At 45.0% G+C, this 72089-nt stretch overlaps 1 protein-coding gene across 2 annotated transcripts; it reads left to right on the top strand.

Annotated features, from left to right (window-relative positions):
* The first annotated feature begins 29575 nt into the window (after nt 1–29575).
* Nucleotides 29576–67337, top strand: LOC120989605 (mpv17-like protein 2). 2 transcript variants are annotated; one of them, XM_040417817.1, is made up of 6 exons: nt 29576–29672; nt 41364–41620; nt 44171–44332; nt 59571–59647; nt 59731–59859; nt 67061–67337. In XM_040417817.1, exons 2-6 carry the CDS (start codon nt 41434–41436, stop codon nt 67169–67171), a joined length of 666 nt encoding a protein of 221 aa, XP_040273751.1. In that variant the 5' UTR covers nt 29576–29672; nt 41364–41433; the 3' UTR covers nt 67172–67337. The 2 variants fall into 2 exon arrangements, with proteins under 2 accessions (XP_040273751.1, XP_040273752.1); XM_040417818.1 differs by lacking the exon at nt 29576–29672 and adding an exon at nt 29707–29951.
* Nucleotides 67338–72089: the final 4752 nt, after the last annotated feature.

The following is a 72089-nucleotide window of genomic DNA, read 5'->3' as shown; positions in this document are numbered from 1 at the left end:
ACAGTGGTGGCAAGACTCGTCAGGAGACGCTGTGCTGCGAGACGTCAGTAGAGCTGAGCTGCGGGACGTCACTAGAGGGCAGGACTGCTAGGGGCTCATGAGGGGAGGCTCCAAAATAAATTCTCCATCATCATATTCACTCCTGCTTTCTGGTAAGTGACTGCATAACTACCAACCAGCACAGGGCAGCGATCACTTACCGTCGCCCTACTGCTGCACTTGTATATCAGCATCTGCGACTCATCTACCCCACACAACAGTAAACGTCGCACATGACAATTACTAGACCGCCTGTAGCCATGACAGGAGCCTCTCTGCCGGACATCATCCTGCCCCTTCCACAAAGTTTTCTAGACAAGAGGACGCATTGTGTCTCCATGGCAACACACAGCGGCTCTGCCCGCTCCCGTATACAAACACAGGCAGGTGCGGCTACTGCAAACCTCCTCCCCTTCCTCCCAGCCGGTGCCGCAGCACAGGATCAGGGGGATCACCCAGGCCTCATCACCTGACACGTGACTCCCGGCCGCCCACCGCTCTCACGTCCAGCCTGTCACTTCACCAGACTGCAAGAAGCCCGCACACCTCACCAGAAGGAACCCGAGGAGGCGCGATAGGTCTACTGCTAGAATCAGATGATAGCAAAGTGGGAGTGACAGGGATCCGCACACCTACCGCACTCAGGGTGGAGCCGCCGTTCACATGTCAGTTCCGGCCAGCAACATGAATGCGCACGCACGCAGGAGGATGGCCTCCTTGTGCGTCCTTCGTCTTCCATCTGAGCGCAATTGGAAGACGGATGAGTCATAGCAACCTGATTTTAATCTTAGGTAGGAATAGCATATACTGGGGACATAAATGTGGTTTTTAGGAGTTATTTACTAAAGAGCCAAAAGTTAAAACATGGCAAACAAGGTGATATTAATGTGACAGTTATCCTTTATATACAGTACAAATACAGCCGGCGGCGGAAACACATTGCCGGCCCCCTGACCTTTGACACCTCAGGGGTTAATTGCCGCGGATAGCAGCTCCCTGTCAAAGGCAAGGTGACGGCAATGTGTTTCTTCCGCTTGTATTTGTAATGTATTAAACGTTAGTGATCATTGGTGGCGCAGTGGCCACAGCCCCTCCCCTCCTCCGCCCCTCTGCGCACTCATTGGTGGCAGCGGCAGCAGCAGCAAAGGGGGAGGAAGAGACTGCTTCCTTCTCCCCGTGCTGCTGAGGGAACATGGCCGCACTGAGAGCAGCGCGCTCATGTTCTCTGATACTAGTCTGTGCAGTAGCACAGCCTAGTATCGATAAAAGGTAAATCTCGGTATCGTATCGATACCCGAATGTCACGGAAGGTGTACAGCAAACTAGAAGACACAAAAGGAAGATCCGGCTGACTGGATCCAAAACTAAGGAAACAAAGGGATAGCCCTGCAACAGACCTGGCTCTCTCCCTAAACTGCTCAGCCTATGCAAAATTCTCAATGGTAGAAGATCGCATATCCTCGTACCTCGACTGAATAACCCCTGAACACCCTATAATAGTGAGGGGACACGACCACCGGCTCCCTACACTTGATACGGAGGGAGTCAGGGTCTCCTGGGATCCAGCAAACAGGAAAATACAAATGAATAAACAAAACTTATCAGTAGTAGCATCCAGCATGCATATACTCCAGGAAGTTGTATAAACCGCAAAGTGATGCAGTATGGGAAGGGATTTAAAGGGATGCAATCAGTGCAACTACATGACAGCTGAGAGAGGCTAACGAGATGAGAAAATGAAAGCAAAACAAAAGGAACCTCAAGGAGGAGGTTCTGAAGGACGTCTGTCAGAGCTTCTCAGATGTCTGGTGGTGACAGTACCCCTCCTTCTAGGAGTGGACTCCGGACACTCAGAGCCCACCTTCTCAGGATGGGACCTATGGAAAGCCCTGATGAGACGAGTGGCCTTAATGTCCGTCACTGGGACCCACATCCTCTCCTCAGGACCATAACCCTCCCAATGAACGAGGTACTGGAGAGAACCGCTGACAACACGAGAATCCACAATCCTAGAGACCTGAAATTCAAGATTACCATCAACCACAATCGGAGGAGGAGGCAAAGACGAGGGTACAATGGGTTGGACATAAGGTTTTAATAAGGACTTATGAAAAACATTATGGATCTTCCAAGTCTGAGGAAGATCAAGACGGTAGGCAACAGGATTGATGACGGACAAGATTTTGTAAGGCCCAATAAACTTAGGACCCAACTTCCAGGAGGGAACCTTCAATTTGATATTCTTAGTAGACAACCACACCAGATCACCAACATTCAGGTCCGGACCAGGCACACGTCTCTTATCCGCCACACGCTTATATCTCTCACTCATGCTCTTTAGATTATCCTGAATCTTTTGCTAAATCGATGACAAAGACGAGGAGAATCTGTCCTCATCAGGTAAACCAGAAGACCCCTCTCCAGAGAATGTCCCAAACTGCGGATGAAACCCATATGCACCAAAAAATGGTGACTTATCAGAGGACTCCTGACGACGGTTATTTAAAGCAAACTCAGCAAGGGACAAAAAAGAACACCAATCCTCCTGATTCTCCGCCACAAAACAGCGCAGATATGTCTCCAGATTCTGATTGACGCACTCTGTCTCACCATTCGACTGCAGGTGGAAAGCAGAAGAGAATGACAACCGAACCCCCAAGCAAGAACAGAAAGCCTTCCAGAATCTGGAAACAAACTGTGTGCCCCTATCAGAGACAATGTCTGAAGGAATACCATGCAATTTGACAATGTGATCAATAAATGCCTGCGCCAGCGTCTTAGCATTGGGCAAGCCAGGAAAAGGAATGAAATGCACCATTTTGCTAAAACGGTCCACCACCACCAGAATCACACAGTCTTCCCCGAGGAACGAGGCAGGTCCGTAATGAAGTCCATGGACAGATGTGTCCAATGACGGGAAGGAATGGGTAACGGAAGGAGAGGACCTGATGGCCGTGAATGAGGGACTTTGGCACGAGCGCAGGTCTCGCAGGCTGCCACAAAACCCTCAACCGACTTACGAAGCGCCGGCCACCAGAATCTCCGAGCGATGAGATCCACTGTGGCTCTAGCCCCCGGGTGCCCAGCAAGGACAGTATCGTGGTGCTCCTTAAAAATCTTGTGTCTTAAAGCGAGAGGCACAAACAACCTCCCAGGAGGACAAAGATCAGGAGCCTCTGACTGGTCTACCTGAACCTCTGCCTCCAATTCAGGATAAAGAGCAGAGACCACCACACCTTCAGCCAAAATGGGACCCGGGTCTTCAAAATTCCCACCTCCCGGAAAACAACGTGACAGGGCATCCGCCTTCACATTCTTAACCCCAGGGCGGAAGGTGACAACAAAATTAAACCTTGAAAAGAACAAAGACCATCTGGCCTGTCTCGGGTTCAGACGCATGGCTGACTCCAAGTAGGCCAGATTTTTATGGTCAGTAAACACGGTAATAGGGTGTCTGGCTCCCTCTAGCCAATGGCGCCATTCCTCAAAAGCTAACTTGATGGCCAACAACTCCCTATCTCCCACATCGTAATTTCTCTCTGCGGAGGAGAGTTTCTTCTAGAAAAAGGCACACGGTCGCCATTTGGCAGGAGAGGGACCCTGAGACACGACCGCACCCACACCCACCTCAGAAGCATCAACCTCAACTATGAAGGGCAGAGAGACATCAGGTTGTACCAAGATGGGAGCGGAAGCAAAACTCTCCTTGATATTAGAAAAGGCCTTACGCGCCTCTACCGACCAGGAGGAAAAAATCTACCCCCTTTCTAGTCATATCAGTGAGTGGTTTAACAACAGAGGAATAATTCAAAATAAACTTCCTGTAATAATTGGCAAAACCCAGAAAACGCATCAGCGCCTTCTGATTCTCAGGAAGCTCCCACTCAAGCACAGCGCGGACCTTCTCGGGGTCCATGCGAAAACCAGAAGCGGAGAGAAGAAACCCCAGAAATTGAATTTCTGGAACCGCAAACACACATTTTTCCAGTTTAGCGTGCAATTTATTCTCCCGCAGGATGAGCAAGACCTGACGTAAATGTTCCTTATGAGTTTTGAAATCAGGAGAAAAAAATCAAAATGTCATCCAGATACACTAATACAAATTTCCCCATTAAATGATAAAAAATGCTGTTCACAAAATGCTGAAAGACGGCTGGAGCATTCATCAAACCAAAAGGCATAACCAAATTCTCAAAATGGCCCTCAGGGGTATTGAAGGCCGTCTTCCATTCGTCTCCTTCTCTGACCCTGACCAGATTGTATGCCCCTCTTAGATCCAATTTGGAAAAAACTTTAGCCCCCACAATCTGGTTAAACAGGTCCGGGATCAGAGGAAGCGGATAAGGGTCACGAATTGTGATACTGTTCAGCTCCCTGAAATCCAGACATGGTCTTAAAGAACCATCTTTTTTCTTAACAAAGAAAAAACCAGCGGCAACAGGTGACTTCGAGGGTCGTATGTGTCCCTTTCTCAGACTCTCAGAGATATAAGCACGCATAGCGACCCTTTCAGGTTGGGAGAGATTGTATAAACGAGATTTAGGCAGCTTGGCGCCTGGGGTGAGATTAATAGGGCAATCGTACTCCCTGTGAGGGGGCAATTCCTGAACACCACTCTCAGAAAACACATCCGAAAATTCAGAGAGGAAATATGGTACAGTCTTAGTAGAAACCTCTGAAACAGATGTCGTGAGGCAATTCTCTCTGCAAAAGTCACTCCAACCATTTATTTGCCTCGCTTGCCAATCAATGGTGGGGTTATGTTTAGTGAGCCAGGGTAGCCCCAACACTAGAGGAGTAGGCAACCCGTTTAGGACGAAACATGACACATCCTCAACATGAGTATCACTCACAATCAAACGGATATTGTGAACTATGCCCTTTAACGATTTCTGAGAAAGTGGAACGGAATCAATAGCAAAAACAGGTATATCCTTTCCCAAAGTGCATACCTGGAAACCATGAGTTATAGCAAATTGATTATCAATAAGATTGACAGCTGCTCCACTATCTACAAAAATCTCACAAAAAATATTATTGCTCTCTAGCGCCACCCTGGTAGGTAGGACAAAACGGGAACTACAAGCAAACGGAAAACCTTCAATTTCCGCATCAACCTTGCCAATAGTAACAGATGGAACGTCTTTAGAGGATTTTTTTTCTTTTTGTTTCTTTATTACTCTCAAAAAACTGCCTGAATCTCCTAGAGGGACAAACATTTGCCAAATGATTTATACCTCCACAACAGAAACAAACCTTTCCATGAGAGCTGAATCCTCTATTGTCAGAGGCAAGCAAACCCAGCTGCATGGGCTCCTGCTCAGAGGGGATTGAGAGCGACTGAGACCCCTGTGCACTGAATGAGACCGCCGCACTGTCCTTGGACTGAGTATGACAGGAAGGAGTGATCTCTCCTCTCTCTCTAAGACGCCTGTCAATACGAACGGCCCGAGACATGGCAGAGTCCAAGGAGGTAGGTCTCTCATGAAAGGCAAATGCATCTTTCAATCCCTCTGAAAGACCATGGCAAAATTGACTTCGGAGTGCAGCATCATTCCAACCAGTATCAGCTGCCCATCTCCGAAATTCTGAACAATATATCTCTGCGGACTGTTTACCCTGGCATAAAAGACGTAATCTAGACTCAGCCAGAGCAATACGATCCGGATCATCATATATCTGACCAGGGCTAAAAAAAATTAATCCACTGAACAGAGGGGCCGTCCCCCCACCGGCAGCGAAAAAGCCCAGGACTGAGCGTTATCCCTGAGCAGCGAGATGATGATCCCCACCCTCCGCTCCTAATCACCAGAGGAATGGGGAAGTAGGCGAAAATGGAGTTTGCAAGCCTCTCTAAAACGAACAAAATTCTCACTACCCCCGGAGAACGTATCCGGGAGTGAGATCTTAGGCTCAGAACAAACTCCATGAATGCAAGCTGAATCGGTCACCTGAAACTGCGAAACAGTTTTACGGAGATCTGCTACCTCCAATGAAAGACCCTGCATGTGTTCAGTCAAAAGTGAAATCGGATCCATGCTTGAGACGGTTTTGGCGGTTTATAATGTCACGGAAGGTGTACAGCAAACTAGAAGACACAAAAGGAAGATCCGGCTGACTGGATCCAAAACTAAGACCTGGCTCTCTCCCTAAACTGCTCAGCCTATGCAAAATTCTCAATGGTAGAAGATCGCATATCCTCGTACCTCGACTGAATAACCCCTGAACACCCTATAATAGTGAGGGGACACGACCACCGGCTCCCTACACTTGATACGGAGGGAGTCAGGGTCTCCTGGGATCCAGCAAACAGGAAAATACAAATGAATAAACAAAACTTATCTGTAGAAGACTCAGTAGTAGCATCCAGCATGCATATACTCCAGGAAGTTGTATAAACCGCAAAGTGATGCAGTATGGGAAGGGATTTAAAGGGATGCAATCAGTGCAACTACATGACAGCTGAGAGAGGCTGAGATGAGAAAATGAAAGCAAAACAAAAGGAACCTCAAGGAGGAGGTTCTGAAGGACGTCTGTCAGAGCTTCTCAGATGTCTGGTGGTGACACCGAAACAACCCTATTCTGGATGTCGCTAGGAGGTTCTAAATTGTCATGTTGGAAAACAAATAATATCATCCCAAAAGCTGTAGAAGTAAAACATACACCACATTCCAAATTATTATGCAAACTATATTTTTCTCAGATTTTCCTAAATGATAAATAATGATCATATACAGGGAGTGCAGAATTATTAGGCAAGTTGTATTTTTGAGGATTAATTTTATTATTGAACAACAACCATGTTCTCAATGAACCCAAAAAAACTCATTAATATCAAAGCTGAATATTTTTGGAAGTAGTTTTTAGTTTGTTTTTAGTTTTAGCTATTTTAGGGGGATATCTGTGTGTGCAGGTGACTATTACTGTGCATAATTATTATGCAACTTAACAAAAAACAAATATATACCCATTTCAATTATTTATTTTTACCAGTGAAACCAATATAACATCTCAACATTCACAAATATACATTTCTGACATTCAAAAACAAAACAAAAAAAAAATCAGTGACCAATATAGCCACCTTTCTTTGCAAGGACACTCAAAAGCCTGCCATCCATGGATTCTGTCAGTGTTTTGATCTGTTCACCATCAACATTGCGTGCAGCAGCAACCACAGCCTCCCAGACACTGTTCAGAGAGGTGTACTGTTTTCCCTCCTTGTAAATCTCACATTTGATGATGGACCACAGGTTCTCAATGGGGTTCAGATCAGGTGAACAAGGAGGCCATGTCATTAGATTTTCTTCTTTTATACCCTTTCTTGCCAGCCACGCTGTGGAGTACTTGGACGCGTGTGATGGAGCATTGTCCTGCATGAAAATCATGCTTTTCTTGAAGGATGCAGATCTCTTCCTGTACCACTGCTTGAAGAAGGTGTCTTCTAGAAACTGGCAGTAGGACTGGGAGTTGAGCTTGACTCCATCCTCAACCCGAAAAGGCCCCACAAGCTCATCTTTAATGATACCAGCCCAAACCAGTACTCCACCTCCACCTTGCTGGCGTCTGAGTCGGACTGGAGCTCTCTGCCCTTTACCAATCCAGCCACGGGCCCATCCATCTGGCCCATCAAGACTCACTCTCATTTCATCAGTCCATAAAACCTTAGAAAAATCAGTCTTGAGATATTTCTTGGCCCAGTCTTGACGTTTCAGCTTGTGTGTCTTGTTCAGTGGTGGTCGTCTTTCAACCTTTCTTACCTTGGCCATGTCTCTGAGTATTGCACACCTTGTGCTTTTGGGCACTCCAGTGATGAAATATGGCCAAACTGGTGGCAAGTGGCATCTTGGCAGCTGCACGCTTGACTTTTCCCAGTTCATGGGCAGTTATTTTGCGCCTTGGTTTTTCCACACGCTTCTTGCGACCCTGTTGACTATTTTGAATGAAACGCTTGATTGTTCGATGATCACGCTTCAGAAGCTTTGCAATTTTAAGAGTGCTGCATCCCTCTGCAAGATATCTCACTATTTTTGACTTTTCTGAGCCTGTCAAGTCCTTCTTTTGACCCATTTTGCCAAAGGAAAGGAAGTTGCCTAATAATTATGCACACCTAATATAGGGTGTTGATGTCATTAGACCACACCCCTTCTCATTACAGAGATGCACATCACCTAATATGCTTAATTGGTAGTAGGCTTTCGAGCCTATACAGCTTGGAGTAAGACAACATGCATAAAGAGGATGATGTGGGCAAAATACTCATTTGCCTAATAATTCTGCACGCAGTGTAATTTGATATATCATTTTCAAGTCATCAAAATAAATCAAATTTTATTGAACAAACCTCCCAATTTTAACAGGTTTTTTTCACACGTGCCTTCAGCATGGTGTGAATGATGTGCTGGGAGAGATTGTGAAATCCTAAAACCACAGCTTCAACAGCCACGCCGTAGTAGAGGTAAACTGGGGTGGAATAGCAGACCTCTGGAAAGGAGGTCAGTGTGCAAAGTTAGAACACACTGACCATTGGTGAGCAGAAAAACCAGATCCACTAACCATGCCCTGCAGGTCCAGTCTGGCGTCACAAAGATGGCCAAACCCCTTCCAGCTTGAGGATGCAAGGCAGAACTTGAGGATCTAGGAATCTGGCAATGTAAGCAGGAAGCGGTGGTGCAGACAGGAGGTGAAGAAGTCCACGTCTGGGATACCCAAATGATGGTACATTTTGGGAAAAACTTCCGGAGAGGTACCACTTGCCCAGATAGAGATTCTGACGGCTGAGAAAGTTGGCCGCCCAATTATTGACTCAGGGAATGTGAAGCTGCACTTCTAATGCTCCCTTGTGGTTTAAGTAAGCCACCGCTTAGGAGTTATCTGTCTGAATCCTAACTTGCCAACCCTGGTGGAGGACTGCCCAATGAAAGAGAGACAAAAATATTGCTCTCAGCTCCAGAATGTTGATATGTAGGGAGTAATCCTCCATCCACCACAGACCCTGTGCTGAAGACCACCCCACAACTGGAGAGACTTGCATCGGTAGAGATCACCTGCCAGAGAAGGGAAAGGAAAAAGTTGCTGAGGGAGCCTGTCCAGGGGGCCAGCCACCAAAGAAGATCTGGTGGACTCGAGGGGGGAGGAGAATTGGATGATCCAGAGGAGAAAGGGGCCTGTTCCATCGGCCAAGAAATCAGCTGAAAGGGGAGAGTGTGGAATTGCACATAAGAGATGGCTTTGAAGAAGGAAGCCATCCTACACAGGACCCTCATGCACACATGGATGGGCATGGGAGACAGCGTGCAGAGGCAAGACACCCCTGACTGGAGTGTGGCAATCTTGTCCTGAAGAAGGAGAACCTTTCCGAGGTGGGTGTCAAAGATCATGGCCAGGAATATAATTTGCTGGCTGGGGGCAAGAGAGGTCTTGTTTTTTCCAGGGTGATGTGAATTCTGGCAAGATTGTCCTCCCTGGATGGGGCCTTCACCTTGAGATCGGCTAGGTATAGGATCAGGACCACTCCCCTTGTGCAGAGGAGAGGTATGAGAGGAGCCATGACCTTGGTAAAGACCCTCGGGGAGGTGGCTAAACTGAGACACAAACTGAAAATGATGAGAACCGACCGAGAAGTAAAGGAACCGCTGATGAGACCAGGGCTGTGGAGTCGGAGGCAATTTTGGGTACCTGGAGTCGGAAAAAAATGAACCGACTCCGACTCCTACTAGATTTAAATTGGATTAAAAAAAAGCAAGTTTAAATGTCCCAATTCACAAAAAGTTATAATTGATTACCGTATTTTTCGCCCTATAAGACGCACCTGCCCGTAAGACGAACGTAGGTTTTTGAGGAGGAAAATAAAAAATAAAAAAAAATTTGAACCAAAAGGTGTGCTTTTGGTGGGTTTTGAACTAATGGTCTATGGATGACACTATTATGGGGGCATCTGTGGATGGCACCGTTATGGGGGCATCTGTGGATGGCACAGTTATGGGGGCATACAGTTGCAAGAAAAAGTATGTGAACCCTTTGGAATGATATGGATTTCTGCACAAATTGGTCATAAAATGTGATCTGATCTTCATCTAATTCACAACAATAGACAATCAGTCTGCTTAAGCTAATAACACACAAAGAATTAAATGTTACCATGTTTTTATTGAACACACCATGTAAACATTAACAGCGCAGGTGGAAAAAGTATGTAAACCCCTAGACTAATGACATCTCCAAGAGCTAATTGGAGTGAGGTGTCAGCCAACTGGAGTCCAATCAATGAGATGAGATTGGAGGTGTTGGTTACAGCTGCCCTGCCCTATAAAAAACACCCACCAGTTCTGGGTTTGCTTTTTACAAGAAGCATTGCCTGATGTGAATGATGTCTCGCACAAAAGAGCTCTCAGAAGACCTACGATTAAGAATTGTTGACTTGCATAAAGCTGAAAAGGGTTACGAAAGTATCTCCAAAAGCCTTGCTGTTCATCAGTCCACGGTAAGACACATTGGGCCAGATTTATCATTACTCTGACAGCTCACTCTACTTTCACATATGGCTAAAGTCAGTTTTAGCCAAGTCAGATTTATGATCGTCCCTTTAAGACTGTAATAAATGTGGTTTGACGGTAGCAGTTTATCCGTCAGTAAGCAGCTTTACAAAAGTCGCACATCTTTACGAAAAAGTTGCACGTGTTTACCAAAAAGTCGCATGTTCTATTAAAAAGTCTCAAAAGATAAGCATGGTCCTCACTGGAGTGAAATTGCGCATTTTTTTGCGTCATTTTTAATAGTTGCAATAGTAAATCTGTCTAGAGATTCATTTACATAAGAAAGCACGCCCACTTTCAGAAAACTGGCGAGCATAGTGCAGAGCAGAAAAAAGTCGCAATTTTTTTTGCAGTTTTAGTGATTGCGCAAAAATTTGCGACTTTTTCACTCCATTATTCTGACTTGAGCTAATGATAAATCTGGCCCATTGTCTATAAATGGAGAAAGTTCAGCACTAGCTTAAACCCCCTTAATGACCAGACCACTTTTTACAATTCTGCACTACACTACTTTCACGGTTTATTGCTCGGTCATACAACTTACCACCCAAATGAATTTTACCTCCTTTTCTTCTCACTAATAGAGCTTTCATTTGGTGGTATTTCATTGCTGCTGACATTTTTTTGTTATTAATCAAAGTTTTTGCAAACAAATGACATTTTTCACTTTCAGTTGTAAAATGTTAAAAAAAAAACTAAATTTCTATATACATTTTTCTCTAAATTTATTGTTCTACATGTCTTTGATAAAAAAAAATGCAATAAGTGTATATTTATTGGTTTGGGTAAAAGTTATAGCGTTTACAAACTATGGTAAAAAAATGTGAATTTCCGCATTTTGAAGCAGCTCTGACTTTCTGAGCACCTGTCATGTTTCCTGAGGTTCTACAATGCCCAGACAGTAGAAAAACCCCACAAATGACCCCATTTCGGAAAGTAGATACCCTAAGGTATTCGCTGATGGGCATAGTGAGTTCATAGAACTTTTTATTTTTTGTCACAAGTTAGTGAAAAATGATGATTGATTTTTTATTTTTCTTACAAAGTCTCATATTCCACTAACTTGTGACAAAAAATAAAAACTTCCATGAACTCACTATGCCCATCACGAAATACCTTGGGGTGTCTTCTTTCGAAAATGGGGTCACTTGCGGGGTAGTTATACTGCCCTGGCATTTTAGGGGCCCTAATGCGTCAGAAGTAGTTTGAAATTCAAATGTTTAAAAAATGTCCTGTGAAATCCTAAAGGTGCTCTTTAGAATTTGGGCCCCTTTGCCCACCTAGGCTGCAAAAAAGTGTCACACATGTGGTATTGCCGTACACAGGAGAAGTTGGGCAATGTCTTTTACATATACCCATGCTGGGTGAGAGAAATCTCTCTAAAAGACAACTTTTCCCATTTTTTTATACAAAGTTGTCATTTGACAGAGATATTTATCTCACCCAGCATGGGTAAAATGTAAAAAGACACGGCAAAACACATAGCCCTACTTCTCCTGAGTACGGCGATACCACATGTGTGCCACTTTTTTGCAGCCTAGGTTGGCAAAGGGGCCCAAATTCTAAAGAGCACCTTTAGGATTTCACAGGGCATTTTTAACACATTTGGATTTCAAACTACTTCTCACGCTCTAGGGCCCCTAAAATGCCAGGGCAGTATAAATACCCCACATGTGACCCCATTCTGGAAAGAAGACACCCCAAGGTATTCCGTGAGGGGCATGGCGAGTTCATAGAAGTTTTTTTTTTTGGCACAAGTTAGCGGAAGTTGTTTTTTTTTTTTTTTCTCACAAAGTCTCCCTTTCCGCTAACTTGTGACAAAAAGTTCAATCTTTCATGGACTCAATATGCCCCTCAGCGAATACCTTGGGGTGTCTACTTTCCGAAATGGGGTCACTTGTGGGGTATTTATACTGCCCTGGCATTTTAGGGGCCCTAAAGCGTGAGAAGAAGTCTGGAAAATAAATGTCTAAAAAATTTTACGCATTTGCATTCCGTGAGGGGTATGGTGAGTTCATGTGAGATTTTATTTTTTGGCACAAGTTAGTGGAATATGAGACTTTGTAAGAAAAAAAAAATAATAATAATTCCGCTAACTTGTGACAAAAAAAATAAAAAATCTTCTATGAACTCGCCATGCCCCTCAAAAGTGATCTTTTTATAGCGCCGCAGCGATTTTACGGTGTTTTTGCAGTGATCAGAAAAAAAAAAATTCTGTCACTGCGGTGGGGCGGACTGAACGCAAGTGTGCGCACAAGATCAGGCCTGATCGGGCGAACACTGCGTTTTTTGTAGAGCCTATAGAACATGTCCTATTCTTGTCCGCAATTGCGGACAAGAAAAGGCCTTTTCTATATAGTTCTGGCAGTGTGCGGATCCGCAAAATGCGGAAAGCACATTGCCGGTGTCCGTGTTTTGCGGATCCGCAGTGTCCGTGTTTTGCGGAAAACACATACGGACGTCTGAATGGAGCCTTACAGGGGGGTGATCAATGACAGGGGGGTGATCAGGGAGTCTATATGGGGTGATCACCCCCCTGTAAGGCTCCATTCATACATCCGTGTTTTGCGGATCCATGGATCCGCAAAACACATACGGACGTCTGAATGGAGCCTTACAGGGGGGTGATCACCCCATATAGACTCCCTGATTACCCCCCTGTCATTGATCACCCCCAGGTAAGGCTCCATCCTGTACGTGAGTCATGTGAGTTCTATTCAATTTTAAGGATAAAATAATAAATGTTAATTTTTAATAATGGTAAATTAGCAACACGTGTCAATCCAGAGACAACCAATGGTCCTAGTGACCAACTGTAAAAAAATTTAGATTTACCTCTCAACACGTGTTAGCGGGTCTAATGCAAACAAAGCACCCCCCTGTAAGGCTCCATTCAGACGTCCGTATGTGTTTTGCGGATCCGTGGGTCCGCGGATCTGCAAAACACATACTGACGTCTGAATGGAGCCTTACAGGGGGGTGATCAATGACAGGGGGGTGATCAGGGAGTCTATATGGGGTGATCACCCCCCTGTAAGGCTCCATTCAGACATCTGTATGTGTTTTGTGGATCCATGGATCCGCAAAACACATACGGACGTCTGAATGGAGCCTTACAGGGGGGTGATCAATGACAGGGGGGTGATCAGTGACAGGGGGGTGATCAGGGAGTCTACATGGGGTGATCAGGGGTTAATAAGTGACAAGGGGGGGGGTGTAGTGTAGTGGTGTTTGGTGCTACTTTACAGAGCTGCCTGTGTCCTCTGGTGGTCGATCCAAGCAAAAGGGACCACCAGAGGACCAGGTAGCAGGTATATTAGACGCTGTTATCAAAACAGCGTCTAATATACCTTTAAGGGGTTAAAAAAATCGGATCTACAGCCTGCCAGCAAATGATCGCCGCTGGCAGGCTGCAGATCCACTCGATTACCTGCAGTTCCTGTGAAATAGACAAATAGAGATGACGCGCCGGCGCGTGAGTGTGCCTGAGTAGACCGCCTCCAGACCGCAATCCTGCGTTAGGCGGTCCGGAGGCGGTTAAGCAGACTGTGATTGTCTATTGTGACATAGATGAAGATCAGATCACATTTTACGACCAATTTGTGCAGAAATCCATATCATTCCAAAGAGTTCACATATTTTTTCTTGCAACTGTATGTGGATGGCACTGTTATGGGGGCATATGTGGATGGCACTGTTATGGGGGCATCTGTGGATTGCACTGTTATGGGGGCATCTGCGGATGACACATATACAGCATCTTATCTTATGTGTCATCCACAGATCCCCCCATAACAGCGTCCCTGTGTAGTGAATGGGGGCCGGCATCTGTTTCTGTAATGGCAGCGGGGCCTGGTGCCTGCTTCATTCATAAAGTGGGCGGAGCAGGCGCATGACGTAGTGAGCTACGCTACGAGCTCCCGCCCGGCTTCCTGACTGCCAAGAAGTTAGTAGTAAGTAGTACAGCGCTAGATTTAAGATGATTGGAATACTTTACCAATACCCACAAGTTAGATATGATTACCGTATACTACAGTGAGCGGGACCCGTTGTAGTAGAATACAGTGACTGCACCGGGCCCCGCTGCCATTACAGAAACCGGCCCCCAGCCCCTCCTCCCTCTCAGCCTATTCACCGGATGGTCGCAGCATTCGCCCCATAAGACGCACTGCTATTTTTTCCCCACTTTTGCCAAAAATACAGTACTTCTCTACTGTAAGAATAAAGGCCAATGCATGCAGTGCGTAACGCTACCGCAAAACGAACACGTTAAGTGACCATGAAGAAGCATGCTTTTCATATGCTTCACTATATCGCACGCAACGCACAGTTAAGGAGCAGCAATACTTATATTTTCCATTGTGTTGTGTTCCGCTGTTACAGGGAACGCAACGCCCATGGTTAACCTAGCCTCTCACTGATAACTGATTAAGTAAATATGTTTTTTGCAGGACTAGAGACACTTGTATAAGTGATGGGAATGGATAATCAATAGTTCAAGACTGAAGCTGTAAACCATTTGAAAAACTGTTGTCATTCAGCTAAGGCTATAAAAACTTGTAAACTCAGATTGTTAGCTTAAACTTTAAACATGACTATGGGATTCTACTAGGGAAATCATGTTTTAAAATAAATGCCCCTTCCCCTGCCCCTTCCTGGATCCTCCCACTGCCCTATCTTCAGCAGAAGATCAGCACACAAAGAAGAAGGCAGCAGCTTCCTAGCCAGTAGTTCTGTGGTAATGACATGTACTGTATGTTGCCTTTCTTTCCATCAAGGAATGTATAAAATACATTCGCATATTAAATACAGAGGAGTCGGGGAGTCAGAAGTACCAAAAACTGAGGAGTCGGAGCATTTATCTACCGACTCCACAGCCCTGGATGAGACTCAGCTATGGGAACCAGGAGATAGACGTCACAAATGTCAATGGATGACAGAAACTCACTCATTTCCGGGGATGCCACCACCAATCTGAGGGATTCCATACGAAAGTGGAAGACCCGGACAATCCAACTGAGAGTCTTCAGGTCTACAATAGGGAAGACAGAGCCATCCCTCTTGAGAATCACAAAGATGTTGGAATAGAACCCTTGAAAACATTCTGAACCAGGCACGCGTATATATTGCGTGCAAAGAAAATTAATGGCCTGTAAAAAGGCATCCGCTCAAGTCAGGGACTGAGGTAGCAATGACAGGAAGAACCTGCCAAAGGGATGGATGGAGAATTAAATTTTGTATCCTGACAACATCACCTCCAGGACCTAAGCATCGTATATGCTTGTGATCCAGGTCTCTCGAAAAGAGAGCAGCTGACCCCCCACCCAAAGAAACTACCTGAGTGGGGGAAAACCTTCTTACAGAAAAGGATTTGGAAGGAAAATGCTTGGAAGGCATGCCAGAAGGGTTTGGCCTTGAAAGATGGACAGGATGGGATGAAGAGTCCTGAAAGAAACGAAACCTCTAGACAGATGCAGCCGACAAGGTGAGATAAGAAAGGAGCCATGATGCCTGTGGCCTCCAAGATAAGCTCTTCCAAGTGCTTACCAAAAAGCTTTTTGCCCAGGAAGGGGAGAGCTATGAGCATGTTTTTAGATTTTGCGTTCTCCACCTAGAAGTGGAGCCATACTGCACGGCAAATCAACGCGGTATTGGCTTCTGCCCTGCCTGCTCAGTGGGCGGACTCAAGGGAAATTTCACAGAGGTACCGAAAAGCCTGGAGCAGTTGAGATGCAAGAAGAAAGAGATCGGCTAGCTCAGACTCAGCAGGCAAGTTCTGAAGAAGCTGTTTGGCCCAACCGACACAGGCTTTAGCAACCCAGGAGGCAGAAAAAGCAGGGTGAATTGCTGAGCCAGCTGCAACAAAAGCAGACCTGGACAGGGAATCTATGTTCTTGTCCAAGGGCTCAGAGAGAGAAACAGCCAAAAGCAGGGTGGTGGCCTTGCCTAAGCGAGTTACTTGCGGAGGAATGGAACATTTTGAGATACATTCTTCCTCAGAGAAGGGGAAGAGAACTTCTGAACCTTTAGAGGATGGAAGACATACATCAGGATGATGCCACTCCCTAGCTAGGCATGCATCAAGATCAGCATGGTTAGGGAAGAAAAAAAGAGGAGTGCCTAGTTAGGTGAAAAAACCTCCTGAAGTTGGAGAGTGTTTCTGACTCCTTTGATGAGGTTCTGCATGAGGTACAGCACAAGTTTAAATAGCCTTGCACTGTACTCAGATTTGGAATCAGAGTCAGAGATGCTCCCCAAGGCAGCAGAAAGAATCATATGAGAGGTGATATCGCCAGCCGTAGTCTTGTCCTGGGAAGGTGCGGGACATACTGTATGAGAAGAAACCCTAGGTCGGTTATGGGACCCGTTTCTGGAGGTAGAGTGTGCAATGTCAGAGGACTTCCTTGAAAAAACCAAAGCAGCTTCAATCTGGGCAAGCAAGGGCTACAAGGACTCAGCCATGGATTGGGAGAGTTAAGCACAGTTTCCTATGGCTTGAGAGAGGGAAAAGTCCCATTCAGGAGGAACCGACTCTGTGACAGAGGGATCCGGGGCATCCTAGGTGGGTTTAGGTCCATGGCACTGGGTACAGGCAGGGAAAGGCTGTCCACACGGCTATTGTTTTTACAGCAAAAGCACGTAATATATGTAGCATCTCCGGGGAAGGCCGGTGGTCTGTATGAGTCTTCTGTGGAAGAGGATATGTAGGCCAAAGGAGCCTGAAGGGATAAAAGTCAGTCAGAGGTTACCCTACTGCATCTCCAGATGCTTTATCCCAAAAGAGGTGCTGTGACAGCTGCAGATGAGATGAAAAGCTGTTCAGAGTTCGTGCTAGATCCAGGAGTAGATGATCGCCGGGAGAGGCCCTTAGGAATGGGAGCGGAGGAAGAAAGCAGGCAAAGACTCCACCACCTACAGAGAAAGCCTGCACTTGTAGAGGATTGGGAGGTAAGCAGACACCTCTCAGGTGAAAGTCTGGGAAGAAAAAAGGGGTGTAACAAGGAGAGTCCTAGTTGAGGTACAAGCAGATTGCGGAACGTCTGGGATTGAGCGGAGCTGGGAAGAAAATAGAAGGCCGGGTCAGAAGGCTCCCTGGGAGAAGCGACCATGAGGGGAAGAGTAATTTTTAACTAAAAAGTTCAATGTGTCCCAGGGGGACTGGGGATCAGCAGAGCCTAGTCCCTGCAGAAGCTGATAACTAAAGTATAGAAAGAGCTGAAGATAGCGGAGGTCCCAGGCAGAAGAGGCCAGGACAGAGGGTCCTGGAGAAGGTGAAAGGCCCAAGGGCTAGAAGTGGATGGATCCGGGGCAGAGAAGAAAATGGCAGGGATAAAAGGCCCTGGGGAAACCTAACCTTAGGGTCAGAAACTGCAGGGTCACCTCTTCAGTAAACTCGCACAAGTGGGATTAGAGGTATTCCACTGAGGATGTAGTAAAGGGAGAGTTTGAGAAATTAAAAATCATAAGTTAAAAAGTAAAAAAATATATAGTAATTGGGTGGGACCCTGAAGCTGTAGAAGTGGTGCCATTTTAGATTAAAGCTGCCGCTATTTTATGCTCATCTCTGAGGGGAAGGAGAGAAAGTGATTTGTGATGCTCCAGAGGCAAGCTGGAGCATATGGATACCGCTCAGGCTTGAAAGACCTGAAGAAAGAAGCTGTAAAGCGCTAATGGTGCTGTCCTTGTTAAAGTAAGCATTGATGCTCTGGGACAATTAGATTCTGGTGACACCACTTGAGGACTTCAGGGTCTTCCCTTTACATTTGTTCTCCAGGGAGAGGATGCTGCTGATGGTATGTAAGCTAGCCATCCTCAGAGCTTACCGCTCAGACATCATGGAAATCAGAACAGCACCCCCAATACCCCCCCCTCCACACACACACACACACACAATTTGTATTAGTCCCGGGCATACACTCTTCCACCGTTAGACTGCCTAGCACCCACTCTGAATTAGCTTACGATCTTCTCTTGTGATGTCTAAGTATCAATCAAGAAGTGGATTATAACTGAAGAGATATTTTTCTCTACTATATTATAAAGTTTATTATATTCGTTTGTACTATTGATTAATGTAAAGTCTGTTAAAAGTACAGTGATCATTTAACGTACTGCCGCAGATCTGTAGATTCGCAGTCCCCTCTGTATTCACCACAATGGCCACCAGATTCCCAAAGTACCCTATGCACACTGTGCTCCTAGTCTGTAACAATCCCCCTGCCCTCATCTTAGCCAGCACTGCTGACATTTTAGTAGTCTCTAAACACAAGAATGAAGGCAGCACACACATATTGAAGCAAAGGAACTTGAAATTGAATCCAATACCATGTCCAGTGATGCAATGTTCTGGCTATAATAAGCCTTTTCAAGCCTAAAATGCATGCTTCACTGGATATATTCGATTACATTTAATTGGCAGGTGCTGCTGTCCTTCTTATGTTTATGAAATCAAGTAAATTAAACCACGGCACTCAAGTGAAAGACGCAAAAAAAGGAGGTTATTTCTGCATCTTTAAATTGAGTGCCGTGGTTTAATCTACTTGATTTCATATACGTCTTTACCACTGAGCACCACTAATAACGACTAGGAGTGCCGACCAACTTACGTCTACTTCTTATGTTTATGCACTGTGGTAGTGGTATAGTAAGATGTTCAAGACCGTTTTACTACATAAAATTTAGAATGCTGTCCCTACTTCCATTTTCTGGGAGTCTCTTATGCTGACATCTAGTGTGTGATATGTTAACTACACTATTGTAATTAATTTTTAGGAAGTCAGACTGCAACCAAATTAAACTCTTCCAGTTCTCGCTTTTGCAGTAAATTCCGAATTTGTGCTAGAAGGTCCTGATCAGGGCACACACACACTAGGATCAATTTCATAGAAAGATTACTTACTGTATCCACATGTTTTTAAAGTTTGGAAGGAAACAGGAATACCCCCCCAAAAAAACACACAAACATGGGAAGAACATATAAACTCTATGCAGATGTTGTCCTCGGTCTGATTTAAATCCAAGACTCCATAAAATGGTAATTATTTTATTTTCTGTTCAGACTTGTGTTAAAGGGGCTTTTCCATCACATACAAAGGGGGCATATTGCTAGGATATGCCCCCATTGTCTGATAGGTGCGGGTCCCACCTCTGAGTGGGGAAATGAATAAATGGTCACATAGCATTATATTGATTTATGATGCTATGTAACCCTTACAGTTCTGTAATGTATTTTATAACACTGACATAATGTTGTCAGTGTTATCCAATACATTCCGGAGCTGTAAGGGTTACATAGCATCAAAGTCTCTAACATCCACCAGCTCCGTGATGTCATCATGGAGGAGTGGAAGAGAATTCCAGTGGCAACCTGTGACACTCTAGTGCACTCCATGCCCAAGAGAGTTAAGGCTAAAGTTAAAGGAGTTTTGCCATCACATACAATGGGGGCATATTGCTAGGATATGCCCCCATTGTCTGATCCACCTCTGGGACCCGCACCTACAACAAGAACAGAGAGGGGAAATTAATGGAAGGCGCACTGAGCGTGCGCAGCTGCCCTCTATTCATTTCAATGGGGCCGCCAAAATTAGGATATGCCCCTATTGTCTGATAGGTGCGTGTCCTAGCGATCGGCTATGTCCGTCTGCCCCATAGAACTGAATGGGAGCAGGGGCCGCGCTCCCATTCACTTGTATGGGAGCAGCACTTGGTGGTGGACGGACCCCGGGTACAGGGCTCCCCTCTCCGTTCTCCTTGTAGGTCAGGGTCCCAGAGGTGGGACACGCACCTATCAGACAATGGGGGCATATCCTAGCGATATGCCCCCATTGTATGTCATGGGAATACCCCTTCAAGCCATGTTCACATCTACTTGGAGATACTGTTAGGGGCCTCTGTTGCACATTTTGGCAAAAATACAGCACAAACCAATGCAGCATGTGGTGATATTTTATCTGGTAAAATGCAAAGTCCGATGACAGTGAGCCATTGCCTATTTTATTAACACGCAGGATGCCGAGGAGAGACATCCGCATCAACTGTCTGTGTACAATGGGTATCGAACATTGAGCAGATAAGTAAATGGTGACTCTGTGCCTTTATACCATTGCTGCTAAGCTTATTGTGCACACGCCATTGAACAGCTGATAACATTCATTGGTGACATTTGACCAGGATAGCTGATTCAATGTATGGGAGTTAACACCGTAATGAGCATTGAATGGAATTAGATCTGGGTCGATTTTATCATAAGAGCTTGGACTATAATCATACTGGGTGTTTATTGGATACACTTGTTTTGATTGGTGACCCGGAAACTTGAGGTCACAAAACTTTGGGCTGACTCGGTTATAGCAGCCTGAAACATAACTGACTTATGTTTATTGTATACACTTGGATTGGATGGTGACCCGATATCTAGTGGTCACAAACCTACAATCTGAGACACTTGATCAGACTGGTGACAAGATATCTTGTAGTCACTAGGAACGTGGGTTGACTATATTGCATCAACCTGGAGTACAAATGATCTGTGTCTGCTGTATACACTTCACTTGAATAGTAACCTGACACATAGTGGTCACAAAATACATGAATTAGTCCCCTGAGGAATTGGTAACCACTGAGGAAACGCGTCGGGACATGTTGTGACTATTTGAAAAAAGGGACTTTTTTGAGTGTATGTAGTGTATGTAGTGTTGTAGGCCACACATAGCCATATTGTGACACAGCATAACCAACCTCAACCTTTTGTCAGTCTTTTTTGCTCTCCTAAGGCTACTTTCACACTTGCGTTCGGGGTTCCGCTTGTAAGTTCCGTTTGAAGGCTCTCACAAGCGGCCCCGAACGGATCGGTACAGCCCCAATGCATTTTGAGTGGATGCGGATCCGCTCAGGGTGCATTAGTTTGGCATTGTTTAGCCTCCGTTCCGCTCAGCAGGCGGACACCAGAACGCAGCTTGCAGCGTTTTGGTGTCCGCCAGGCCGTGCGGAGCCAAACAGATCCGTCCAGACTTACAATGCAAGTCAATGGGGACGGATCCGTTTGACGTTGAGACAATATGGTGCAATTGCAAACGGATCCGTCCCCCACTGACTTTCTATGTAAAGTCAGGAGTCCCTATTAATATACCGTCAGATCAGAGTTTTCTCCAATCCGATGGTATATTTTAACTTGAAGCGTCCCCATCACCATGGGAACGCCTCTATGTTAGAATATACCATCGGATTTGAGTTAGATCGTGAAACTCAGATCCGACAGTATATTCTAACACAGAGGCGTTCCCATGGTGATGGGGACGCTTCAAGTTAGAATATACTAAAAGAACTGTGTACATGACTGCCCCCTGATGCCTGGCAGGTGCTGCCAGGCAGCAGACCCCTCCCTCCCCTGTATTTAACTCATTGGTGGCCAGTGCGGCCCCCCTCCCCTGTATTTAACTCATTGGTGGCCAGTGCGGCCGGCCCCCCCTCCCTCCCTGTATTTAACTCATTGGTGGCCAGTGCGGCCGGCCCCCCCCTCCCCTGTATTTAACTCATTGGTGGCCAGTGCGGCCGCCCCCCCTCCCTCTCCCCTAATTAAAATGACCGACCCCCCATCATTGGTGGCAGCGGTAACCATGCCAACCAGGACGCTACTGCAGTCCTGGCTGCCATGGTTACTTAGCAATTTTAGAAGCATTATACTTACCTGCGATGTCTGTGACCGGCCGGGCGCTCCTCCTACTGGTAAGTGAAAGGTCTGTGCTATAAGCACAGACGTCCGCATGATTTTTACGGATTCAGATGTCCGCATGATTTTTACGGATCCACTGATAGATGGATCGGATCCGCAAAACGCATACGGACGTCTGAATGAAGCCTTACAGGGGCGTGATCAATGACTGTGGTTATCACCCCATATAGACTCCCTGATCACCCCCCTGTCATTGATTACACCCCTGTCATTGATCAACCCCCTGTAAAGCTCCATTCAGATGTCCGCATGATTTTTACGGATCCACTGATAGATGGATCGGATCCGCAAAACGCATACGGACGTCTGAATAAAGCCTTACAGGGGCATGATCAATGACTGTGGTGATCACCCCATATAGACTCCCTGATCACCCCCCTGTCATTGATCAACCCCCTGTAAAGCTCCATTCAGATGTCCGCATGATTTTTACGTATCCACTAATAGATGGATCGGATCCGCAAAACGCATACGGACGTCTGAATGAAGCCTTACAGGGGCGTGATCAATGACTGTGGTTATCACCCCATATAGACTCCCTGATCACCCCCCTGTCATTGATTACACCCCTGTCATTGATCAACCCCCTGTAAAGCTCCATTCAGATGTCCGCATGATTTTTACGGATCCACTGATAGATGGATCGGATCCGCAAAACGCATACGGACGTCTGAATGAAGCCTTACAGGGGCGTGATCAATGACTGTGGTTATCACCCCATATAGACTCCCTGATCACCCCCCTGTCATTGATTACACCCCTGTCATTGATCAACCCCCTGTAAAGCTCCATTCAGATGTCCGCATGATTTTTACGGATCCACTAATAGATGGATCGGATCCGCAAAACGCATACGGACGTCTGAATGAAGCCTTACAGGGGTGTGATCAATGACTGTGGTTATCACCCCATATAGACTCCCTGATCACCCCCCTGTCATTGATTACACCGCTGTCATTGATCAACCCCCTGTAAAGCTCCATTCAGATGTCCGCATGATTTTTACGGATCCACTGATAGATGGATCGGATTCGCAAAACACATACAGGCATCTCCCTGGAGCCTTCCAGGGGGGGGTGATCACCCCATATAGACTCCCTGATCACCCCCCCCTGTCATTGATCACCCCCCCCTGTCATGCTGCATTCAGATGTCCGTATGATTTTTACGGATCCACGGATACATGGATCGGATCCGCAAAACACATACGGACATCTGAATGGAGCCTTACAGGGGCGTGATCAATGACTGTGGTGATCACCCCATATAGACTCTCTGATCACCCCCCTGTCATTGATCACCCCCCCTGTCATTGATCACCCCCCCTGTAAGGCTCCATTCAGACATTTTTTTGGCCCAAGTTAGCGGAATTATTATTTTTTTTTCTTACAAAGTCTCATATTCCACTAACTTGTGTCAAAAAATAAAATCTCACATGAACTCACTATACCCCTCACGGAATCCAAATGCGTAAATTTTTTTAGACATTTATATTCCAGACTTCTTCTCACGCTTTAGGGCCCCTAGAATGCCAGGGCAGTATAAATACCCCACATGTGACCCCATTTCGGAAGAAAGACACCCCCAGGTATTCCGTGAGGGGCATATTGAGTCCATGAAAGATTGAAATTTTTGTCCCAAGTTAGCGGAACGGGAGACTTTGTGAGTAAAAAATAAAAAATATAAATTTCCGCTAACTTGTGCCAAAAAAAAAAATTTCTATGAACTCGCCATGCCCCTCATTGAATACCTTGGGGTGTCTTCTTTCCAAAATGGGGTCACATGTGGGGTATTTATACTGCCCTGGCATTCTAGGGGCCCCAAAGCGTGAGAAGAAGTCTGGTATCCAAATGTCTAAAAATGCCCTCCTAAAAGGAATTTGGGCCCCTTTGCGCATCTAGGCTGCAAAAAAGTGTCACACATCTGGTATCGCCGTACTCAGGAGAAGTTGGGGAATGTGTTTTGGGGTGTCATTTTGCATATACCCATGCTGGGTGAGAGAAATATCTTGGTCAAATGCCAACTTTGTATAAAAAAAATGGGAAAAGTTGTCTTTTGCCAAGATATTTCTCTCACCCAGCATGGGTATATGTAAAATGACACCCCAAAACACATTCCCCAACTTCTCCTGAATACGGCGATACCAGATGTGTGACACTTTTTTGCAGCCTAGGTGGGCAAAGGGGCCCATATTCCAAAGAGCACTTTTAGGATTTTTACAGGTCATTTACCTACTTACCACACATTAGGGCCCCTGGAAAATGCCAGGGCAGTATAACTACCCCACAAGTGACCCCATTTTGGAAAGAAGACACCCCAAGGTATTCCGTGAGGGGCATGGCAAGTTCCTAGAATTTTTTATTTTTTGTCACAAGTTAGTGGAAAATGATGTTTTTTTTTTTTTGTTTTTTTTTCATACAAAGTCTCATATTCCACTAACTTGTGACAAAAAATAAAAACTTCCATGAACTCACTATGCCCATCAGCGAATACCTTGGGGTCTCTTCTTTCCAAAATGGGGTCACTTGTGGGGTATTTATACTGCCCTGGCATTCTAGGGGCCCAAATGTGTGGTAAGGAGTTTGAAATCAAATTCTGTAAAAAATGACCTGTGAAATCCGAAAGGTGCTCTTTGGAATATGGGCCCCTTTGCCCACCTAGGCTGCAAAAAAGTGTCACACATCTGGTATCTCTGTATTCAGGAGAAGTTGAGGAATGTGTTTTGGGGTGTCTTTTTACATATACCCATGCTGGGTGAGATAAATATCTTGGTCAAATGCCAACTTTGTATAAAAAAATGGGAAAAGTTGTCTTTTGCCAAGATATTTCTCTCACCCAGCATGGGTATATGTAAAAAGACACCCCAAAACACATTCCCCAACTTCTCCTGAATACAGAGATACCAGATGTGTGACACTTTTTTGCAGCCTAGGTGGGCAAAGGGGCCCATATTCCAAAGAGCACCTTTCGGATTTCACAGGTCATTTTTTACAGAATTTGATTTCAAACTCCTTACCACACATTTGGGCCCCTAGAATGCCAGGGCAGTATAAATACCCCACAAGTGACCCCATTTTGGAAAGAAGAGACCCCAAGGTATTCGCTGATGGGCATAGTGAGTTCATGGAAGTTTTTATTTTTTGTCACAAGTTAGTGGAATAAGACTTTGTATGAAAAAAAAAAAAAAAAAATCATCATTTTCCACTAACTTGTGACAAAAAATAAAAAATTCTAGGAACTTGCCATGCCCCTCACGGAATACCTTGGGGTGTCTTCTTTCCAAAATGGGGTCACTTGTGGGGTAGTTATACTGCCCTGGCATTCTAGGGGCCCAAATGTGTGGTAAGGAGTTTGAAATCAAATTCTGTAAAAAATGACCTGTGAAATCCGAAAGGTGCTCTTTGGAATATGGGCCCCTTTGCCCACCTAGGCTGCAAAAAAGTGTCACACATGTGGTATTGCCGTACTCAGGAGAAGTTGGGCAATCTGTTTTGGGGTGTCATTTTACATATACCCATGCTGGGTGAGAGAAATATCTTGGCAAAAGACAACTTTTCCCATTTTTTTATACAAAGTTGGCATTTGACTAAGATATTTCTCTCACCCAGCATGGGTATATGTAAAATGACACCCCAAAACACATTGCCCAACTTCTCCTGAGTACGGCGATACCACATGTGTGACACTTTTTTGCAGCCTAGATGCGCAAAGGTGCCCAAATTCCTTTTAGGAGGGCATTTTTAGACATTTGGATCCCAGACTTCTTCTCACGCTTTAGGGCCCCTAAAAAGCCAGGGCAGTATAAATACCCCACATGTGACCCCATTTTGGAAAGAAGACACCCCAAAGTATTCAATGAGGGGCATGGCGAGTTCATAGAAATTTTTTTTTTGGGCACAAGTTAGCGGAAATTGATTATTTTTTTTTTTTCTCACAAAGTCTCCCTTTCCGCTAACTTGGGACAAAAACTTCAATATGCCCCTCAGCGAATACCTTGGGGTGTCTTCTTTCCGAAATGGGGTCACATGTGGGGTATTTATACTGCCCTGGCATTCTAGGGGCCCTAAAGCGTGATAAGAAGTCTGGAATATAAATGTCTAAAAATTTTTACGCATTTGGATTCCGTGAGGGGTATGGTGAGTTCATGTGAGATTTTATTTTTTGACACAAGTTAGTGGAATATGAGACTTTGTAAGAAAAAATAATAATAATTCCGCTAACTTGGGCCAAAAAAATGTCTGAATGGAGCCTTACAGGGGGGTGATCAATGACAGGGGGGTGATCAATGACAGGGGAGTGATCAGGGAGTCTATATGGGGTGATCACCCCCCTGTCATTGATCACCCCCTTATAAGGCTCCATTCAGATGTCCGTATGTGTTTTGCGGTTCCGATCCATGTATCCGTGGATCCGTAAAAAACATACGGACATCTGAATGGAGCCTTACAGGGGGGTGATCAATGACAGGGGGGTGATCAGGGAGTCTATATGGGGTGATCACCCCCTTGTCATTGATCACCCCCCTATAAGGCTACATTCAGATGTCCATATGTGTTTTGCGGATCCGATCCATGTATCCGTGGATCCGTAAAAAACATACGGACATCTGAATGGAGCCTTACAGGGGGGTGATCAATGACAGGGGGGTGATCAATGACAGGGGGGTGATCAGGGAGTCTATATGGGGTGATCACCCCCCTGTCATTGATCACCCCCCTATAAGGCTCCATTCAGATGTCCGTATGTGTTTTGCGGATCCGATCCATGTATCCGTGGATCCGTAAAAAACATACGGACGTCTGAATGGAGCCTTACAGGGGGGTGATCAATGACAGGGGGGTGATCAGGGAGTCTATATGGGGTGATCACCCCCCTGTAAGGCTCCATTCAGACGTCTGTATGTGTTTTGCGGATCCGATCCATGTATCCGTGGATCCGCAAAAATCATACGGACGTCTGAATGGAGCCTTACAAGGGGGTGATCAATGACAGGGGAGTGATCAATGACAGGGGGGTGATCAGGGAGTCTATATGGGGGTGATCAGGGGTTAATAAGTGACAGGGGGGGGTGTAGTGTAGTGGTGTTTGGTGCTACATATTACTGAGCTGCCTGTGTCCTCTGGTGGTCGATCCAAACAAAAGGGACCACCAGAGGACCAGGTAGCAGGTATATTAGACGCTGTTATCAAAACAGCGTCTAATATACCTGTTAGGGGTTAAAAAAAAATCGCATCTCCAGCCTGCCAGCAAACGATCGCTGCTGGCAGGCTGGAGATCCACTCGCTTACCTTCCGATCCTGTGAACGCACGCGCCTGTGTGCGCGCGTTCACAGGAAATCTCGCGTCTCGCGAGATGACGCATATATGCGTGACTCTGCGCAGGGCTGCCGCCTCCGGAACGCAATCCTGCGTTAGGCGGTCCGGAGGCGGTTAATAACTATTAGCCTCCTTAGGGGTTAGAACCCTTGTCCTATTCACCCTGATAGAGCTCTATTAGGGTGAATAGGACTTCACACTCTCCCTGCTGCCCTGTGTATAGTACACACAGCAGCAGGGAGCTTACCATGGCAGCCAGGGCTTGAGTAGCATCCTGGCTGCCATGGTAACCGATCGGAGCCCCACAATTACACTGCTGGGGCTCCGATCAAAAGCTGCCACCCTGGGGCCACTGCCACCAATGATTTAATCGTGTGGAGGGGGGGCCCGCAATTAATATAATACTCAGAAGAGGGGGAGTAGAAGGGTGGGGCTGTGGCCACTGTGCCACCAATGAATATAGTTAATATGCCCGAATACAAACATAGCCTGCATGTGCCAGCCATATTCCATACCTGGCCTCTATTACTGCACGCCGTGATCCGCCGCAATTAACCGCTCAGGACCTGAGGGGTTAATTGCGGTGGATCACGGAGCGCAGTAATAGAGGCCAGGTATGGGATATGGCCAACACATGCAGGCTACGTTTGTATTCAGGCATATTAACTATATTCATTGGTGGAGCAGTGGCCACAGTCCCTCCCCTCCTCTCTGTTCTCATTGGTGGCGCAGTGGCCACAGTCACTCCTCCTCTGTTCTCATTGTTGGCGGAGTGGCCACAGTCCCTCCCCTCCTCCTCCGTTCTCATTGGTTGTCAGCGGCAGCCGCACACAGTGGGGAGGGAGGGACTTCCTCCTTCTCCACTATGCCGACTCAGTAGAACATGGTGCGTGCCAAGAGCGGCGCATGCCATGTTCTACCGTGATATGGCCATATAAACAACATCTCTATCGGCCAAATTTATATTGTTTGTATTGCATATCGCCCACCCCTAACTGAATCTATCCTGACACAATCCGTATTATGGTTCGTGTGAAAGAGGCCTTAGAAGTAGGGTTGAGCGAACTTATGTTTTCAAGTTCTGTGTACAAGGTTTGGGTTCAGGTTATCTAAGAGTACCGTTATGGATCCATCATAACTTATGGTCCTTGGTAGTGGAATCCATAACGGAATTCTTAGATAAGGGCTCATGCACACGAACGTATTTTCTTTCCGTGTCCATTCCGTTTGTTTTGCGGAACCATTCACTTCAATGGCTCCGCAAAAACAACAGAAGTAGGGCATTTCCTATTATTGTCCGCAAATCACGGTCCGTGGCTCCATTCAAGTCAATGGGTCCGCAAAAAATACGGAATGCATACGGAACGCATCCGTATTTTGTGGATTCATGCCCACTTTGCCCATGTGTTTACTGTTTGCAAACATTACAGTAATGATAAACTTTCTATTTCCGTTTGCGATCCACAAAAAAACAGATTGCATACGGAAACCATACGGATATGTTTTGTGGCATAACGGAACGTATGCGGCCACAAAACAGAAAAACCTCAGATACCGAACAACGGATCCGTTAAAAACAGACCGCAAAACTACAACGGTCGTGTGCATGAGCTCTAACCCAAACCTTGTACAGCAAACTTGAAACACAAGTTTGCTCATCCCTACTGGAGAGCACTGCAGTCCACATGAATTCTGTGCCTAATACAGTGCACTGTGTAAGAGGCAGAAGTACACACTGCCATCTAATGGAGGAGAAGGCACCCAGCACTGCAGGAAGACTGCACACAGACCATTCCCCAGAGGTTTCAGCACCCCACACCCGAGGAGGGGAGACAGCGGCTATTAGAAACCGTAAAAACAGAATAAACTCTGAATAATTCCTCCTATCACTCTCGTACCCTTAGTAAAGATGGTCGGAGCAAATGACTTCCGGTGCGTTTACGTTCACTTCCGGGCTGCTGACTGGCCGGGGGTCACGTGTTTAGCATGAACATTGAGCTGCAGCCTGCAGTGTAGAGCGACGTCTCGCCGCGTCCTTCTCGCAGCAGGTAAGCTAAGCTGTCAGTGCGGTCTGTGCGATCTCTACTGCCCCTGTACCGGAAGCTGAGGTGCGGAGCTGATCTCTGCCCGGTCCTGACTGACTCGCGGAGCTTGTGTCAGGAGGTTCTGCTTTTATATAAGGCTCAGTCGCTCTAGAAGTGAAACTCTCTGGGACCTTCTAGCAGTTAGGCTGGGGCTACACATGCTGGGTGACACAAACCATGTGTGACTTGTCTGCAGCTAGCTGGCCTTTATCTTACTGCTGTGAAGACATAACCAAGTCGCAGGTAACTTACAGAATTAGAATATTGGGCAAAAGTTCATTTATTTCAGTAATGCAACCTAAAATTGGAGTTTTGTGAAAAGGTTCAATATTCTAGGCTCAAAGTGTGACACTCTAGTCAGCCAATTATTCCATACCCCCTGAGCAAAGGGGACCTGAGATTGTGACTTTGGGGTTTCATAAGCTGTAAGCCATAATCATCCAAATTATAACAAATAAAGGCTTGAAATATCTCTCTTTGCCTGTAATCAGTCTATCTCATATATTAGTTTCACCTTTTAACCTCTTAAGGACCTTACCATTTTTCACCTTAAGGACCAGACTGATTTTTTGCAAATCTGACCAGTGTCACTTTATGTGGTAATAACTTTAAAACGCTTTGACTTATCCAGGCCATGCTGAGACTGTTTTCTCGTCACATATTGTACTTAATCACAGTGGTAAATTTGAGTCAAAATATTTCATTTTTATTTATAAAAAAATACCAAATTTACCAAAAATTTGGAAAAATTCGCAACTTTCCAAATTTCTATTTCTCTGCTTTTAAAACAGATAGTGATACCTCCTAAAATTATTACTTTACATCTCCCATATGTCTACTTCATGTTTGGATCATTTTGGGAATGCCTTTTTATTTTTTGGGAACGTTAGAAGGCTTAGGCCCCTTTCACACGGGCGAGTATTCCGCGCGGATGCGATGCGTGAGGTGAAAGCATTGCACCCGCACTGAATACCGACCCATTCATTTCTATAGGGCTGTTCACATGAGCGGTGATTTTCACGCATCACTTGTGCGTTGCGTGAAAATCGCAGCATGCTCTATAGTCTGCGTTTTTCACGCAACGCAGGCCCCATAGAAGTGAATGGGGTTGCGTGAAAATCGCAAGCATCCGCAAGCAAGTGCGGATGCGGTGCGATTTTCACACATGAATGCTAGGTGACAGTCTATTCACTGTATTATTTTCCCTTATAACATGGTTATAAGGGAAAATAATAGCGTTCTGAATACAGAATGCATAGTACAATAGCGCTGGAGGGGTTAAAAATAATAATAAAAAAATTAACTCACCTTCTCCTCTTGATCGCGTAGTTCCCGGTCTCTTCTTTACTTCTTTAATGATGAGCTGTGGGCTAAAGGACCTATGGTGACATCAGATCACATGCTCCAATCTGTGGGCTAAAGGACCTTTGGTGACATCAGATCACATGCTCCAATCACATGGTCGATCACCGTGGTGATAGACCATGTGATTGGAGCATCACCACGGTGATAGACCATGTGATTGGAGCATGTGATCTGATGTCACCAAAGGTCCTTTAGCCCACAACTCATCATTAAAGAAGTAAAGAAGAGACCGGGAACTACGCGAACAAGAGGAGAAGGTGAGTTAATTTTTTTTATTTTTTTTTAACCCTCAATTGATCACCTACTAAGCATTCTGTATTCAGAATGCTATTATTTTCCCTTTATAACCATGTTATAAGGGAAAATAATAACATCTACACAACACCAAACACCGTGATTTTTCTCACGCGAGTGCAATGCGCATTACAATGTTTTGCACTCGCGCGGAAAAATCGCGGGTGTTCCCGCAACGCACCCGCACATTTTCCCGCAACGCACCCGCACATTTTCCCGCAACGCCCGTGTGAAAGAGGCCTTAGAGTTTTAGAAGCAAATCTTGAAATTTTTCTGAAAAACGCACTTTTTCAGGACCAGTTGAGGTCTGAAGTCACTTTGTGAGGCTTACATAATAGAAACCACCCAAAAAGGTCCCCATTTTAGAAACTACACCCCTTACGGTATTCAAAACTGATTTTACAAACGTTGTTAACCCTTTAGGTGTTCCACAAGAATTAATGGGAAATGGAGATACAATTTCACTTTTTTGGCAGATTTTCCATTTTAATTATTTTTTTCCGCTAACAAAGCAAGGGTTAACAGGCAAACAAAACTGAATATTTATGGCCATGATTCTGTAGTTTACAGAAACACCCCATATGCGGTCAAAAACTGCTGTATGGCCACAAGGCAGGGCGCAGAATGAAAGGCACGCCATATGGTTTTTGGAGGGCAGATTTCACTAGGATAATTTCAACTTGCCATGTCCCATTTGAAGCCCCCCTGATGCACCCCTAGAGTAGAAACTCCCAAAAAAGTGACCCCATTTTGGAAACTACGGAATAAGGTGGCAGTTTTGTTGGTACTATTTTAGGATACAGATGATTTTTGCTTGCTCTAGATTACACTTTGTAAGGCAAGGTAACGAAAAAAAAATGGCTGTTTTGCCACTGTTTTAATTTTTTGTTATTTACAACGTTCATCTGACAGGTTAGATCATGTGGTATTTTTATAGAGAAGGTTGTTACGGACTCGACAATACCAAATATGTATACTTTTTTTGGTTGTTTGTTTCAGTTTTACATAAAGCATTTTTGAAAAAAAGGATTTTTTTAGTGTCTTCAGATTCTGAAAGCCATATTTTTTATTTTTTTTGGGTGATTCTCTTAGGTAGGGTATCATTTTTGCGGGATGAGATGACTATTTGGTACAATTCTGGGGTCATATGACTTTTTGATCGCTTGCTATTACACTTTTTGTGATGTAAGGTGACAAAATGGCTTTTTTACACTTTTTATTTTTTTACGGTGTTCACCTGGAGGGTTTAAATCATGTGATATTTTTATAGAGAAGGTTGACACAGCCTGAGGCTGGATCTCCTCGGCACCCGTAGAAGGTAGGTCCCGATGCTGTGCAGGGCATTGGGCAGCCTCTGCATGGCATCGGGTCCCCGCCACAGCAGCGCGGGGACTCGATGCGCTGCTTCACCTGACGCAAACCACTTCTAATGTCGCAGTCAGCGCGGACCGCGGCATAGAAGGAGTTAATCCGCCGGCATCGCTGTTTACAGCAGGGGCCTGGCTACCAGGGACTGCCGAACCCCTGCAGTGATCGGGTGCGCATCCCCCGCCGTACATGCATGGTGTTTTGCGTTAAGGGGTTAAAGGGATAACAGAGCTTTTGACATCACCACATCAGTCTCCTTGATTTGTTTTAAAATATACCAGTATTACTGCCATCTGTCTTGTCATTTTGTAAAAAAATCGCTTTTATTAATATGCTAATTGCCTCAGTAATGTGCCCATGGGGCTGTCCCTCTGACTGTTGGTGCCCAGCCGCGCCCATTCTCTAGAAGCCCAGCACCACCCCACTGCTAATTATTCACTCCTCTAATCGCCAATGGTGCGCTGTAATCTCGCGCATGCGCCCTGGATCCACTGGCATGTGCGCTTCGTTCGCTGAGGCTGCAGCTAGCACCATCGGATGAGGAGTGAATAATCAGCTGTGGGATGATGCTGGGCTCCTAGAGAATGGACGCGGCTGGGCACCAACGGCCAGAGGGACTGCCCCGTGGGCACATTACAGAGGTAATTAGCATATAAAAAAAATATATATATATTTTTTTTTTTTACAAAATGACAAGACAGATGGCAGTAATTAATACTGGTATATTTTAAAAGAAATCGAGGAGACTGATGTGATGTCAAAAGCTCTGTTACTAAAATCCAGCTGACGATATTCTAATTTTTCGAGTTTAACCTGTATATTGAAGTGACTGTCCTTTGCGGCTTGTGACACAAAAATCAATATGTCTGTTTTTGGTGACTGTCACGTTGGAGTCACACCATCATATGACACAATAGACATACATTACATGGATTGCCTGGTTCACACTTGAGCGTATTTGATATTCGCGTTTTACACACGTTTTTGTCGGACGTTTTCGGGGCGTATTACAGAGCGTTTTTGGAAATGGGAAACGCGCGTTCTTGCGATTAACCACAGAGGCGTCCAATGAAGTCTATGGGCGTGAACACGCGACAATACGCCCAAAGAAGCTCCTGTACTTCTTTGGGCGTAGGGCGTTTTTCAGCGCGTTCGTACGCGCCGTAAAAAACGCGCAGGTGAGAACCATGCCCTATAGGGAAACATGGGTTTTCGCCTGTTGAGCGTTTTACAGCAGGTAGGAACGCACTGTAAAACGCTCAGGTGTGTTGTCAGCCCTACTGCTCACCACCTTGTGTAATACACATGAGAATAGGACGTGTTCTGTAATTTGCAGCCACATGAATCTGCAAAAAATACACGTGTGCATGGCCCCATAGCAATGACTTGCTCTATGCAAAAATGCAGAAAAATCATGGCTGTGTGTGTGTGTGTGTGATGCCTGAGTCGTCTTTATCAAGGTCTGTTTGCTGTCAGTGAATAGAGTTGGGCTGCAATACCAAACAAAGCCACTATGCAATGTCCGGCGCTGTGCTTGGTACATTGTGAAGAGGACACAACTCTCCTCTGAACAGCTGATCAGTGGGATGTTGGGAGTCAGGCCCCCCGCAATCAGGTATTGAGGACAGAGCATAGAGGCCCTGGAAAGAACATAAAGCTGGTAGCCTCCTTTTAAAGGGGTTCTCCGTGCTCTCCTATATTGATGACCTATCCTTAGGATAGGTCATCAATATCAGATTGTCAGGGGTCTGACACCCCCGAGATCAGCGCAGTGTGCACTTGCCGTCTGTATGCCATAGACATAGCAGCAGCAGAACAAGAAGAGACATGGGAGATGGCACATACACACTGTGTGCACTGTCTACTCATTCAGCTTATCGGTGGAGGTGCTGGGTGTCAGACCCCGTCGATCTGATACTGATGACCTATCCAGAGGTTTGTGGTGTTTCAGTCTGGCGAGTTTGCTGGCTAATCAAGCACAGTGGTTATTTAAACAGGTATTGGTAAATTTTGACAGTGTGGCCAGGTGCCAAGTCCTGCTGGAAAATGAAATTGGCATTTCTATAAAGTTTGTCAGCAGAGGGAAGCATGAAGTGGTCCCAAATCTTCTGGTAGATAACTGTACTGACTTTGGACTTGATATAACAGTGGACCAACACCAGCCTTAGTGATGGTTTGGGGAGGCATGCCAAGGCTGGTTTCACACGGGCGTTGCGGGAAAAGGTGCGGGTGCGTTACGAAAACATGCGCGATTTTTCCGCGCGAGTGCAAAACATTGTAATGCGTTTTGCACGCTCGTGAGAAAAATCGGCATGTTTGGTACTCAAATCCGAACTTCTTCACAGAAGTTCAGGTTTGGGTTAGGTATTCTGTAGATTGTATTATTTTCCCTTATAACATGGTTATAAGGGAAAATAATAGCATTCTGAATACAGAATGCATAGTACAAAGTAACGTAATTTACACTGAAGAGGACAGTATACTACTACAGAGGGATCTGGATAGATTGGAGGCTTGGGCAGATAAGTGGCAGATGAGGTTTAACACTGATAAATGTAAAGTTATGCACATGGGAAGGAAAAATGCAAGTCACCCATACATACTAAATGGTAAAACACTCGGTAACACTGACATGGAAAAGGATCTAGGAATTTTAATAAACAGCAAACTAAGCAGCAAAAACCAGTGTCAGGCAGCTGCTGCCAAGGCCAACAAGATAATGGGTTGCATCAGAAGGGGCATAGATTCCCGTGATATGAACATAGTCCTACCACTTTACAAATCGCTAGTCAGACCACACATGGAGTACTGTGTACAGTTCTGGGCTCCTGTAAACAAGGCAGACATAGCAGAGCTGGAGAGGGTCCAGAGGAGGGCAACTAAAGTAATAACTGGAATGGGGCAACTACAGTACCCTGAAAGATTATCAAAATTAGGGTTATTCACTTTAGAAAAAAAGACGACTGAGGGGAGATCTAATTAATATGTATAAATATATCAGGGGTCAGTACAGAGATCTCTCCCATCAGCTATTTATCCCCAGGACTGTGACTGTGACGAGGGGACATCCTCTGCGTCTGGAGGAAAGAAGGTTTGTACACAAACATAGAAGAGGATTCTTTACGGTAAGAGCAGTGAGACTATGGAACTCTCTGCCTGAGGAGGTGGTGATGGTGAGTACAATAATGGAATTCAAGAGGGGCCTGGACGTATTTCTGGAGCTTAATAATATTACAGGCTATAGCTACTAGAGAGGGGTCGTTGATCCAGGGAGTTATTCTGATTGCATGATTGGAGTCGGGAAGGAATTTTTTATTCCCCTAAAGTGGAGAAAATTGGCTTCTACCTCACAGGGTTTTTTGCCTTCCTCTGGATCAACTTGCAGGATAACAGGCCGAACTGGATGGACAAATGTCTTTTTTCGGCCTTATGTACTATGTTACTATGTTACAATAGGGCTGGAGGGGTTAAAAAAATAAAAAATTTAACTCACCTTAATCCACTTGATTGCGCAGCCCGACTTCTCTTCTGTCTTCTTCTTTGCTGTGTGCAGGAAAAGGACCTGTGGTGACGTCACTCCGGTCATCACATGGTCCGTCACATGATCTTTTACCATGGTGATGGATCATGTGATGACCGGAGTGACGTCACCACAGGTCCTTTTCCTGCACACAGCAAAGAGGAAGACAGAAGAGAAGTCGGGCTGCGCGATCAAGTGGATTAAGGTGAGTTAAATTTTTTATTTTTTATAACCCCTCCAGCCCTATTGTACTATGCATTCTGTATTCAGAATGCTATTATTTTCCGTTATAAGGGAAAATAAAAATGATCGGGTCTCCATCCCGATCATCTCCTAGCAACCGTGCGTGAAAATCGCACCGCATCCGCACTTTCTTGCGGATGCTTGCGATTTTCACGCAGCCCCATTCACTTCTATGGGGCCTGCGTTGCGTGGAAAACGCACAATATAAAGCATGCTGTGATTTTCACGCAACGCACAAGTGATGCGTGAAAATCACCGCTCGTGTGCACAGCCCCATAGAAATTAATGGGTCAGGATTCAGTGCGGGTGCAATGCGTTCACATCACGCATTTCACCCGCGCGGAATACTCGCCCGTGTGAAAGGGGCCTAACTGTGGAAACTTCATGGTGGAACTCAAGCAAACTCAAGGATTGTGTGCCTCTGCACTCTCCCTCCAGACTCTGGGACAGGCATCCTCAAACTGCGGCCCTCCAGCTGTTGCAAAACTACATCTCCCAGCATGCCCGAACAGCCTACAGGTATCAGCCTACAGCAGGGCATTGTGGGAGTTGTAGTTTTACAACAGCTGGAGGGCCGCAGTTTGAGAATGCCTGCTCTGGGACCTTGATTTCCAAATGAAATGCAATATTTATTTTCATCTGAAAACAGGACTTTGGACCTCTGAGCAACAGTCCAGTCCTTTTTTCCCTTAGTTTAAGGGACTTCTGACCTTGATTCTGGATCATGAGTGGCTTGACATAAGGAACACCACAGTTGAAGCCCATGTCTTGGATACATCTGTGTGCGGTGGCTGTTAAAGCACTGACTCCAGCCATAGTCCACTCCTTGTGAATCTCTCCCAAACCTTTTTTTTCTACCACATGTTTTTCCTTCCAATGACCTTTTGTGGCTTATGATTGTCTTCTGGACAACTGTCAAGTTAGCAGTCTTCTCCATGTTTGTGCAGCCTACTGAACCAGACGGAGGGACTATTCAAAGGCTTAGGAAACCTGTGTAGGTGTTTTGTGTTGATTAGCTGATTAGAGTATGACACCATGAGTCTACAATATTGAACTTTCAAATTTTCTGAGATCCTGACTTTTTGGTTTTCATTAGCTATACATCATAATCATTTCAAGAAATAAACACTTGAAATAGATCACTCTGTGTAATGAATCAATAGGTTATGAGTTTCACTTTTTGAAATGAATGAAATAAATTAACTTTTCCAGGATATTCAAATTTATTGAGATGCACTAATGTATGTGTGTGTGTGTATAATATAAATATAAATATATATATATATATATATATATATATATATTTCTCTCTATCGTATTTTTCGCTTTATAAGACGCACCCCAGATTTTAGAGGAGGAAAATCCGAAAATATATTTTTCATCAGACCTCAGATCAGACCCCCATAAATATCAGGACATCATATCAGACCTTCATGTCAGACCCCCATCATACCTCAGATCAGCCCTTTATTTCTGACCCCCATCAGACCTCAACTTAGCCCTTTTATTTCTAACCCCCATCAGAATAAAATAAACTCCTCTTACCTCTCCTGCGCCGCAGCTCCTCTTCATCTCCAGCAGAAGTCGCGCTCCCCTGTCTTCCCAGCCAGCGCTGCACTGTCACCTGACAGCGTGCAGCGTCAGGTCATAGTGCGCGCACTACGTCCTGACGCTGTACGGGGTCAGGACAGTGCAGCGCTGGCCCCATCAAAAAAGACCATGGGGTGTGAGTACCGGAAGCACTTGCAGCGCTTCTATAATGGAAGCGCTCACTAGTATTCACTTTATAAGACGCACAGCCATCCTTCTTCTTTTTCTTCCTAGTAAAGGGGACTGAGGACCAGTTGTCAGGGAGCCAGACATGGTGTAAAAGTTAATGTGTAACTGTCATTTATTTACTTTTTCTTAAATGTGTAGGGCAAGCGATTCTGATTATTTTTGTAATATACTCGATTTTGCGTTTCATGATAAAACTGCTTCTGAAGTTGTCTTTTCGCAGTGAGTTCTGAACAGTAAAGATGCTCCTTGCCCACAGCTGCTGACCTCACTGCCTTAGGGTTTACTATGTAATGAAAATTTACAAAATCAACAAATAAAAGTATATTGTAAAAAATAATCGGAATCACATGCCCCACACATTAAAGAGGACCTTTCATCGGTCCAAACATTGTAAACTAAGTTTCATGATCTGTACAGCGGCGCTAAGGGATCTCACTGCACTTACTATTATCCCTGGGCGCCGCTCCTTTCTCCTGCTATGCCCTCCGGTATGTTTGCTCACTTGGTTATAGTAGGCGGACACTTAGGGGACGATTGGCCAGCGCTACAGCCTGGGAGAAGGAGACGCCCAGGAGAACAAGGGCAATTTCCTCCTACTATAACAAAGTCCCCTAAGTGTCCGCCTACTATAACCAAGTGACCGAACATACCGGAGGGCATAGCAGAAGAACGGAGCGGCACCCTGGGATAATAGTAAGTGCAGTGAGATCCTGGGCGCCGCTGTACAGATCATGACACTTAGTTCACAATGTTTGGACCGATGAAAGGCCCTCTTTAAAGAAAAAACATGACTCGCCTATTTAGAGGGTATCGGGTTCAACTCCGAGCTCTGGTCTCTGCTGGACCAGAAGTATGACATGCCATCTATATGTCCAATCAGTGATCTCAACTTGACCTGTCTAGGAATGGCAATTTGGCCAGTAGCAGTGACATGCATGCAGTTTTCATGTCATACTTCTGGTCCAGTGAGGACCAGATATATCGCTGTTTCCTAATTACTGCAGTATTTTGTGATGTCATCGAGGCGGTCATGTGCGCTGACCGCTTCAAAAACTGCGTCCGCCCGCCCCTGCATCATTACACACCAATTGCTTCCCGCAGCGGCCGACCAGGCTCCTCCTCGCTTGCTCCCATGGTGCAGTCTCCGTCCACCGACGTCTAACGTCGGAATCAGATGACGCCCAGGCTGAGCAGCGCAGTAGCAGCGAGCGAGTGGCGGGAAAGTCAGTCAGAAGTTGAACTTTATCACAGCTGCCGGACGGGCAGCTATTAAAGGTGTAATGTCTCTGCCCCAATTATGTCTTCTGTCCGACTTTGGCCTACTCAGTAGTCAGTCCTTCAAGCCTGCCTGCCTGCAATGCAACTAGCTGCATGCTCCGCACTGCACATTGAAATAGCAGCCTGCAGGCAGGCAGGGAATGAGCCATCAAGAGTCCCTCCCTCCCCCATGACCAACAAGAAGGAAATACTGTATGTGGTGGCAGGCAGGTCACACAGGTGGCCATAAGACATGGGAAGGGGGGGGCTGCACCTTGTGGCTGCTGCCCCCACTGTAATGTCCTTTTGTGGCTGCTGCCCCCATACTGTAATGTGTCCTTGTGGCTGCGCTGTTGCCCCCATACTGTAATTTCTTGTGGCTGCCCTGCTGCACCCATACTGTAATGTTTCCTTGTGGCTGCTGCCCCGGCGAACACTGCCATACAGTGTGACAATGAATGTCTCCAAGTTGTGGCTGCCTGGCCGCTGCCCCAAGCCAATGTCTCCTGCTGGCTGCCCCCATACAGTATAACGTCTCCTGCTGGCTGCCCCCATACAGTATAATGTCTCGTTGTGTTTTTTTTTTCTTTTAAACGGGTATTTATCGCGATAAATTTCTTAATATCATTATCGTCTGAATATTTTTGATATCGTCCAACCCTAGTCTCAGCTCTTGCCCATGATCAATGATATCTCCCAGGCATGTTGGCACCTACATTTCATAAGAAATTATGAATCGCCTGGTCATCGCAGGCATAAACCGGATACATATCTGTGTCCTGGTGGCCACGAGGAACATGCCCATGTTCTTGGTTTGAAAGTTGGATGCCAGGGAAGGGAGATATACATATCTACCCACAGAAACCAACTAACTGTACCATGTTTAGACTCTAGTTGTAGCCGGAACCCAGACGGATCCGTTGGTCCCAGAACCATCTCCCTGTGACCTTCTGGACTGGAGCTATGAACCCTAAAGTGTTTTTGTGGGTCATTTGCAGCCAGTCAAAGGCTGGGAGGGGAGGGGCCGGCTACAGGTTAAAAGGCTTGTGCCAGCAAGTGGGCGTGTCTTTCTCTGAAGAAGGGTCACATCGTGTAATGTGTTTAGGGGGACCCAGGAACTAGCTGAGATCACTGCCCTTCATGTGACTACAGCAAAGAACACCTCACAACCCAAAGGAACTTTCATCTTACCCAGTAACTGACTTTTACTGTGCTTAACCCTGTTGTAACCATATAACCTGTATCTGTAACCTCAGACCACTGTATATATTCTCTGTGTATATTGTTATATCTAGTGTGCCCTTACGGCGATTAAATATATAATTTAATCTTGTGCTATCTTGTATCTCGATCACGAATCCCCACGTCTGTGTTTTGGCCTAGTTATAAGCTACCGCCGGTTGGTTTCTCACCCTATATAATCCCATTAGCGGACCGGGCTTATACCAAACGAGAAGCTGGTGGCAGATACCCGGGCTGAGACAGAGCTGTTTTCGCTGCGTCAGTGAAAAGGCTCTCTCAGCTTGTTGCCTCTCTGGGCCCGTGTGGATAGGAGGTGTGTGTGTGTAAACTGTACCAAGCTGACGTTTCCTGCTCCTCTGGAGGGCGTAAAGTCACGCTTTGGTAACCCGTGAACATACCGCATTGCGTGAGCTCGACGTAGGCAACGTCAAGCGGGCACGAGGTGTGGTATTCGTCACACACACTGTACTGTAACCTAAGCAGAACAAGGTGCGTGTCTGCTGTGGAGGTAACTGTCTGTCATTTTTAAGGGTAATGTCCATTATAAATGATGGTACTAATTCATATTGGTTTTATGTTCTTTACAGGAGATCCTCAATCAAAACTGTCCTAGGTCCATGTGGGATTGTGTCCAGCAGTGGGTAAAATTAGGACAGGATGCTTCCCCAGGGTAGAATTCTGCTTGCTCGAGTATCAGGCTATTGTAAGCCTCTTTTTAGAGGACGATTTCTGTTGGTCACTAACACGGTTAGCTGTGGAGCATTGCTGGCCGTTGGTGATACTATCCAGCAGACTCGAGAGCTGAGAAAAAAGCCGGAGAAACAGCGAGACTGGATGCGGACAGGTAAATTTCTGTCTTAATAATGAAGACAAATCAGATACATTTACTCTTCCTAAGGAACGTAGTAAGGTGTTTAACTCCCGTATTGTTGTATTCGCTATGTAGGTGCTGACTTCTCAGGTAGGTTACCAGCAGTATAAGGCCTCATGCACACAACCGTTTTTTTTGCGGTCCGCAAAAACGTGTTCCGTAGTTCCGTGATCCGTGTCCTTTTTTTCTTCCGTGGGTCTTCCTTGATTTTTGGAGGATGCACGGACATGAAGGAAAAAGTCGTTTTGGTGTCCGCCTGGCCGTGCGGAGCCAAACGGATCCGTCCTGACTTACAATGCAAGTCAATGGGGACACAATATGGTGCAATTGCAAACGGATCCGTCCCCCATTGACTTTCAATGTAAAGTCAGGAGTCCCTATTATACCATCGGATCTGAGTTTTCTCCAATCCGATGGTATATTTTAACTTGAAGCGTCCCCATCACCATGGGAACGCCTCTATGTTAAAATATACCATCGGATTTGAGTTATATCGTGAAAACTCAGATCCGACAGTATATTCTAACAGATAGGGATGGGGACGCTTCAAGTTAGAATATACTAACAACTGTGTACATGACTGCCCCCTGCTGCCTGGCAGCACCTGATCTCTTACAGGGGGCTGTGATCCGCAAAATTAACCCCTCAGGTGCCGCACCTGAGGGGTTAATTGTGCGGATCACAGCCCCCTGTAAGAGATCAGGTGCTGCCAGGCAGGAGGGGGCAGACCCCCCCTCCCTCCCTAGTTTTAAATTCATTGGTGGCCAGTGCGGCCCCCCTCCCTCCCCTGTATTAAATTCATTGGTGGCCAGTGTGGCCCCCCTCCCTTCCTCCCCTGTATTACATTCATTGGTGGCCAGTGCGGCCCCCCCTCCCTCCCTCCACAGTATTATATTCATTGGTGGCCAGTGCGGCCTCCCCTCCCCTCCCCCCCTCCTAATTAAAATCCCCCCCCCCTTCCCCATCATTGGTGGCAGCGGAGAGTTCTGATCGGAGTCCCAGTTTAATCGCTGGGACTCTGATCGGTAACGCTACTGCAGTCCTAGCTGCCATGGTTACTTAGCAATTTTAGAAGCATTATAGTTGCCTGCGCTGTCTGTGGCCGGCCGGGCGCACCTCCTACTGGTAAGTGAAAGGTCTGTGCAGCGCATTGCTTATAGCACAGACCTGTCACTTACCAGTAGGAGGAGCGCCCGGCCGGTCACAGACATCGCAGGTAAGTATAATGCTTCTAAAATTGCTAAGTAACCATGGCAGCCAGGACTGCAGTAGCGTCCTGGTTGCCATGGTTACCGATCGGAGTCCCAGCGATTAAACTGGGATTCCGATCGGAACTCTCCGCTGCCACCAATAATATGGGGGGGGGGATTTTAATTAGGAGGGGGGGAGAGGGGAGGCCGCACTGGCCAACAATGAATGTAATACAGGGGAGGGAGGGCAGAACTGGGCCTAATAGAATATCCAATAGAAAGAGAGAATCCAGCTTCTTGTGGAGTAAAAAGTAGTTCTTTATTGGCTCATCGTATCAAATGCACCAAAATCACAGGAAAAAGGTGTACAGTAACATGTTTCGGGCTACAGATCCATTATACATTCATGTCTTGATGAAGGGCTGGATTCTGTAGCCCGAAACATGTTACTGTACACCTTTTTCCTGTGATTTTGGTGGATTTTATACGATGAGCCAATAAAGAACTACTTTTTACTCCACAAGAAGCTGCATTCTCAATTTCCATTGACTTGAATGGGTCCGTGAACCGTTGTCCGTCCAAAAAATAGGACAGGTCATATTTTTTTGACGGACAGGAAACGCGGATCACGGACGCGGATGAACAACGGTGCATTTTCCGAGTTTTCAACTGACCCATTGAAAGTCAATGGGTCTGCAGAAAATCACGGAAAACGGAACAACGGACACGAATGCACACAACGGTCGTGTGCATGAGGCCTAAGGTTGACATACTACTGTAAAGTATGGAAAAGACTGAGAGAATGTGGGGAAAAGGCCTGGGGTTTCCACTGTATGCTATATCGCACATTATCAGGTAAAGAATCACACAGGTCCCTAATAAGCTGATCATGAGGGCGTAAGCAGTGAGAACCCCGGAATGAGCATACAGTCACTGATAGTTGTACATGGAGGAGGTTTTATCAGTGATTGATATTCTCTGTGTAAGTGTGTATACAGAGATAGCTGTCACTGATAGTTGTACACAGGGAGGTGTCATCAGTGATTGGTATTATTCTATATGTAAGAATGTATACACAGATAGATGTCAGTCACTGATGGTCATACACGGAACTGGTCTTCTGTCTAGAAAGAGCAGAGTTTTAAATGAATAAATTATAAGTTTTACTGAATCTTATCCCACAAAACTATATGCCCATCTTCTCAGTCCCTCCTGCTCTATAACATGCTGCTTGCAGACTGCACTGCAAATTGTGATGACAAGTCCTCTTTAAGTTACAGCCATATTTAATTAAAACACAAATTAGATATATATATATTTTTTTTTTTTGCAGGTCATATGTTTGCTATAGGTTGCTCAATGGGCCCTATGATGCATTTCTGGTATTCATGGCTGGATAAGGCGCTTCCAGGCCGAGCAATCAAAATGGTTTTGCGAAAGGTTCTAATTGACCAACTGGTGGCCTCCCCCTGTTTTGGATTGTGGTACTTTTTAGGTAAGAGCTATTACATAGAAAATGTCATAGAAGACAAATTATGTTGTTACAGGGTCCTTCAACATTTACAACACCCTGCAGTACTACATATCTGGCACTCTTAGGTATTCTCAAATACGTTTGTTGTTGTTGCATCTCAATAAATTACAATATCATTAAAAAGTTAATTTATTTCAGTAATTCAGTTTAAAAACTGAAACTCATATAATCCTTAGATTCATTACACACAGAGTGATCTATTTCAAGAGTTTATTTTTCTAATGTTGATGATTATGGATTACAGCTAATGATGAAAACCCAAAGGTCAGTATGTCAGAAAATTAGAATATTATATAAGACCAATAATTTTTTTTTTTTTATAATACAGAAATGTTGGCCTACTGAAAAGTATGTCCAGTATATGCACTCAATACTTGGTCAATACTTGGCGATCAGCCTGTGGCACTGCTGAGGTGTTATGGAAGCCCAGGTTGCTTTGATAGTGACCTTCAGCTTGTCTGCATTGTTGGGTCTAGTGTCTCTCATCTTCCTCTTGACAATACCCCATAGATTCTTTGTGGGGTTTCGGTCTGGCAAGTTTTCTGGCCAATCAAGCACAATGATACCATGGTTATTTAAACAGGTGTTGGAACTTTTGCCAGTGTGGGCAGGTGCCAAGTCCTGCTGGAAAGTGAAATCAGCATCTCTATTAAGTTTGTCAGCAGAGGGAAACATGAAGTGGTCCAAAATCTTCTGGTAGATGGCTGTGCTGACTTTGAACTTGTTATAACACAGTGGACCAACATCAGCAGAAGACACGGCTCACCAAACAATCACTGACTGTGGAAACTTCCCATTGGACCTCAAGCAATTTGGATTGTGTGTCCCTCCACTTTTCCTCCAGACTCTGGGACCTTGATTTCCAAATGAATGGAGAATTTACTTTCATCTGAAAACAGGACCACAGAGCAACATTTCGGTCCTTTTTCGCCTTAGCCCAGGTGACACGCTTGTGACATCTCTGGGTAATGAGTGGCTTGACACAAATGTGACAGTTGTAGCCCATGTCCTGGAAACGTCTGGGTGTGGCGGCTCTTGAAGCACTGACTCCAGCCACAGTCCCCTGCTTGTGAATCTCCCCCAAATTCTTGAAGGGCCTTTTTCTTGACAATCCTTTCAAGGATGCGGTTATCCCTGTTGCTTGTGCCGCTTTCTCTACCACAGTTTTTACTATCACTCAACTATCTATTAATATGCTTAGATACTGCACTCTATTAACTGCCAGCTTCTTTAGCAATGACCTTTTGTGGCTTACCCTCCTTGTGGAGGATGTCAATGACTGTCTTCTGGACAACTGTCAAGACAGCAGTCTTCCCCATGATTGTGTAGCCTACTGAATCAGACTAAGGGACCATTTAAAGGCTTAGGCTGGAACTACACCAGCAGGTGAGGCAAACACGTGCTTGTCAGTGGAAGAGACAGCTGCTATTATATGCAGCGATCGCCTCCACAGTATGGGGAGGAGAGGTCACTAATGCCGTCACTTGTCCTTATAAAAAAAAAAAAAACATAATTTGCTGGCAACAGACCGTGATTAGACTGCACGATCTGCAACCGGCAAACAATTTTTTAACCTGCTTAAAAATTGTGATCGCTCGTTCATTGGCTAATTGTCGGCACTATTACACAGGCAGATCATCGCTAATGGGCTTTCTTACGAATGCTTGTTAGGCTTCGTTCACATCAACATTCAGCCTTTCCATTCTCCTGCTCCGTTTAGGAGCAGGAGAACGGAAAGGACGGAGAAGGCACATAACTGAGCCAAACGGAGCCCTTTTTTCTATATAAATTGCCAAAACTGACCCATTAACAAATGTTGAGACACTTTAACCGTGATTATTTACAAAAGGTCCAGAGGACCACTAATTGTCTCTTAGCTACATGTGCTACTAATTTGTCATCCTAAAACATAACGTTTATTTCCCATCATAAAATCATTCCTCTAATTTTCATGTGATTTAAAACTATCAGCTGTGCCACCCTAGAGACTGCTATTTGCCCTATGGAATAGACTAGCGCTATTTGTTTGCAGTGCAATGTGATCTGTAACTGTGCGGAACAGTACTGTCCGTACCCTTTTAACTACAGCCTTCTTGATAATACAGCTGTTCTAATGCAGCCAGATCTAGGGTGCGCACATTGTTTAAAAACTTTTCACATGCTGCCCCCCGACATGTTTCGCCAACTCATTGGCGTCTTCAGGGGTTGCGGGCAGTCTGCTAGTGAGGGAGAGGGGGTGTGAAGCAGATTTTAAGACCTCCCTTGTTGTGATGTCACTATCTCTTTAAGCTAGTAAGTAACTACTTTGTTGCGATTTTGAAACTATTGTCCAATCGTAAAACAGTTACATCGCCAGCTGTGCGTCTCGGCCACTCCTTTCTCCTTACGCTCCAATCATCCTTTCTTATCCTCTGCTCATGCGCTGCGACTTCTATCTTTTCTGCGCATGTCATGGGACTTATAGATGCAATGGGATGGAACTAAACTATTGCGCTTGCGCTATAACTCTGAAAGGCACGGACACCATTGTCTCCTTCTGCACAGGTCTACGGACTTATCTTCCATAAGGCTCCGAGGACCCCATAGACTATAATGGGGTTTGTTATGTTTCCGCTCAGAAGATTATTTTGAAGCGGAGACAAAAGTCCTGCATGCACCACTTTTGTCTCTGCTCCAAAATCATCTTCTGGAACAGAGATGTTTTTTCTTAGAAGATGTCATTTGGAAATTAATGTGCTTATGATTATTTGATATGTGCAACTATACGATTACTCGTTTTAGGATGTATGCTCAGGGTATATGTATACTTTCAGGGATTTGAGATAGTGATGACCTTTATGTTGTTGCTTTATTTCGTGTTGGAAAACAATAAAAACAATTTTAAAACAAACAAAATCATCTGAGCAGAAACATAACGGACACCATTATAGTCTATGGGGTCCTTTAGGCTCCGTTTGGCTCAGTTATGTGCCTTCTACTAAACGGAGAGAGAACGGAAAGCCTGAACTGTGATGTGAATGAAGCCTTAGTGATGATGTGCCCGACTATCGCTAGCAGGGCTGCCATTAGAAATTTTGGGGCCCCTTATACAGATCAAGGCCTGCCCCCCCCCCCCCCTCCATGGCCCGCTCCTACTCTATCGCTTTAGAATCCGTCCTGACTCTGCCTCCCAGCCCCCCTCCACCCTCAAGGACCCACCCCCAATTTCATTATCACTTTTTACTGTCTTTGTAGTTGTAAAAAAAAAAAATCTGTGATTTCAGTAAGGTGACTAGTGACATCATAGCGCAGCAGACGTACCTCCCGGCGGCCACTGCTATTTTAAAGTGGCAGTTGCCGCCGGACCCAGAGGTATGACCGGCTGCTGCGTGAAAGTGTATGATGTCAGTGTTTGTGAGTGTGACTGATCGACTGACTGCAGTACAGTCAGTCAGGTCAGTAGTCAGTGGCGACTCTAGGAACAATATATAGGGGGGCAAATAAGATACCACTGTCAAAAATGGGGGGGGCACTAATAATTTTCACCACCTAATCATACTACTGAAAAAACCGCAATAAGTATATATAAAATAACAAAATACGAGAGTATTGCGGTATGCAGAGATGCCACATTATAGCACCACTACATTTACATTTATTTATTATCAAAAAGTATCATACATAACAAAAAAAAACAATTTTTTACTGTCCCTTTAAGAAAAGCCAAAATATAATAAAAGACAAAAACAGACATTAAACTGCATTTAAAATAAAGCAATTTACTTACCGTACAAAAGAAGCTATTAAGTCGTCTGCTGTGTAGTCCTCTGCTTGCTTTTGCGTATTCTTTCCCCTCCTTTCTCTCTCTTCCTCAGTGCGCAGGCGCACTGTTATGAGGGGTCTGTGGATCACGTACTCTTATGGGGGGATCTGTGGATTACGCACACTGTTATGGGGGGATCTTTAAACAACGCCATGTACAATTACAGTCTGCAATATAGCCGTAATCCACACGCAGATCCCGCAGCCGGTCTGCCCTGTACAGACACTGTATATCTCCCACCCCTTGGCGATATTCATTATGTCCCTCTAGTCCCCCTAGTGATTGTAGTGGGATAGGAATGGCACCAACTATGGACCAACATAATATGGTTCTGTATTAGGGCCTTAATGCAATTAGTGGGGTCCGTCAGTGGCCGCTGTGCCTGTTGTCCAAGTCCAACATGTGATAGAGGCTCCGGCTCGAGGCTGGAGCATGGAGTCGGCACTGACTCCTGGGCTGGCTAAGGGCTAAGGGCAGGCTTCCTTCCACTTCCCGAAGTTCCCGCCGCCGCGCCTGCAAACCAGAATTGACTGGCAGGCGGCGGTGCGCGAATCTGAAGGCGGCAGCGTCTGACGTCTCGTGCGCAGCGAGCGTTCACAGACTCTGTCACTGATTCGGATCGGTGCGGCGACTCAGTCAGAGCCTTACGTTTTGGTTTTAAAGGGAAAGGCAGCGCCAGCGGACCCAGCGGTACGGGAATCAGCAGGGGGGGGGGGGCAAGGATTAAGGAATAACCAAGGGGCGAGCAGGACTGGTGCAAGGATTTTTGCCACCCTAGGCAAAAGAAAATTTTGCCGCCCCCTTGACTCTGCCTATTGACCACTCCCTTTGACCCGCCCCTTTTGTTGGCCACCTATTTATACAGACTGTACCCTTCATTGTGGTAAGGCCATGTTTTCTCCCTCCAGCTACATATCATGTCATCCACCACAGATCCCCCCCCCCCTCATAAGTGTCATCCACCACAGATTCCCCCCCCCCATAAGTGTCATCCACCACAGATTCCCCCCCCCCCCATAAGTGTCATCCACCACAGATTCCCCCCCCCCATAAGTGTCATCCACCACAGATTCCCCCCCCCCCCATAAGTGTCATCCACCACAGATTCCCCCCCCCCCATAAGTGTCATCCACCACAGATTCCCCCCCCCCCATAAGTGTCATCCACCACAGATTCTCCCCCCCCCATAAGTGTCATCCACCACAGATTCCCCCCCCCCCATAAGTGTCATCCACCACAGATTCCCCCCCCCCATAAGTGTCATCCACCACAGATTCCCCCCCCCATAAGTGTCATCCACCACAGATTCCCCCCCCCCCATAAGTGTCATCCACCACAGATTCCCCCCCCCATAAGTGTCATCCACCACAGATTCCCCTTCCCCCATAAGTGTCATCCACCACAGATTCCCCTTCCCCCATAAGTGTCATCCACCACAGATTCCCCTTCCCCCATAAGTGTCATCCACCACAGATTCCCCTTCCCCCATAAGTGTCATCCACCACAGATTCCCCTCCCCCCATAAGTGTCATCCACCACAGATTCCCCTTCCCCCATAAGTGTCATCCACCACAGATTCCCCTTCCCCCATAAGTGTCATCCACCACAGATCTCTCCCCTTCCCCCATAAGTGTCATCCACCACAGATCTCTCCCCTTCCCCCATAAGTGTCATCCACCACAGATCTCTCCCCTTCCCCCATAAGTGTCATCCACCACAGATCTCTCCCCTTCCCCCATAAGTGTCATCCACCACATATCCCCCCCCCCCCCGCCATAAGTGTCATCCACCACAGATTCCCCTTCCCCCATAAGTGTCATCCACCACAGATCTCTCCCCTTCCCCCATAAGTGTCATCCACCACAGATCTCTCCCCTTCCCCCATAAGTGTCATCCACCACAGATCTCTCCCCTTCCCCCATAAGTGTCATCCACCACAGATCTCTCCCCTTCCCCCATAAGTGTCATCCACCACAGATCTCTCCCCTTCCCCCATAAGTGTCATCCACCACATATCCCCCCCCCCCCCCCCCCCCATAAGTGTCATCCAGTTCTGGTTCTGATCAATGGTCAGGTAGGTTGATACACTGCTCCAAATTAGATAGATAGATAGATAGATAGATAGATATGTGCATGCACGGCGAGAGAAATAACACTGACACTAGATAAGGTCAAAGCATAACTCTAATTTATTAGGTGGGGGCTTCACATTATATACCCTCCATATTAGTGGGACGAGTGGGCTCACATGATTAGTCTTTTGGCAAGAAGGAATGTAAACAGGAAATAAGTTTAAGGCATATGTATGATAGACTCATAGGAATTCCTGACAGTTTCAAGTCTTTGCTGCAAATAGTTTCAATCGTAGAATGCATACTAGGGGTTGTCTCTCAGACAGACACCATTTTGTAAGTGACAAGCAAGTGTCCATTCTATTCCATAACAGTCCCTCCTTGGATTCTTGATTGTAGAACTTTCCCTGCCTAGTGAACCCCTGGGAATACCATTCGCAATCCTCTTCACCCACAGTAGCGACAACCTACCCCTTTTGGGTAGACTCCCGGTTAATCGGACTTATGATAGTACCCTGGGATTCATCTTTCCCTATCTCGGTACGACATCGTAATTGGTGGGGGAACTTGTGTTGAATTCTTTGGATTCCATTTCTTCACCATATAGCAGCAGGATGGGCTGTTCAGTAGTTGAGTTCACAATTTTTTCACATATTTTTCGGACACAGGGTAAAATGCAACATAACACTACTGACATTAATACTAGCATCAAGACTATAGGTATTATCTGGGTGAGGAAGGATTTCCAATTTTTTAACCATCCAGAGTACTCATCCCATGGGTCTGTTATTCCTGAGTTACGTTTTAAAGAGGACCTTTCACTAGATGAAAAAATCTAAACGATTTATACAGACATGTAGAGCGGCGCCCAGGGATCTCCGTGCACGTACTATTATACCTGGGAGCCGCTCCGTTCGCACGGTATAGCCTGCGGTATCTTCACATGTCAGGCTATGAGCTGAGCGCTGCGATTGGCCAGCGCTACAGCATGGGAGAAAGAGACGCCGGCAGGTTCCCCTGGGTGGAGCCTAACTATGAAGATACTGGAGGCTATACCGGGCGAACGGAGCGGCGCCCAGGTATAACAGTAAGTGTAGGGGGATCCCTGGGCGCCGCTCTACATGTCTGTATACTTAGTTTAGATTTTTTAATCTAGTGAAAGGTCCTCTTTAATTCCTCTGAGAGGTTAGTAAGCTTGTTAATTGCTTCAGTTACCTTCAGTGTTATCTGGGATGTAGGTGCAGCAAGTTTCCCCAATCATTTTACAAACTCCCCCAGTCTCAGCTTGGATCATATCTAGGGCCTTCCTGTTCTGAAAGGCCACAGCAGAAGTAGCCTCTAACTGTTCTGCAATTGCTTTTAGGGCATCTTGAGTGTAGTTTACAAATCTTTGCTGATTATAATATATGTAGTTTATCCAGTTGACGTTCTTGTTGATGGTCCCTATTGGGAGTAGGGATTCAAATCCAGCTGCCACCTGATCTCTGGCCTTAAACTCATTGGGGACCCCCTTGGGACTCCTATTGCGTCTATATACACATGTGGGTCAAAGCTCCCCTGTGGGGAGGCCTCCCTTTTTGACCTCCCTAAATAGTTTTTTTGAGTATACTCTCTAACTGTGGGGTCATCTTCTAGTATGTGAAGGGGCATTATGGCTTTCGCTAGGGCGCATTCACCGGACCAATTGCCTTCTAACCTAGTTCTTATTTTTCCGTCTCCACAGATCCAATAGATGTCCCACAAAGATACCCTCTGATTCTGTGTGTTTAGTGGACAGGTTGCTGTAGGATGAGCAGTACCCCTCTGTGAAGTTTCCCAAGAATCTCTAACTGCCAGGGTTGAAGTAACAGGTGTAGTTACCGGGGTATATGGTTATGCCTTCACCTGGTTTGGGTTTTTTTACTACCAGGGGGTATTTTCTCTTCCACTTTTCACAGGCAGTCATTCACGCTAGTGTTGGTGTATAGGCTGAGGAAGCAGCTTTCAGTCTCAGGAGGCAGATGCAAGGGCACTGTGCCTAGGTGTGGGCATGCCCCCCTGCATATGTAACAGTTTGTCTTATTGTGTGTGTCAGCATTGTATTTCATCCATTCTAACCACAGGTTGGTGTCAGAAAATCCTGTCTCGGCGGCCATAGTATCTTCAAAGGTGGGGTCTGCTATCTGCCTAAGGGAGGTAGTGTTGTAGGGTTTGGACGGACCCTTCTCTATCTTTGTGAGATTATGTAGGTCTTTCAGGTGGAACATGCCCATGTCCCCAGCAGTTACCCGCATCCAGGTGCCTATAAGGTATGTCCCTGTGTCATTGGGGCTGGGGTTTTCTATTGTGAGGGTAAGTGGCATGTTGGAGCCTGTCTGTTCATTTGGGTGGCATCTTCCACTCTTAAACAGTGTCATGCGGGTAAGCAAGGATTTACCCATTTTGTCTTTTTTTGTCTCGGGCACTCTCAGGTCTGTATCCCCATGGGTCACCCGTGTTCCACCCAACTGCTCCCCACGAGTTAGGGTCCATTCACACGTCCGCAATTTCGTACCGCATTTTGCAGAACGGAATTGCGGACCCATTTATTTCTATGGGGCAGCACATCCGGGTCCGCAATTGCGGACAAGAATAGGCATTTTCTATTAAGTGCCGGCAATGTGCGGTCCGCAAAATGCGGAACGCACATCGCCGATGTCCGTGTTTTGCGGATCCACACACACACGGACATGTGAATGGACCCTTACAATGTTCCCCATACTGGTTATCAGTGACACAGATGTATGTGGATCTATGGCTGCCCGTTTGGTACATGCTACATTGCCATGCTGGCATTGGGCACAATACTAGACTGCAGTAATCGAAATTTAAGGTAGCCACGTGAGTGCTGGAGGAATTAAACCAGAAAGTGGTCAATATGTAGCTATCCTTCTCTTTTTGTTGGGTGATGGCCACTTGTCCTCCTGTCTTTGGAAGATTCTGTGTATATGTGACCGTGTAGGTGTAGACAAAGTAGCAGAGCGATAACTGTTGCAAAAGGCATCATGCAGATTCAGCGGTGGTTCGCTCGATATCTGGAGCTGGCACTCGTATTCTTTTGCAGTGTGATGCATGGATCCAGTTAGGTCTCCCCTCGAGTTTTACAGAAATTGGGGTGGTCAGCAGCACCTGGTAAGGTCCCTCCTATCGTGGTTCGAGGGTGCTTCTGATATGCTTCTAGACCAAAACCCACTCTCCAGGTTTCAGAGTGTGGCTTCCTTCTAGGAAGTTAGGATCTGGAATGGAAGAGAAAACTTGTGCATGTATGTTAGACAATTGTTTACTCAGAGCTATCACATATTTTGCAACAGATTCATAATTCATTTGCAACTGTTGCGGGAAATACTGTCCCATTCTTGGCCCTGTCCCAAATAGGATCTCGTATGGTGTCAGTTTGTGTGGAGGCCTTGGTGTGTGCCTAACTGAAAAGAGTGCTATAGGCAGGCACTGAACCCAATTGAGCCCTGTCTCCCTGGTCATCTTCAACATTTTTTTACTTTAACACCCCGTTCAATCTTTCAACTTTGCTGCTACTTTGGGGCCTGTAGGGGGTGTGATACGCCAGGTGCGACCCTACCATTTCCCAGACTTCTTGGGTTAATCTGGCAGTGAATGCCGGGCCCTGATCACTCTCAATGACCCCAGGTACTCCGAACCTACAGACAAGCTCCTGCATCCGTTTTTTAGCAGTAGTAGTTGCTGTCTGATTTCAGACGGGGTAGGCTTCTGGCCACCCAGAGAACAAGTCTATCACTACCAGCACATATTGAAACCCTTGGCACATTGGCATCTGGATGTGGTCGGTTTGTATCCTCTGAAAGGGAGACATTTCCGGGGCGTGGGCTCGGTTCTACCTGGATTACACTCTGCGCAGATGAGGCACGCTTGAGTATGTCTCACCAGGACGGGGGTGATCCCTGGGGCCACCCATATTTTATCAGTTAGCTCTTTCATTATGGTTTTGGATTGGTGGGTGGGTCCATGAGCTATTGCGGCTATTAGGGGATAGAGAGTTCTGAGTAGGCATACTCTTTCCCTGTGTCCAGAGTCCGGATTCTTCTTCGAGGGCTGACTCTTTCAACCAGGTTTCTTTTTCCCTGGTAGTGGCCTGTTTCTGCATTTGTTTCTGACTTCCTCTTGCTCCAGATCTTCTTGTACTGTCAGGATCTGTTCTGTCTGGGCTCCTTCCTCTTCCATTGCTGCTCTCTTCGCGGTTTAATCAGCTAGGGCATTTCCTGGCCTCAGGAGTATCCGTTCGTGTATGGGCCTTTACTTTGATCACTGCCACTTGAGTGGGCAGGAGTACTGCTGCCATTAGTAACGCTACTGCTGAGGCATTTTTGATAGGGGTTCCTGCGGCTGTGATGTAATCCCGTGCCTTCCATATTAGTCCAACGTCATGAAACACTCCAAAGGCATATCTGGAATCCATGTAGATATTAGCGGTGGAATCTTTTGCCATGAGGCAGGCTTCAGTGAGGGCAATGAGTTCAGCCTCCTGTGCTGACTGGTCTGGGCGCAATTGTCATGCTCACTAGTGACTGCCATGCCTGTATGGAATTTCCCTTTGTCATCGGCGTACCTTGAGCCGTCCACAAAGAGAATCCAATGCGGGTTTGTCAGAGGAGTGTCTTGGACCGATGGTGGTGTCCCTACTTCAGCTTCCATCGTTGTGATGCAATCATGATCCTGTTCCTGGTAAAGTCAGTTGAGGTCCATAGTTATTCTTCCTGAAGATCATCTTCAGCATGCAGATCAATAAAATCTTCAGAAGCTTCTCCTGAATCTCTAGTATACTCCCCCCTTGGAAGAGGAAGGAGTGTAGCAGGGTTAAGGATGTGACATTTCTGAATGGTGACATTATCTGGCAGGAGCAGACTACACTGCAGCCGGAGGTGGCGTTGTACAGTGAGGTGTTTGGGTTGTGTCTGCTGGAGGATGGCAGAGATGTCATGCGGTGCCAAAATAGTGAGGGGGTGCCAAAGCACAACGTCAGATGTGACGTCCAGAAGAGAGCTGGCAGCATAGACAGCTCTGACGCAGGAAGGGGCAGCTCTGGCTACAGGGTCAAGGCGCTTAGAGTAGTAGCCCAGCGGTCTGTTGCGTCCACCATGAGTTCGGGTAAGAATTCCAGTAGCGTGACCTTGACGTTCCATGACATACAGACTGAATGGAAGACTATAGTTAGGAATCCCAAGGGCCAGAGCCGTTGCAATTGCCGTCTTCAACTTGTCAAAGTACTCATTAGCCTCCCTTGTTAACTGCAGAGGTTGCATTCCGGGGAATACAGTCATATAGGGGCTGCATCAGTACTGAGGCATCAGGGATTCAGGGTCGGCAGTAGGAAATGAGGCCTAAGAAGGTCTGCAATTGGTGTGGAGTGTCTGGTATCCGTATGTTTGAAACCGCCTTTTTCCTGGAATCCGTCAAGTGTTTGCTACCTTGGGCAATACAGTGTCCAAGAAAGACTACCTTGGGTAAACACAATTGGAGTTTGGTTTGAGTTACTTTGCAGCCCGATTCAGCCAGGAACTGTAGGAGATAGATTGAGCAGGACAGACATTCCTGAAAGCTTGAAGCACAAAGGAGGATGTCATCCACGTATTGTAGGGGTTCAACCTCCGGGTTGTCTGCCTGCCATGGTTGGAGCACGGAGGACATGGCTTTGCTAAAGCATGAGGGGCTATTCTGTGCTCCCTGAGGCATCACAGTCCAAGTGTATTGCTTGCCTGCATGTGTGAATGCGACAATCTTCTTTTAATTTTCTCTTTGGCCTTGCAGACAGTGTTCTCGCTTATCACACATGCCAATGTCATGATGTCACTCCCCCCTTCCAGCTATGGCCCCCTATCTCGGACTCTACTATATTTTGTAGATCTGACCACGTACACCCATGTTTGTCTTGTATATTTGATCTAATTTACGGTAAAACGGCATGGGGTGGGTCTCGGGGTCCGGCAACTGACTGACAATTGAATACAGCTGATTTGGTGTGAATGACACATCTAGGTGGCCCCCTGGATATTGCTTTAGATAAAATGGTCTCATTTGCATATCTAAAAAATCTGACTGTTCTCCTGCCACATTCTTTTATCGCATGTAACTCATACTGTATCCGCCGCTCCTTCTCGGTTTTGGAGTGCTAATATCTGCAGGAGAGGGGAAAGTTGTATGCACGGGGGGGGTCTACTGGGTTCTCATCCCCACTATCCTCCTCCTCCTCCTTCTTCCCGACCATCACTTGAACAACCTGCTGCGGCAGACTGAATGTGCCATCAGGATTTATCATGGGATAGAGTGATTGAACTTGTGGGCTTACAGGCAGGACGGAGGGATCTGGGTTACTGGGGGTTAACAGTCCAGCCGTGGGCGTCGGCTGGGAATATGACGCTGTCTCATGCAGAGCTGTGGGTAGGAGGTGCCAGGGAACTACAGGAATACTGTGGCTATGTGGGCGTGAGGAACCACATACGAGGCACGTAACACTGGAGGGAGGATTCTGTTGCCCACATAGGCACAGGTCCACCCCCCCTCCTTCTAGATGACACCATAATTATAAGGTGGCTGCTGCCCGGGCATACAGTAATATCTTCCTGTCTTTTCATTCTATTTCTGTTCTTTGCTGCAGTCAAGCCACACCTCCACTGAGTGTCATCATCAAGTTTGCCTTATATATATATATATTTTTTTCATTTAACAATGCTCTCCATGTATCAACACACAGAGTGCCACCTTTACATATCTCCATAATGTTTCTCCAACCTGGGTAAACACTTTACGAAGCGTTTCCCTTTCTTGCCCGCCATGTACTGCTCCGGTGAGCAGCATCCCTTTGGGACACTCAACATTTCCCATAATGTAATATCTCCTGGAGCCGTCTAGTCTGTAACCTGTGCTTGCACCCTGTGTTCCTGAACTACCGGAGTTCTTTGAGTCAGACTCGTAGTGCACCTTTGGACCGGTTCTGACTGCCTCCTCCCCTTCTACTATCCGGACAGACGCCTCTGGCTGTACCGCGATGTAGGCTAATGATGTAGGCTTCCTTGTAACTCGGTAGTTTATACACAGGTGCTCAAGGTCATAACGACATCAGAACAGAACAACACAACACATAAAACACAGTGTATCAAAAGCTCATCAATTACTGTGGGGTTCTTACTTGCGTGCCCTCAAAGGCACCCCAACTTCTGCCGCACCCCTTCCTCAGACCGAGGACAAGAGGCTACACCAGGGGACACAGTATAGGCAAGATTACTCTGTTTTCTTACCTCATATCACGGGTAGCGATCCCGGTGTCCGTTGGTGCGCCCCTCCTACATCTGATCTCCGGGGGTACGGGAACAGGGGGGTCCAACCTTCAAGCCCCACACGTCGGGTGCCAAAATGTTCTGGTTCTGATCAATGGTCAGGTAGGTTGATACACTGCTCCAAATTAGATAGATACGTGCATGCACGGCGAGAGAAATAACACTGACACTCTATATAAGGTCAAAGCATAACTCTAATTTATTAGGTGGGGGCTTCACATTATATACCCTCCATATTAGTGGCAGGAGTGGGCTCACATGATTGGTCTTTTAGCAAGAAGGAATGTAAACAGGAAATAAGTTTTTAAGGCATATGTATGATGGACTCAGAGAAATTCCTGACAGTTTCAAGTCTTTGCTGCAAATAGTTTCAATCATAGAATGCATGCTGGGGGTGGTCTCTCAGACAGACACCATTTTGTAAGTGACAAGCAAGTGTCCATTCTATTCCATAACAATCCACCGCAGATCCCCGCCCAGCGCCGCCTCTTAGCTAATTTATTCACTTCACTTGCCTCTGTGTAATTGCAGAGAAGCGCCTTAATCTCGCACAGGCGCACTGGCAGAGGCATCGTCGAACGAGGTGCGCTGGAAGACTGCGCATGCGCACTTCGCTCGATGATGCCTCAGCCAGTGCGCCTGTGCGAGATTACAAAGAGGCAAGTGAAGTGAATAAATTAGCTAGGAGGTGGCACCACGGGCCGGGGGCCGGCGCCTCCAGCAAGAGTGTGCTCTACGCGGTGGCGTACCTTGCTTATGGGTGGCGCCGGCGCGCGGGGGGGGGGGGCCTGTAGTGACTCCCAAAAAAATAAATAAAAAATAAGGCTCTGGACCGGCCGGGGTCCGGGCCCCTTACTGGGGTATCGGCTGTACCCCCCTGATAGCGGCCCTGATCGCTAGGTCTACTACAGGCTTTTCAGGTGTTTTAAGGTGATTAGCTGATCAGTGTGACACCATGAGTTTACAGTATTGAACCTTTTCACAATATTCTAATTTTCTGAGATACTGACTTTTGGGGCTGCACTTTGGCAGACAAATCTGAAAATAGAAAAAGTAGTATAGACAAACTGCTCACTCCCCTTACAATTCTGGATTGGGTGCTCTAGTCTCAAATTGATTCACTCAAATCAACAAAAGCGTAAAAAAAAGTATGTTATGAGACTGGCACTCCCTCGCATGGAAATAGAGCAATGATAGTAGTATTGTTACACTTTATTTAATTTGGCACAATATGTTAAAATACCACGTTACAATACAATGTTAAAATACTTAACAGTCACTGCAGCGGAAACACAATGACAATATCAATCCCTAAAAATACCTAAAATCTAAAACTTAAAAACTCCAAAAAAGTCCAAAAAGGGGACCATATATCCTGGATGTGCAAAAATATCGCAAGCCAAAAGTGTCAGTCTATTCCTTATAATAGTATTGGCATTTCTTTCTTATATGCAATATAACATGAAAATCCATGCAAGGCACTTTTGCAAATATTCTGAATTGTCCGATTATAAATATTCAATAAAGTATCCAATCGGACACAAGTTTTTACTCACAGGTGAATGTCGATTAACCTGCAGTCCCAATATTCGATCCTTTCGATTTTTACTCACGGTATTTATTCATATTCCCTCACTGAGGAATAGACTGACACTTTTGGCTTGCAATATTTTTGCACATCCAGGATATATGGTCCCCTTCTTTTTGGACTTTTTTTAAGTTTTAGATTTTAGGTATTTTTAGGGATTGATATTGTCATTGTGTTTCCGCTGCAGCGACTGTTAAGTATTTTAACATTTTATTGTAACGTGGTATTTTAACATATTGTGCCAAATTAATATTGTGTAACAATACTACTATCATTGCTCTATTTCCATGCGAGGGAGTGCCAGTCTCATAACATATACTTTTTTAAATCTGAAAATAGGACAGGTCCCAGTCTGTTTGCCTCCACACTTGATATCCGCATAATTCACACATTCATTGTTGTCTGTGTACAGGTATGGGCTTCATGGAAGGACAGAGATTGGATGACAGCTGGGCTGAGTTTAAAGACAAATTCTGGGAATTCTATAAGGTGAGTGTGCACACAGGAATTCGTGGCATGTATTCATCTGATTTTGGTATATTAGTGACTAACTATTTATTTATATTTTTTAGGCCGATTGGACTGTGTGGCCCGCTGCACAAATGATCAACTTTTATTTCCTGTCTCCTAAGTATCGTGTCATTTACATTAATGTGATTACAGTAGGCTGGGACACCTACCTCTCATACCTCAAACACAGGGTGAGACATTTTTTACTGTGTAAGATTTAATCAGAATCAAAAACTCAAATATAAAAAAAATTGTTTTAACCCGTAGAGGACCCTCGCCGTACATGTACGGCGCTGTTGGACGTGACTTAAAGACCAGCGCTAAACATGTACGACGGGCTGATTGGGCGGGTGCCGGCACGGACCCGGCAGTCACTGACAGCCGGGCCCCTGCTACATAGTAACTCTCAGCTTTGACTGCGGCATGCAGAGGGTTCGCGGAGGGTACGGTTGCCCTCCGCTTTCCCATCAGGTCCCCGCCTTCTATGGAAGCCTGTGAGATCGAGCCCTTAGGCTGGGTCTCACAGGCAGGCTGTCAGCATACAAGCTGACATGCAATGTATTACAATACAGGTTGTATTGTAATACATTGCAGAGGGGATCAGACCCCAGAAGTTGAAATCCCAGAGTGGGACAAAAAATAAAATAAGTGTTTTTCATAATAAAAAAAAAAAAAAAGTTTCAAGTAAAAAAAATAATATTTCCCAAAATAAATCACATAAAATTGTTAAAAAATAGAAGAAGAAAAAAGACATATTGCCACATCCGTAACGACCGGCTCTATAAAAATATCACATGATCCACCCCCTCACCTGAACACTGTAGAAAAAATTAAATAAAAACTGTGCTAAAAAAAAAAAAAAAAAAGATTGTCACCTTACATCACACAAAGTGCAACACGAAGTGATCAAAAAGGCTTATGCCCCCCAAAATAGTACTAATCAAACAGTCACCTCATCTTACAAAAAATGAGCCCCTACATAAAACAATCGGGCAAAAAATGAAAAAACTATGGCTCTCAGAATATGGAGACACTAAAACATGACTTTTATTTTTATTTATTTTTTTGTTTCAAAAATGCTTTTATTGTATAAAACGTACCTAATATGTAAACTTTTTTATGTATCGCCACGTCCGCAATGACCTGCTGTATAAAAAATATCACATGATCTAACCCCTCAGGTGTCGCCTTCACCACAAAAAATGTAATACCAAGCGACCAAAATAAGTAGTCATATTTGGTATTGTTGCGTTCGTAACAACCTGCTCTATAAAAATAGCACATGATCTAACCTGTTAGATGAACATTGAAAGGGCCAAAACAGCAAAAAAAAAAATTATAATTTTTTTGTTACCTTGCCTCAAAAAAGTGTCATGTAGAGCAACCAAAAATCATATGTACCCTAAAATAGTAAATAGGGGAACTGATGTCTCCCTTTGTGCAAACCAAATGGTACCTAGAGGCAAAGGTTAAGGGCACACTAGGAAAACTTGAGATATAAATGAGACGTCACGCAGTGAGTGGGTTGTAGAGCTGAAGTATTTATTACTTATTCTTTCATTATTATAGCATGAGCGACATGTGTTGGGGGGGGGGGGGGGGGGGTTTACTAGGATTTTCAACTGTAAAAAATATGCAAATGTAACTACGAATGATGTTATTTAAAAGGATGTTCATGATGTGAGATATATATATATATATATATATATATATATATATATATATATATATATATATATATATATATATATATATAATCTCTATCAATCATGCTCGCCAACAATGTCTATTACCTGAGATTTGCATCCGAATAAAGAAAGTTATAAAAAAAAAAAAAATAGTACCAACAAAACTGCCACCTTATTCCATAGTTTCCAAAATGGGGTCACTTTTTGGGAGTTTCTACTCTAGGGGTGCATCAGGGGGGCTTCAAATGTGACATGGCAACCTAAAATGATCCCAGTGAAATCTGCCCTCCAAAATCCATATGGTGCTCCTTTCCTGCTGTGCCCTGCCGCCTGTCCGTACAGACCACATATGGGGTGTTTCTGTAAACTACAGAATCAGGGTAATAAATATTGAGTTTTGTTTGGCTGTTAACCCTTGCTTTGTTACTGGAAAAAATGTATTAAAATGGAAAAAATGCCCAAAAAGTGAAATTTAGAAATGTCATCTCCATTTTCCTTTAACTCTTATGGAACACCTAAAGGGTTAACAAAATTTGTAAAATCGGGTTTGAATACCTTGAGGGGTGTAGTTTCTAAAATGGGGTCATTTTTGGGTGGTTTCTATTATGAAAGCCCCACAAAGTGACTTCAGACCTGAACTGGTCCTTAAAAATTGGGTTTTGGAAATTTTCTTCAAAAGTTTAAGATTTGCTTCTAAACTTCTAAGCCTTCTAATGTCCCAAAAAAAGAAAATGTAATTTACAAAATGATCCAAACATGAAGTAGACATATGGGTAATCTAAAGTAATAACTATTTTAGGAGGTATTCCTATCTGTTTTAAAAGCAGAGAAATTGAAATTTTGAAAATTGCAAATTTTTCAAAATTTGGGTTAAATTTGGTATTTTTTTTTATCATTTAAAAATGAAAAATTTTGACTCAAATTTACCACTGTCATGAAGTACAATATGTGACAAGAAAACAATCTCAAAATGGCTTGGATAAGTAAAAGCGTTTTAAAGTTATCACCACATAAAGTGACACATGTCAGATTTGCAAAAAATGGCCTGGTCCCTAAGATGAAAAATGTCAGGGTCCTGAAAGGGTTAACTTTCAACTTATATTAACCACCTCAGCCCCCATAGCTTAAACACCCTTAATGACCAGGCCACTTTTTACACTTCTGCACTACACTACTTTCACCGTTTATTGCTCGGTCATGCAACTTACCACCCAAATTAATTTTACCTCGTTTTCTTCTCACTAATAGAGCTTTCATTTGGTGGTATTTCATTGCTGCTGACATTTTTACTTTTTTTGTTATTAATCGAAATTTTTGCAAAAAAATGACATTTTTCACTTTCAGTTGTAAAATTTTGCAAAAAAAAAAACGACATCCATATATAAATTTTTCTCTAAATTTATTGTTCTACATGTCTTTGATAAAAAAAAAAGTTTGGGTAAAAAAAAAAAATGGTTTGGGTAAAAGTTATAGCGTTTACAAACTGTGGTACAAAAATGTGAATTTCCGCTTTTTGAAGCAGCTCTGACTTTCTGAGCACCTGTCATGTTTCCTGAGGTTCTACAATGGCCAGACAGTACAAACACCCCACAAATGACCCCATTTCGGAAAGTAGACACCCTAAGGTATTCGCTGATGGGCATAGTGAGTTCATAGAACTTTTTATTTTTTGTCACAAGTTAGCGGAAAATGATGATTTTTAAAAAAAAAAAAATTTTCTTACAAAGTCTCATATTCCACTAACTTGTGACAAAAAATAAAAACTTCCATGAACTCACTATGCCCATCACGAAATACCTTGGGGTGTCTTCTTTCCAAAATGGGGTCACTTGTGGGGTAGTTATACTGCCCTGGCATTTTAGGGGCCCGAATGCGTGAGAAGTAGTTTGAAATCAAAATCTGTAAAAAATGGCCGGTAAAATCCTAAAGGTGCTCTTTGGAATGTGGGCCCCTTTGCCCACCTAGGCTGCAAAAAAGTGTCACACATCTGGTATTGCCGTACTCGGGAGAAGTTGGGCAATGTGTTTTGGGATGTCATTTTACATATACCCATGCTGGGTGAGATAAATATCTCGGTCAAATGCCAACTTTGTATAAAAAAAAATGGGAAAAGTTGTCTTTTGCCAAGATATTTCTCTCACCCAGCATGGGTATATGTAAAAAGACACCCCAAAACACATTGCCCAACTTCTCCTGAGTACGGTGATACCAGATGTGTGACACTTTTTTGCAGCCTAGGTGGGCAAAGGGGCCCACATTCCAAAGAGCACCTTTAGGATTTCACAGGTCATTTTTTACACATTTTGATTTCAAACTACTTACCACACATTAGGGCCCCTAGAATGCCAGGGCAGTATAACTACCCCACAAGTGACCCCATTTTGGAAAGAAGACACCCCAAGGTATTCCGTGAGGGGCATGGCGAGTTCCTAGAATTTTTTATTTTTTGTCACAAGTTAGCGGAAAATGATGATTTTTATTTTTATTTTTATTACAAAGTCTCATATTCCACTAACTTGTGACAAAAAAATAAAAACTTCCATGAACTCACTATGCCCATCACGAATACCTTGGGGTGTCTTCTTTCCAAAATGGGGTCACTTGTGGGGTAGTTATACTGCCCTGGCAATGACAGGGGGGTGATCAGGGAGTCTATATGGGGTGATCACCCCCCTGTCATTGATCACCCCCCTATAAGGCTCCATTCAGATGTCCGTATGTGTTTTGCGGATCCGATCCATGTATCCGTGGATCCGTAAAAAACATACGGATGTCTGAATGGAGCCTTACAGGGGGGTGATCAATGACAGGGGGGTGATCAAGGAGTCTATATGGGGTGATCACCCCCCTGTCATTGATCACCCCCCTATAAGGCTCCATTCAGATGTCCGTATGTGTTTTGCGGATCCGATCCATGGATCCGTAAAAACATACGGATGTCTGAATGGAGCCTTACAAGGGGGTGATCAATGACAGGGGTGTGATCAGGGAGTCTATATGGGGTGATCAGGAGTTAATAAGTGACAGGGGGGGGGTGTAGTGTAGTGGTGTTTGGTGCTACTTATTACTGAGCTGCCTGTGTCCTCTGGTGGTCGATCCAAACAAAAGGGACCACCAGAGGACCAGGTAGCAGGTATATTAGACGCTGTTATCAAAACAGCGTCTAATATACCTGTTAGGGGTTAAAAAAATCGCATCTCCAGCCTGCCACCGAACGATCGCCGCTGGCAGGCTGGAGATCCACTCGCTTACCTTCCAATCCTGTGAACGCGCGCGCCTGTGTGTGCGCGTTCACAGTAAATCTCGCGTCTCGCGAGATGACGCATATATGCGTGACTGTGCGCAGGGCTGCCGCCTCCGGAACGCGATCCTGCGTTAGGCGGTCCGGAGGCGGTTAAAACGATTAGGATTACATTGACCCATAGAGAATTGTAGCAATTACCAAAATCTGCATTTTGAATTAGTTGTCTCTTAAACCGGTGCTCAAATGTGTTGCTAGGCCTCTGTAATCGAAACGCTGCCTGACTGTCTCTTGGGAAAGGCTGGTTGTCAGAAAGGTGTATCGCTAGCAGTGAAATAAGTGAATCAGAATAAATAACTGGATTGAGTCCTCAGACTATAAGGCCAGTTCCACTGAGGCATATTATGGATGCAGTTCTGAATCCGTATCACAAACATGTGTTCCTATTCGATGGTACGTCTGTGGACCTAGACTCGCAGCATCATAGAAAAATTAAGATGCTGTGAGTTTGGGTCAGTCCACCCAATGTCTGGATGGGACAGATGTCCATAATGCACATGCATGTTCATGTGAATCCGGCCTAAGTAAGACTACTTTAACATTAGAGTACTTTGCGGATCTGTCATGGCTCTACAAAAACGCTTCCGTTACCATAATACAACCGCATGCATCCGTCATGAACGGATCCGGTTGTATTATGTCTTCTATAGCCATGACGGATCCGTCATGAACACCATTGAAAGTCAATGGGGGACGGATCAGTTTTCTATTGTGTCGGAGAAAATGGATCCGTCCTGGCACACAATGTAAGTCAATGGGGACAGATCCTTTTTCTCTGACACAATAGAAAACGGATCCATGGTTTTTCTGATGCCGGACAACCCCTTTGAAAGGACACTAGTAACAAAGACATCTAATCCATTAATGTCACCCCCTGGTCCCAGCATACTTATTTTGTACCATCTTCAGCACAATAACAAGCATCAGATTCAGTGGTGTAGGCACGCTACACTCAGGAACCATGGAAACTCATTCTCCAGAGTGATGAATCATGCTATGTCTTTTGAAATTTTGGCAGATACATTTATTTTTGGCAATTCCCCAAGCGTTGGTCTGAGTTTGTCTGCTGGTGACTCAGGACCCTCCCAAGGAACTTACATAAGATGCAGAGGTCTTTCCCAGATTCATGACCAGGCAGAAATGCCTGATCATAGGACTGGTGTCCAACAATTCCTCTATTTACTTTCTGCTTGGAAGCCCCTAAAGAGTGGTGCGTGTAGCCTCTGGGGCAAAGCCACACAATATGTTGACAATTTATAAATGACTAGGAATAGTCCATTGTGTGAAAAAATACAACTGTCTTTATAAAACTCTGCTTCCCGGGTATGCCATCACTGTCTCCTGGGTATCACCACTCTGCCCCCTGTATACCCAATGTGTAAAAAATACATTGGGCTCTAGAAAACTCTTGTTGTTCATTTTTCATGAAACCTTAAAATACAAAATGTGGAAGCTTTAGCAGGATGATAATTCTCCTAGGGCAGGAGATGTGGACAGTCTTTCACATGTAGCTTCATAGTTAATTTTATTTGTATTTTTTTTATATACATTCAGTATATCTATTATGCTGACTGTATCCACACACTGACCTCCAGATAGTGATAGACCCTCCACAAAGGAGGAGGTACAACTACTCAATCTTGTGCTTATCTTAATAATCTTATACTTGCACCATGTAACCCGCTCTACACCCATGCTGGAAGAGTCCACTATTCAATACGCCTCTTCCTGGAGTAGAGGGGGAAGAGGGATATTGAGTAGTGGACTCTTCCAGCAACGAATCAGAGCTTGATGGATTTCATAAACTGCCCTAGTAAAATGAAAGCTTGTTGCCATGGGCAGCAAACTGTTTTTCTTTTAAGGCTACCTTCACGTCTGTGGTAGCAGTGCTCCGGTAGTGTTCTGTGGTAGCCTGTTCCAGCAGGCAAGTGGAGGATTGTCCGGACACAAACCGCAGCATGCAGCGGTCTGTGTTTGGCGGGTTCTCCACTTGTCAGCCGTATGGGAATGGAGTGTCTGTCAGACCCCATTATACTTTAACGGGTCAGGCTGACATTCCGTTCGCATCCAGCAGTGCTGTATCCAGTTCATTAAATTACATTTGCAGATGTGAAGCAAGCCTAAGACTCCACCTAATACAGTTTCCATGTGAAACAGCACATTTATTTCAATGGTCCATGCAGGGTGATTAGAGTCAGGCTGAGGAGCAGTGCCTCATCAGTTACCGCTAGCACTGTGTATAACTGCTCAAACCTGCTGCTGATTTGCTGAAGTGGTTGCACCATGTTAATGCTGCAGCCAATCGGAGAAGAAGTGAGGCATTGGCAAACACAGCTTGCCTTTTTACATGTCAGTATAAATAGAAGAATAGTTTTATTAACTTAGTTTTTACTTTGTCTGCAGGGTAAAGAGCCTCCATCAGACATGGATGTCGATGTTAGAAATATATGTGCCTCTGACCAGATCTCCAGTACATCCTCACATTTGCCAAAGACCATAGATGAAAAAGTATGAAAGTGAATCTCTATTTTTTAATTACATGGTAGCTAATCACTGTCCCTTTCTTAAAGAAGACCTGTCACTACAAAACGCACTGCAATCTGCCGGCAGCATGTTATAGGGCAGGAGGAGCTGAGCAGATTGATGTATAGTTTTGTGGGAAAAGCTTCAGTAACACTTGTAATTTATTCATGTAAATCTCTGCTATTTCTAATTTCATTGTTCACAGGGGAGGCCTCATGCACACGACCGTATTTTGTTTCCGTGTCCGATCCGTTTTTTTTTTTTGCGAATAGGATGCGGACCCATCCATTTCAATGGGTCCGCATCAGTATGTCCATTCCGTTGCTCGGCAAAAAAATTAGTGCATGTCCTATTTTTTTCTAGTTTGCGGACAAGGATAGGCATTATTACAATGGATCTGCAAAAAAAAAAAAAACGGATGCCATAGGGAACGTCATCCGTTTTTTGTGGATCCGCAAAACACATACGGTCGTGTGCATGTAGCCTAAGTATGTAGAGTATACTTACACAGAGAATACACATATGTATACAGAGATAGCTGTCAGTCACTGATAACACCTCCCCCATGAACAAATAAGTCAGAAATATTGAAGATTTAAAGGGCATCTGTCAGCAAATCTGTAACCATGAAACTGTCTGACCTGTTCCCTTTAGCTGCCAATCGCACATGTATCTGTGTTGGTCCCATGTTCCTATGTACCCGCATTGCTGAGAAAAATGACGCTTTAATATATGCATATGAGCCTGTAGGAGCAATGGGGGCGTTGCCATTACATCTAGAGACTCTGCAACTGCTGCACCCTCTGCACTTTGATTTTAGGAGAAGTCAGGGCTAGGCGTGATGGTGTTTATACTGCCTGGCCTTGTCAATCAACGTGCAGAGGGAGCAGCAGCTACAGAGAGAGCAGAGCCTCTAGGTGTAATGACAATGCCCTCGTTGCTCCTAGAGGGTCATTTGCATATACTAAAACATTTTTCTCAGCAATGCAGTCACATATGTACATCTGCTGACAGATGCCATTTTAGATGTATAAATTACAAATTTTACTAAATCTTTTGCCACAAAAATATATATCTGCTCAGCTCCTCCTGCTTTATAACCTGCAGATTGCACTGCATTTTGACCAGTCGCCTTTAAATGCGGCACTGTATTGCCTTAAAACCTTGCTTTAAATGTATTATTTATTCAACTGAGATTATGTAAGAAAGTGGGATTATTATACAAGATAAACATATTTGCCTATGAAGAGTAGTGACTTAAAGCAGGAGGACCCTGCAATGCTGTCTAGTACCTTTGTTTGAAATTATATTTAATTTCTATGTATTTTGTATATAATTAAATGTAATTATGTACAGTGAAAAGGAAATTATTGGCTAATATATATTGCCTCGGTTACCTCGATCATGGAAACGAGTCTATTAAATGCGTTATAATAAACACAACCAGTGGTCCCCCTGACCCTGCCAATGCTCCCATGGTCTTCTGTCGATCTCTGCTTACCTTCCAGCAGTGGTGAAGAGCTCCATTGCCATGTGATGTCTGCAGCCAGTCACCACAGCATTCACATGGCCTGTCTCCTGGCATCATATCTGCACCCTGTGACAGGGTCTGATGGGAGACCATGAAACCTTCAGTGGTGGAGTAAGGTATTGACGGTTATATGGTGTATGGAGTGTTTTGTTATTTTATCACACAGAGAAGTTTTAGCAGCTGGACACCAGTAAATATGCATTGTGGCTCCTCATATTAGGGTTTTTAATAAACTTTTCCTTTTGCAGAAGATTTTTGTACCACTGATTATTGTCCACAAACTGCCATTTTGTTGGTGTGACGTTATCAATGTGCATGCAAGGTATGGTTTTTGCATGTAAGATATAGTAAATGCCAACAAACTAGTGTTTTTGTAGTCTGTTTCAAAGGCTCCACGGGGAAAAAAAATTTGACCTCACTAGAGGATATTATCTGCCTTTTTATATATAGTTTCATTTCACTTTTTTGAGGATATCTGTGATTGTAACCGATCTTATATTAAAAAAAAAAATCATGGAAGAAAATCTGTGTCACTGTGTCTTGAGATTATTTTATTATATGTATTTAATGTCTGTTGTGCCTTTTCATAAGTGTAAACATTTTATATATTAGTATTCTAGTTATAATGGGTATTCATGGCCTATGAGAAACCATGGTGAACCACATTCACTATTCTATATGGATTTTGTGTTTTTATGTAGTCCGAAGTGAGTTCAAAGGAAGGTTACTGAGTATAAAGGTTCTTCCTTGCAGATGTGTGCCAGTCTGGAAGGGAGTGTTTCTTATCTCATTTCATGTTTAAAATATAATATCTGTATTCATTTTAATAAATATATAGAAATAGTCAGCAGCACTCTGTAAGATGCCGGGTGCAAATCCACAAACGCTCCTGGACAGGGAGCAGTGTAGTAGAAATAACGAAAAATGGGCAGCACTCCGGTCTTGTGAAAATCCAGTGATGTTTATTGACACCCCAAAACAATGCAGCATTTCAGCCCTCTCAATGGAGCCTTTGTTCAAGCTAGTGAACACAGTGCTCTCAGCATATTTAAATAGGTGGATCTCATCAGAGTAACATGGTTGCTCATTAAGAATACATTTTACAAATATCAATATAAAACATGATTATAAAAGTCATTACAGTGCATCCATATAAATAGACCATTATAGTGTTTACATAGTGTACAAATAATGTGAAAAAAACTTTAGATCACATATCCAAATCAGTATTACATACATGATTGGTGCTAATTATCATATAAAGTGCAGCTGTGCTGAAGTATATATCAATTATAAAAGTTAAAAGAGGGACAAACCCACGTCACGAAATCCCATATTGCGATCCAATGTTGGCGTCCCCTGGCAGGTACTGCGCAGGCGCCAGTATGTATCAATAGACCGCAAGAACCTGCAACGTCCCGTACTGTGCGCCCATAGTCTATGTATCCATCCCAGCGGCATTAAGCTACTGCGCATGTCCAGGAGATCGAGAACCAATGTTGTTGTCACAATGTGACCATGGTAACTAAACTTGTACGCGGTCTGGAGGGAACAGTGGCCGCCTGGAAACTGATGATGTCTATGGGGATATGTACACCGGAGGCAAGTCCAGTGCACAATCTCCATTGTCACAAGAACCTAAGGCCAGTTATAGCCCAGGTTCCAGTCACTACACCCCCGTTCCCTGCGGCCATAACTGGGGACAGTGTGGAGGCGGGTGTCCAACACTGGCACCTGCAGCCATCTCTGGATGCACGGGCCTGTGTGGAACAAAGGACCGGGCACTCTAGTGTCACATGTCACCTGCTCCTCCACCCATCATCCACACTCGACCCTCTCTGCCCCATTAAAGAACACCGCGGAGTTCCTAAAGTGAATATTATTAAATACATTTGTCTTGAGTCTTCAATCATGGATACAGATATCAGGAGAGATTTACAGCGTGAAAAATAAGTACAAAAAACATATATTATGATCGCATAGAGATTTCATGTCTGGCGATGTCCTCTCAGTTAAGACAAAAATCTCCATCAAGATAATCTGAAAGAAACAAGAGAGGAAGTGATAAATGGAGAGCACAATCTTAACCTATACACTCTCAGATCTCTATCACGGATCCCACTGGCACATGACTGTCACCCTGAAGTCAACATTTAGTCCACGGGGTTTCAAAGTTTGCAATTGGAAAATCCAGTATAATTCCCGCTGCTTCAGCGTCATCGACCTGTCACCCCCCCCCGTCGTGGCATGGCGACCTGGCCAATGACCCTGAAGCGCAGGTCCTTCTCAGTGTGTCGTGACACTGGCAGATCTAATCTCTTTTTCCAAATAGTGTATCTGTGATGATTTAGTCTTGTTTTGACGTCCCATGTAGTTTCCCCCACATAAAGGAGGTGACAGGGACACTCCAACAAGTACACTACATAAGAAGAATCACAAGTCATGTGATGTTTAATCTCGTACTCTTCCCCTGTGTGTGGGTGCACAAAAGAAGCCCCCCTTAACATGAGTGGGCAATTAACACATCCATGGCAGGGGAAGCAACCTTTCCTGGATGCACCAAAGTACCTGCTAAATGAAACCTTACTGGTGCCAATATCAGCCCGCACAAGTTCATCTTTAATATTACGTGTGCGTCTGTATGACATCATTGGGGGATTGGCAAATTCGGGAATATGTTTGAAGTTACTGCCCAGAATGGGCCAATGTCCCTTCAAAATACTACCGATTTTGTCACTCAGGGGTGAGAACCGGGTGATAAAGGGAATGCGTTTTGCATCCCTTACTTCATTTGTCCCTTTTTCCAAGAGGGTTTTCCTGGGCTGTTGCATGGCCCTCACCTTATGTTGTTCTACCAATTTCTTCGGATATCCTCTTTTCATGAATTTTTGACCCATTGTGGAGAGTCTATCCATAGTCCCCTCATCCCCTTGCACTATTCTCCTGACCCTAAGCAGCTGGCTATAGGGTAGTGACCTAACCATGCTCCTCGGGTGACAACTGTCATATTTAAGTAGTGTATTTTTATCTGTTTTCTTGGTAAAGAGATCAGTATGTAACAGATCACCCCGTCTGCTCACTGTCACATCAAGAAACTCAATTTTCGTTTCAGAGGCATCCAGTGTGAATTTGACCTCTGGGTCAATCCCATTGAGGAAATCACCAAATTGGTGCAGCTCCTCCATGGAGCCCATCCACACTAGGAAGATGTCGTCTATGTAACGCCACCACCCCAGAACTTGTCTGAAGTGGTGGCTAACATAGACGTACATCTCCTCTAAGTGCGTCATGTAGATGTTAGCATAATTTGGCTCTACATTTGAGCCCATTGCGGTCCCGCGCAATTGGATAAAGTACTCATCCTGGAATAAAAAATAA

Source organism: Bufo bufo, chromosome 2, assembly GCF_905171765.1.
Source record: "Bufo bufo chromosome 2, aBufBuf1.1, whole genome shotgun sequence".
Taxonomy (NCBI): Eukaryota; Metazoa; Chordata; class Amphibia; order Anura; family Bufonidae; genus Bufo; species Bufo bufo.
This window is presented reverse-complemented; position numbering and strand designations above follow the sequence as displayed.

Bases quoted from the DNA above. Each gene is read 5' to 3' on its own strand.
- LOC120989605 (XM_040417817.1), top strand. From the start codon at position 41,434: ATGCTTCCCCAGGGTAGAATTCTGCTTGCTCGAGTATCAGGCTATTGT. The intron at 44,333-59,570 runs GTAAGAGCTATT...GTCTGTGTACAG, and splicing joins TGGATTGTGGTACTTTTTAG to GTATGGGCTTCATGGAAGGA. The intron at 59,860-67,060 runs GTGAGACATTTT...CTTTGTCTGCAG, and splicing joins TCTCATACCTCAAACACAGG to GGTAAAGAGCCTCCATCAGA.